The following is a 70,257-nucleotide window of genomic DNA, read 5'->3' as shown; positions in this document are numbered from 1 at the left end:
ATTCAATGACACATGTAAGCTTAATGAAGCTTAGTAAGTTCATTGGCTTTAAATAAAAGTCTTACCGATCATACCATAACAGTTCATTTAAATAAAGCATTTCACAACATTTCCTGCCAATCACAACTTCGATTGATGAATTCACTTATTTGAGCTCAATATCAATAATTACTTAAAACTCCTCCAGATTAATTTCATATAACACTTACCATTACTGTTCAAATTAGAGAACGTCCTAGTGATTTGAGTAAATCGTTTTCTTTATGCCATAGTCCAACTATGGTCTTACACATATATTGCCAAGGCCCTGCCATGGTCTTACGTTTGTAATGCCATAACCTAGTTATGGTCTTATCATTAGGATGTCATAGCCCAACTATGGTCTTACATTTAAACATTGCCATGGTCCAACCATGGTCTTATCCGTCAATTCGCCTTTTGTCACAGAACGATCATACTCAATATTGCGTTTTACTCATTTTCCATGTTCAATTCGATTTCATAATTTTACAATAACTTTATTTTCAACAATAAAAATATGAATAAATATATTATAACATTCATCATTTAATAAATAAACTACAAAGTGTAACCATATGAACTTACCTGAGGTAGTTTGTGGAAGTTGTAGAAACTCAGGAACTATTCTATTAATTTCCCTTTTTTCACGTTTGCCTTCGGGTTCTTGATATATAATATAAATTTTTTTATTCATCAGAATCTAATTCAATTCCAATTCATTTCACAATTTATGCCCTTCAATTTTTGAAATTACACATTTAACCTAACTTTTATAGTTTTTTACAATTTAGTCCCTTATCAATTTTCCCATCAATTGAGCTAATTTATCTAAATATTCTAAGCTATTTCACAACCTTTGACAAATAGAATTTAATACCGAACTCTAATATTTAATCTTTTTCACAGTTAGGTCCTAATTTTAATTTTTATTCAAATTGCATGGTAAAATCATCATTTAACAAAAAAAAAAAGCTTCAAATCCATGTTAATTCATCATAAATATTCAGCACTCATCAATGGTAACTTTCAAAATTACCCATAGAATAAAAAACTAATGAACTAGATAGTTGGACCTAATTGTAAAAGTCTTAAAAATACAAAAATTTCAAGAAAATAGAAAGAATTATACTCACATGGTGCAAAAATATGAAAAACCAGCTTAGAGAACCTGCAACGGCATTTTTGGCTGAAGAAATGTGAAGAAATATCTAGATTTTCAATTACATCCTATTTTTAACTATTCAATTTTATTTCATTTCCAATTTTACTCTTGTTCACACTAGTTTTGTGATTTCTTATACAAACATACCGTCAAAGATTTGTAATAAATGTATAATTGCTTTTTAAGTCCTCTCTCATTTAACACATGAACTATTTAATCATTTAAACAAGTTTTTCACTTTTTTCAATTCAGTCCTTTTTAATTAATTAACTATCAAAATGTTAAAATTTTCTAATGAAATTTTAATACTAACTCAATGACACTCCGTAAATATTTATAAAAATTTTTATAGCTCATTTTATAAAATCGAGGTCTTGATACCTCGTGTTCGAAATTAATTAACCAATAATTCTTCTAAAACACAAAATTCACTAATTCATAAATTTTCCTAAAAGCACATTTGGCTCATAAACACTAAATAATAAAATATACGAGATCATTTGTTGAATTTAGTGGTCTCAAACCACTATTTCCGACACCACTGAAAATTAGGTTGTTACAAAATTCTTGAAAAAATTCTGAATTTTGTGAAATACATGGGCTATTATTGTTATATATAAAAATTAGCTAGGCTTGGAATAATGATTAAATTGTATGAATTTCATTTTCTGAGCCTAATGACAAAATCATGATTAATTAAAAGTATAGGGAAAAATAGTAATTTTGCCAAAGATGTGTATTGGACTGAATTGAATATGAATTGTATTAAATTGAGTTAAATTCATTCGTATAGATCCGAATAGACCTAGTACGGAATTGGATCAAGGAAATGAAAAAGTATCGGATTAGTAGATTACAAACCTACAAACACTTATCGAGGTAAGTTCGTGTAACTAAAATGTATGTTTATATGTTTAAATTGAATATTATGTTTGTGAAATGTATATTTACTATGTATAAATATTGTTCAAATTTCCAAAGATATCCAACAAGTATCAAGTCCCGTTTGAACTTCGTAATGCCTCGTACCCTGTCCTGGCGTAGGGCACAGGTAAGGGGTGTTACACTGCAGCTTTTTTGTGAGCGTCTTGTTATATGATCGGTAGTGATCCTGCATGTGTTGCGGGCATATCGCAGCTCTTTGTGAGTGTTCTATTATATGGCTCTCCGGAGCTTCCCGATATAACTCGCTTGAACTTCTCGATATTTGACTATCCAGAGTTTTTGATTAATGGCTCTTCGGCGCTTCCCGTTAAAGGCTCTTTTGTAAGCTTCTTGATTTAGGCTCTTATAAACTTCCCGTTATACAGCCTGGATATGCTTCTTGTTACATGGCTCACATGAGCTTCTCGTTATATGGCTCGAGAGAGTGCTTTCTGATTATGTGTTCTAATGAGCACTCTTGAATATGAATTGACGGATTATAATTGTACACCTTGAGTGTACTACATGTGTATCCATCGATATTTCAAATAAATTCAACAGGCAAAATCCTGACATGAGAAAAATATGAGCACGAAATGAATTATTACACATATCTATCTGAAATACATGAAAATGATGATACACAATGTCGAAACCATCCTTTTATTTAAAAAATTTAAATTTAATAAAAAAAGGGGAAATCGACTTTTGAAAAATAGAAATATGGAGTCACCACCAATCTTTTTGTTTTGGTGTGATCGGATCACCTAAGAATTTGGCTACCTTAATAAAACATTTTTAGTTTACTAAAACAACGATTCTGGTCTACGAAAATATGAGAAAGTGGGCTCGGGAGTCGGTTACGTATGAGGAAGGATTAGCACCCTCACTACGCCCAAAATTGGTACCAAATCGATTAAATACTGTCCTTATGTCTAAAATTAAAACTGTTTTTGAAATGTGGTTTCTTTTTTTTATAAAATTTGAGTAACCCGAGTTGGTTGCAAAAAATCTTCTTGTTTTGACTTCCGAAAGTTTATAATTCGAAAATTACAAAAGGATGCCCAACTATTTGGTCCAACGAAAAACCGAAACCCGGCACGGTAGGGTACGATTCCTCGAATTTCCAAACATTGACCATTGCATCGTGTAACGCCCCTTACCCGAGACCGTCGCCGGAGTCGAGCACAAGGCACTACTAAACTTATTTGAGCACTTAACCAAATTCAGATAATTTATATCATACTTTTCAGACAAGCTGTCCAACTGCGTCATAGTTTCTAAAAAAATCATATCTCGAGTTATAAAACTCGAAATCAAAATCCGTAAATTTTCCCCGAATTTAGACTCATATATCTACTTACCAATTTTTTATATAATTTTTGGTTGGTCCAATTAGTACAGTTTATTAGTTAAATTCTCCCATGTTTCAGGGTTTGGCTACTTTGACCCCTGTGCACTACGAACCAAATTTCTCTCTGTACAGAATTCGAATGATCATGCCGTTTGTTTCTCTTAAAAATAGACCCAATGAGGAATCCATACATATACAGTATGACTCATAATTATTTTTGTAAAATTTTTAATGATTTTTACAAATTAGAACAAGGGAACTCGAAGTCATTCAGACTCTATCTCACAACAATTTAAATATCTCATAACATAAAATCCAATTGCATGCACTGTTTCCTCTATATGAAACTAGACTCATTAGGCTTTAATCTCATTTTTTCCCATCCCTTAACTCAATTTCCACAATTTATGATGAATTTTCAAAGTCAAACTACTGCTACTTACCAAAACTATTTTAGTACAAATATTGTTAACTAGTTCATAACATCTTTACTTCAATTCATTCAAACTCTATACATGCCATATAAATCTTTAAACATAAAACAAAAACTACCAAAATTGATCTGAATAGTGTGCCCTGTTGTGTTGATCCGATCTACCCACTTCACTTCAAGTCAATCTACATAAAAATATTAAACACACACAAGTAAGCTTATTGAAGCTTAGTAAGCTCATAGGCATATAAACACAAATCATATCAAATATCGTACACAATCTTATATCTATTAGTTTAACTATTTCATCCTCCAAATCACAATTTCATTAATAACTCATTGGAATAATTTCCATATGGCTACTCACAATTTAACTCCCTTATGCCCATTTCTCATTTACTTCATTGTCAAATTAGGGAACAATAAGGGAATTGAGTGCTTCATTATCACATTGCCATAGTAAACTATGGACTTTCACATTGTTACGCATCACACACCGAAGCCATAGCCTTGCCATGGTCTTACACGGTTCACATATCATACCGAAGCCATATCCCAGACATGGTCTTATACGGAATCACATTATCACATTATACCAATGCCATAGCCCACTATGGTCTTATCTGAGTCACATTATCACATTGCACCGATGCCATAGCCCAGCTATGGTCTTAAACAGCACACTTATCACATATTTTTCGTCAATTCATCGAGGTCACGAATAGAAGCACTCAAATCCATTGTTCCTACTAATTTGTACTTTTAGTTACACATTATTCATTAGTTAATGCAAATTGATAGTATTCATCAACAATAAAATACTTTAACAATCATAAGATTTTCATATCAAAACATTGAACTTTGCCATATGAACTTACGGACTAATTTGCAAAAGTCGTAGAAATTCGTGGACTATTCTTGAATTTTCTCCTTTTCACGATTGATTCGTTTTCTTGATCTATAATTATAAAATCATTCCTTCATTAGCATCCACTTCAATTCTATTTCACTTCACAATTTATGCTGTTCAAATTTCGAAATTGCACTTTTACCCTAAAATTTAGTTTTCACAATTTAGTCCTGCTCAATTCACCCATCAATTGAACTAATTTTTCTCAATTAACACTTTATTTTATCATTATAAGCTATTTCAAAACCTTTTATATTCTTAATTTCAACAGAAACCTTCAATTCACAACTTTTTCACAATTAGGTCCTAAATATCATTTCCTATCAAAACCACTTAATAAAACCACCTTAATATGAAATTAGAACTTAAATTTCATAATAATTCATCATAAAATTCCCTTATCTATCCAGGGTAACTTCCAATTTCACCCATAAAATCAAAAACTAATGAATTCTACAAGTGGACCTAATTGTAAAAGTCATAAAAACATAAAAATTATCAAGAAAAGTAAGAATTAAACTCACATGATGTAAAAATATGAAAAAACAGCTTTCTCCAGACCTTCTATGGCGTTTTGGCTGAGAAAATATGAAGAAATGTCTAGATTTTTCAATTACATCATTATTTAACTATTAACTTTTATGCTATTTCCAATTTTGCCCCTTGTTCACATTGTTTTCATGCTTATTTCATACCCAAACCGTCCAGCCATTAACCTTTGGGTCTAATTGCTCTTTAAATCCATCTTTTTAAATACTTAAGCTATTTACTCACAATTTAACAAATTTTGCGCTATTTTCAATTTAGTCCTTTTAATTAATTTGCCATCCAAGCGTTAAAATTTTCTAACGAAACTTTAATACTAACTCAATGGCACTCCATAAATATTTATAAAAATATTTATAGCTCGATTTTCAACTTTGAGGTCTCGATACCTCATTTTTGACCCGTTTGACCTAATAAATTCTTTTAATTCACTAATTTCACCATTTCACAAATTCTTCTAAATTCTTACTTGACTCATAAATGTTAAATTACTATCTTGTTCAATCTTATTTGTCGAATTTAGTGATCTCAAATCACCATTTCGACACCATTGAAAATTAAGTCGTTATAACTCTCCCTTTAAAAATTTCGTCCTCGAAATTTGTTACACAACAGATTTGGATCCTGTGATCTCATTGACTCCTCTGTTTCCCAGGTTGCCTCCTCCAATCCATGTCGATGCCATAACACTTTTACTAATGGTACTCGTTTATTTCGTAGTTCTTTAACTTCTCGAGCTAATATTTTCACTAGTTCCTCCGAATAAGTCATATCTAATTGTAGCTCTATCTCAGTATGAGGAATCACATGTGAAGGGTCTGATCTATATCGTCTAAACCTAGATACATGAAATACATTATGGATCTTCTCAAGTTCGGAGGCAAGGCCAATCTATAAGCTCTTGGACCGATCCTCTCAATGATTTCGTATGGTCCGATAAATCGTGGACTAAGCTTTCCTTTTCTACCAAACCGTAAAACTTTTTTCCACAGAAAAGCTTTCAAGAACACACGATCACCCACATTGAACTCTATATCTCTTCTTTTCAAATCTGCATACGACTTTTGACGATCGAAAGTAGCTTTCAAACTTTCCGAATAATTTGAACTTTCTCTTGATTTCGAATTAAATCCCTCACTAATTTCGATTCACTTAATTAGACCAATACAACGGGTTCTCGCACTTCCTTCCATCTGAGCTTCAAGCGGTGCCATTTTGATACTAGCTTGATAACTATTATTATAAGCAAATTCACTAAAGGTAAGTACCTTTCCCAGCTGCCACTGAACTCGAGTATACAACACCTTAACATATCTTCCAAAATCTGAATCACTCGCTCTGATTGTCCATCTGTCTGAGGGTGAAAAGCTGTACTAAATTTTAACTTAGTACCTAAAGCTTCCTGTAGTTTATTCCAAAATCTCGAAGTAAACCTCGGATCTCGATCGAAATAATTGATGTCGGCACCCATGTAATCTCACAATTTCGACACATATAATTCGATAACTTATCAAGTGAAAAATCATTACGTAGGAATAAAATCGCCGATTTAGTGAATCATCTACTATCACCCAAATCGAATCTTTTTCTTTGAGTCACCGGCAATCCAGATACAAAATCCATCGTCACATGTTCCCACTTCCATTCGGAATCATTACGGGTTGTAACAAACTGTAGGCACTTGATGTTTAGCTTTTACTGTTGATGATTAAACATTTTGCCACAAATTCACAAATTTCCGTTTCATACCGGGCCACCAATACATTTTTTCAAATCACAATACATCTTCATTACTACCGGATGAATCGAGTACATACTACTATGAGCCTCGATAAGATATCCTTCTTCAATTCTAGATTATTCGGGACACAAATTCTATTACGATGGTATAACATACCACTATTATCAATAAAGTAATCTAAGTTCAAATTATCCCGAACCATTTGTCGTTTCAACACCAACTTCGGATCTTCATCTTGCAATTCTCGAATTCGTTGAAAGAATACTGGTTTTGTCTTTAATTCAGCTAATATAGAACCATTTTCATTAATAGACAAATGAGCATTTAACGCCCGAAGAGCAAATAATGATGATTTCCGACTAAGTGCATCTGCCACTACATTTGCCTTACCCGGATGATAATCAATGATAAGATCGTAATCTTTCAACAGCTCTAACCATCACCTCTGTCTCAAATTCAGCTCTTTCTGCGACATTAAATATTTCAAACTTTTATGGTCTGTATACACATAACATTTCTCTCCATATAGGTAGTGTCTCCAAATTTTTAAAGCAAATACTATGGCAGCTAATTCAAAATCATGTGTAGGGTAGTTCCTCTCATGTGGTTTCAACTGTCGAGAAGCATATGCTACAACTTTTCCTGACTGCATCAATACACAACCTAAACCATTCAGAGACGCATCACTATATACTACATATGGCACACCTGATTCAAGCTAAGTTAACACCGGAGCCTCTGTCAACATTTTCTTTAATTGATCAAAACTTTGTTGGCACTCATCAGACCATACAAACTCAACATTCTTCTGTAATAATTTAGTTATCTGTGAAGCAATCAGTGAAAAATCTTTCACAAATCGACGATAGTAACCAGCTAATCCAAGGAAACTTTGCACTTCCGTAACATTCTTTGAAGTTTTCCAATTAATCACCATGACACCTTACTCGGATCTACCGTATACCATCAACTGACACAATGTGACCCAAGAATCCCACTTCATGAAGCCAAAATTCACATTTACTAAATTTTGCATATAACTGTTTTTCCCTTAATATCTGTAGTACAATTCTCAAGTGCTGAGCATGCTCGGATTCTGTCTTTGAATAGATCAGTATATCGTCAATAAACACAACCACAAATCTATCCGGTAAGATGGAAAATTTGATTCATTAAATCCATAAAAGCGGCAGGAGCATTTGTCAAACCGAATGGCATAACTAAGAACTCATAATGACCATACCGAGTTCTAAAAGTCGCATTTCGGTACATCACATTCCTTTACCTTTAATCGATAATACCCGGATCGAGATCTATTTTTGAAAACTCTTGTAGCATCCTTAAGCTGATCGAATAAATCATCAATACGAGGCAAAGGATATTTATTTTTAATTGTTACCTTATTCAGCTGCCTGTAATCTATGCACAGCCTCAATGAACCATCCTTCTTTTTCACAAATAAGACAGGTGCACCCCATGGTGACATACTCGGTCTGATAAGCCCTTTGTCTAACAGTTCTTGCAACTGCGCTTTTAACTCTCTTAATTCTGCTGGAGCCATTCTATACGGTGTCACTGATTTGGGAGCTGTTCCTGGAAGCACATCTATCACGAACTCAACTTCTCTATCGGTGGTAAACACGGTAATTCTTCAGAAATACATCCATGAATTCATTTACAACAGATTGTTGCTCTAACTTTGATTTAGAACTTCGAGTATCAAGAATATAGGCTAAATAAGCCTCATTTCCTTTACGCAACAATTTCGAGAGACATAAAGGAAATCATTCTAACCATGTCATCCAAATTCCAGACTCAACCAAAACAATATCTCTGTTTGACATTTCAAGCTAATTCGTTTTCTCGACAATTCACTCGCGTCATGTTTCATTAACCAGTCCATGCCCAAGATAATATCAAATTCATGAAAGGGTAGCAGCATCAAATCAGCAGGGAAATCACAGCCCTTAACTTTCAGTGGACAATTATGACATATTAAATTAACTACCACACTTTGACCTAACGGATTTGTAACTTGTACATCATAATCAGTAGGCTCAACAAATAAGTTCTTTTCAGATGCTAACATAGTGCAAATATATGAATGAGTAGACCCAAGGCTATTAAAGCATACACAGGAACATCATAAAGATAGAAAGTACCAACAATTACATCTGGAGCTGTTGCTTCTTCTCTCGCTCGAATGGCATAAGTACGAGCAGGAGCCCTAACTTCTGATCGGCTAGCGTATCTTTCATACCCGAACGAGTAGCCTCAGAAGACCGCTTTCTCGACGAGGCGTCTTCCTTTTGAGGAAGAATTTTGCATTTCTCCTCTGCTCCACTTCTTCTACTTGTAATTGGGGACAATCACGAATAAAGTGATCGGTGGCCCCACATTTATAACAAGCCCTAACTTACTTCTACATTCACTGGGGTGACTTCTTCCACAATGTTGACACTTAGGCCTTTGGGTATTTTGTACACTACCCACACTAACAATGCAGTCTGTCGGATGCTTTGTAATCAGATTGTCTTGGCCTATTTTTTCCTCGATCTTTCCGACATCTTGAAGTGGCTCATTGAATTCCTCTTTAGATTTCTTCACCGGTAAAGCGAAAATGACTTAGATGCACTTCTTTTGAAAGATTCTTTACTTCTTCTGTCTCGTTGCATCTTTTTATTATATACTTATTCAAGCTTCTGAGCACGATCTGATAGAACAACAAATTCTCGTATCTCAATGCCCCCTATCATCATTTTAATCTCATCATTAAGCCCTTCTTCAAATCGATACACATTTCTTCTTCGTGGGTATTATATCTCGAGCATATTTGCTCGGATAAACAAATTCTCTTTCATCTTCAAATTAACGACTTGTTTCCTCGTGTAAGTCGAGAAATTCTCTTTTCTTCTTATCCATATATCTTCTACCGACATATTTCTTCTTAAATTCATTTTGAAAAATTCCCAAGTGATCTTCTTAAATTTACAATGACTTCTATTGTTTCCCACCGGTTATAAGTTTCTTCTTTCAATAATGACACGACACATATTAAGTAATCATCTGGTGAGCACGCCATTTGCTTAAAACCCTCATTATACTTTGTAACCAATATTCACTTTAACGGGGTCATCATCTGTTCTTCCCAAATTCTTCACCCCATGTTTTTTCGAGCTTTTCAAATGGAGAACGTTTGCGATTCGGTTGTCGGAAGAGGTGGAGGAGCAACCGGGTACTACAGATGTTGAGATAGGGGGAGGAGGTTGTGTAGTCTGATTTCTTTCTCGCACATTCTCATTATACCACTGATTCATGAATCCATAAATCATATTTTTGAGTTCTTGTTCTCGCATCAATGAAATCGGAGCTTCACTACTTGTTCCTTGTTCAGAGGTTTGTACTCTGTTATTAACTTCTTCTTGCTCAGTTTGTTCTGGTCTATCTGACATCTTTTCAAATCGAAAATAATCTATAATAAAAACAAGGATTAGATCGGATCATACACAGCACACTATCACAGATTTATATGCCATGTAATTCTAGACACTTTTCACATCATACATATTCCGAGAATCGGCTAAACTGAAGCTCTGATACCAATAAATGTAACGCCCCTTACCCGAGACCGTCGCCGGAGTCGAGCACAAGGCACTACTAAACTTATTTGAGCACTTAACCAAATTCGGATAATTTATATCATACTTTTCGCATAAGCTGTCCAAGCTGCGTCATAGTTTCTAAAAATCATATCTCGAGTTATAAAACTCAAATCCAAATCCGTAAATTTTCCCGAATTTAGACTCATATATCTACTTACAATTTTTTATATAATTTTGGTTGGTCCAATTAGTACAGTTTATTAGTTAAATTCTCCCTGTTTTGTGGTTTGGCTACTTTGACCCTGTGCACTACTGAACCCAATTTCTCTCTGTACAGAATTCGAATGATCATGCCGTTTGTTTCCCTTAAAAATAGACCCAATGAGGAATCCATACATATATAGTACGACTCATAATTATTTTTGTGAAATTTTTAATGATTTTTACAAATTAGAACAAGGGAACTCAAAGTCATTCAGACTCTGTCTCACAACAATTTAAATATCTCATAACATAAATCCAATTGCATGCACCGTTTCCTCTATATGAAACTAGACTCATTAGGCTTTAATCTCATTTTTTCCCAGCCCTTAACTCAATTTCCACAATTTATGATGAATTTTCAAAGTCAAACTACTGCTACTTACCAAAACTGTTTTAGTACAAATATTGTTAACTAGTTCATAACATCTTTACTTCAATTCATTCAAACTCTATACATGCCATATAAATCTTTAAACATAAAACAAAAACTACCAGAATTGATCTGAATAGTGTGCCCTGTTGTGTTGATCCGATCTACCCACTTCACTTCAAGTCAATCTACATAAAAATATTAAACACACACAAGTAAGCTTATTGAAGCTTAGTAAGCTCATAGGCATATAAACACAAATCATATCAAATATCGTACACAATCATATATCTATTAGTTTAACTATTTCATCCTCCAAATCACAATTTCATTAATAACTCATTGGAATAATTTCCATATGGCTACTCACAATTTAACTCCCTTAGGCCCATTTCTCATTTACTTCATTGTCAAATTAGGGAACAATAAGGGAATTGAGTGCTTCATTAGTACATTGCCATAGTAAACTATGGACTTTCACATTGTTACGCATCACACACGAAGCCATAGCCTTGCCATGGTCTTACGGTTCACATATCATACCAAGCCATATCCGGACATGGTCTTATACGGAATCACATTATCACATTATACCGATGGCATAGCCCAGCTATGGTCTTATACGGAGTCACATTATCACATTGCACCGATGCCATAGCCCAGCTATGGTCTTAAACGGGCACACTTATCACATATTTTTCGTCAATTCATCAGGGTCACAGAATAGAAGCACTCAAATCCATTGTTCCTACTAATTTGTACTTTTAGTTACACATTATTCATTAGTTAATGCAAATTGATAGTATTCATCAACAATAAAATACTTTAACAATCATAAGATTTTCATATCAAAACATTGAACTTTGTCATATGAACTTACGGACTAATTTGCAAAAGTCGTAGAAATTGTGGACTATTCTTGAATTTTCTCCTTTCCACGATTGATTCGTTTTCTTGATCTATAATTATAAAATCATTCCTTCATTAGCATCCATTTCAATTCTATTTCACTTCACAATTTATGCTGTTCAAATTTCGAAATTGCACTTTTACCCCAAAATTTACTGTTTTCACAATTTAGTCCCGCTCAATTCACCCATCAATTGAACTAATTTTTCTCAATTAACACTTTATTTTATCATTATAAACTATTTCAAAACCTTTTATATTCTTAATTTCAACAGAAACCTTCAATTCACAACTTTTTCACAATTAGGTCCTAAATATCATTTCCTATCAAAACCACTTAATAAAACCACCTTAATATGAAATTAGAACTTAAATTTCATAATAATTCATCATAAAATTCCCTTATCTATCCAGGGTAACTTCCAATTTCACCCATAAAATCAAAAACTAATGAATTCTACAAGTGGACCTAATTGTAAAAGTCATAAAACATAAAATTATCAAGAAAAGTAAGAATTAAACTCACATGATGTAAAAATATGAAAAAGTAGCTTTCTCCAGACCTTCTATGGCGTTTTGGCTGAGAAAATATGAAGAAATGTCTAGATTTTTCAATTACATCATTATTTAACTATTAACTTTTATCCTATTTCCAATTTTGCCCCTTGTTCACATTGTTTTCTTGCTTATTTCATACCCAAACCGTCCAGCCATTAACCTTTGGGTCTAATTGCTCTTTAAATCCATCTTTTTAAATACTTAAGCTATTTACTCACAATTTAACAAATTTTGCGCTATTTTCAATTTAGTCCTTTTAATTAATTAGCCATCCAAACGTTAAAATTTTCTAACGAAACTTTAATACTAACTCAATGACACTCCATAAATATTTATAAAAATATTTATAGCTCAATTTTCAACTTTGAGGTCTCGATACCTCATTTTTGACCCGTTTGACCTAATAAATTCTTTTAATTCACTAATTTCACCATTTCACAAATTCTTCTAAATTCTTACTTGACTCATAAATATTAAATTACTATCTTGTTCAATCTTATTTGTCGAATTTAGTGATCTCAAATCACCATTTCCGACACCACTGAAAATTAGGCCGTTACACATCGCCTTAGAAAACACGAGTGAAATTCTGAAGAGATATTTGATTATCTTGAACAAATGGGAAATTGCAACCCAACACGATAGGGCACTATTCCCCGAATTGCCAAACGTCGAACATTTCTTTCGTTTTAAAGGGTTTTTAGAAAACGTGAGTGAAATTCCGAAGGGATCTTCGATTGTTTAGGACAAATGAAAAAGCGCAACCCAGCACGACAGGGCACGATTCTCAAATCGCCAAACATCGAACATTACCTTCGTTTTGAAAGGTTTTTAATAAACATGAGTGAAAACCTAAAGGAATATTTGATTGTTTCGAGCAAACGAGAAATCATAACCCAGCACGATAGGGCATGATTCCCGGATTGTCAAACACTGAGTATTGCCTTCGTTTTAAAGGATTTTTAGAAGACACGAGTGAAATTTTGAAGGGATATTTGATTATTTTAAGCGAACGAGAAATTGTAACCCAGCACGTTAGGGCACGATTCTGTGAATTGCCAAATATCACACATCGCCTTCGTTTAAGGGATTTTTAAAAGACATGGGTGAAATTCTAAAGGGACCTTCGATTACTTTGAGCAAACGAGAAATTGCAACCCAACACGTTAGGGCACGATTCCACGAATTACCACGTATTGAATATCGCCTTCGTTTTAAAGAATTCTTAATGGTTGTGAAACTAGCTTAAAATGCATTAATTCGATTTGAAATAAGATGAAATTAATCATAAAATTTGAATTTTATAAAAACACATTTCAAAAAATCAAGTGGAAAACGATGATATGGGGTAATATGTATACGCATAAAAATACGACAATGGAAAAATGAAGATAATACAATTTATTTAATCAACTAATGAGAACTTAAATGACTAAGTATAAGTAGCTTGGAAATGTAACTCAATTTCAATCATGCATGGAGAATAATTAACAAATCAATAAGATGAATACATGAATAAGGCAACGATAACATGCATGGCATAATGTGATATGACTACTACTTGATACACAAAACGAAATGCAAATAAAAGAAGTAATATGGTATAAAATTATTTTAAGATAATGATAAGCGCGCGATATGCACTATATGAATTGATGGATTGATAAATTAAAAAAAAAACAAACAAACTTGTAAAGACAAGCTTAATAAACACACGCAATCATTAAAGTATATATTATAGAATGAATATTTTTAAAATACGTAATATATAAGTTGATAAATTTATGAGAAACTAAGAATATATATATAATTATTGAAAGAAATATTATAGAATCAAAGTTCGAATCCAATTGTATGTAAATGTAAATGTTTTAAACACAAATTCATTTAAAGGTTTACAAAATAGATGATAATAAAAATATATGATACAAAAGAGTAATAAAATGCATGACAAAACATAATGCCCAAAATATATTTATAAAAATGTATATATAAATTTATAAAAGAATGAGATTAATAATAATATATATAAATTTTAAGTTGGTCTAAAACCATACATATCCTTATATCAAAACATTTAAATAATAGGCTATATAAAACACAAAAGCAATGTAATATAAAGAAACATTCAAAAATAATAATTTTAATTACAAAAATGAAAGTCCTAAAATTGTTTCATATACACATAAAGGAAAATACTTGGCAAATCATAAAGCAAAAAGTGTTTTAAAATAGAAAAATCTATTAGAATAATAAGCGTATTAATATATAAATATATGAGTCTAAAAGTAAATACATGTAAATTTATAGAAATGATAATATATATATGGGTTTAGTAACGTGTATGGATCAAATACATGTACTAATATAAATGGATATAAAATAACTTAAATCCTATGTAAAACATATATACAAAGCATATTTGAATAACAAAAATATATATTAAAATAAAAGGATAGAGTCAAAAGCCATTATATGTATAAAATATATTGATTTTATTATAATATATATGTATATGTATAATAATACAAAGGAAATAAACATTTAAAATGTACAAAATGTGATGTTAACATTGCTAAAAGAAAACAATTTACAATAATGAAACAACAATTACTCAAAGTTGTTTAAAAATTAAAAACAATTAATTAAGAACACAAAGGGCTATGAACTAAGAGGATTTAAGAAACAATCCAAAATAAAAGGGAAAATTCCCTAACCCGTATCCGCTGCCAAAACAGGGTTTCAGAGCATTACTACCATTTACAGATCACTAAAAAATTTAAAGACTTACCGATTCAATGCATCATATAAATAAATATATTACCATTCAATCAACAGTTTTGACACTTGTATAAGCATCAAACAATGACATTGTTAGTATACTTGCACATATCTCATATAAATTCAACATTGATATATCTATTTTCTCGACATATCGCACTTGAGTTTAATAATAGTCTCAACTTACATAATTTCCTTGTATCAACATATCAAAGATAATCATATATGTACATGTCATGAAACATATCATGCTCTTACCGTTTCTTCATAAGCATATATCATTCATTTCATTATATCAATATTTCATGCTCTATCATTTCCATATATTTTATATATATTTATTAGGTAATAGTTTATATCAAACTTAACATAAATTATATTCCATGTACTTATACTTATTTCGTTTATCTATCTTTATAATTATTTCATATAACCATTCGTCATCGATACATATTACACGAATATCAATTGTTCAACAGATGTCATAGCGTCTCCCATCCACGGTCTTATTTATCTTTGACATGATGCCATAGTGTCTTTCAACTATGGTCTTACTCATTTTCGTCATGTTGCCATGGTATCTTTCAACCATGGTCTTATTTATTTCCGTCATGTTGCCATGGTATCTTTCACCATGGTCTTATTTATTTCCGTCATGTTGCCATGGTATCTTTCAACCATGGTCTTACACGCTTCATATCGGTGCCATGGTATCTTTCAACCATGGTCTTACACGTTCATATCAGTCGCCATGGTATCTTTCAACCATGGTCTTACACGTTCATATCAGGTTGCCATCGTATCTTTCAACCATGGTCTTACACATTTCATATCGAGAGCACACTCCGTGAACCTCATCCTTACGGTGGGATTACCGGTCAAAGCTAAATCCTCGCAACGACAATTACTCTAATGAGCTTGGATCCGAATTACGGTCCAAGGCTAAATTGACCCTAATTCGGATTACCGTCCGGGCTAAATCCATTTACACGTATTCTTTGGAGGGCTATATCAGATAGGATCACCCGTCCGGCTAGATCCTTTTACCGTCAATTCCTTTTCGAGAGATCCATCGAATTTTCCTTTCATTCAAACGGGATTTCTTCCCATTTTATCAAATATATCAATGTTTCATTATTTTTCATACAATGAACAAATCATATTCACATCAATAACATACAATCTCAAGCATTTAAGAATATAATTCAAGTTACACAAACTTACCTCATTGCTTGTTTGCGTTTATAATTTCATTAATCCGATATCTTTTCTTTTCCATGATCAAGTCTCATATTTGAGTCGTTCGGATCTTTATAAATAAATTTGATCATCATTTTCATTCATTTCATATTCTAATGCATTTAATTAATGCTCTAGGTAAAATTATCATTTTGCCCCTAACTTTTAATTAATGACGATTTCGTCCTTAGGGTCAGGAAAATAAAATTCTTGCAATTTAATCCTTATTTCCAGCTATTATTCTCATATATATATTGATAACAGTCCATGAATTCTATAAAATATCAGAATTTTCCATAATTTCAACACTTTTCAATTTAATCCCTAAAATATGTTTTCCCCCGATCTTGAACTAAATTAATAATTTCATTCAATTTTGTAATTTAAATAATAAAATAATCCATTTCATGTAATTTGGTCATTTCTGACATTTTTACAAAATTTCCCATAAAGTTTTATTTTTATTCAATTTAGTCCCTGAGCCTAAAATATGCAAATTAGCCATGCTAGATGAATATTCATACATATTTTTCCTCCTCCTCCTCTCCATTCCACATCCTTGATGTAGATAACACACTTGTAAGTAACATTATCCATAATTTTTATTATTTACTTTTATGAATATTCAAGCTGTCCATCTATGTCATAGTCACTAAATTATTTATATCTGGAGCTCTAGAACTCTAAATTAAGATCCGATAATTTTCCTTGAAACTAGACTCATATATATTCTTACCATAAAATTTTCAGAATTTTTGGTTTAGTCAATAAGTACAGTTTATTCTTTAAAGTTACCCCTATTCTGCTGTCTGACAGTTGTGACCCTTCTTCACTAACAATTAATTATCTTCTCGTACAGAATTCGAATGATGTTCCCGTTTATTTATATTGAAACTAGACTCATTCAAGATTCTAAAAATATAAATTTAATCCCATAATTATCATTATCCAATTTTTTATGATTTTTCAAAGTCAGAACAGGGGAACCCGAAATCATTCTGATGTTGTCTTACAAAATTTATTATATCTCATGATTTACAAATCTATTGCTTACACCGTTTCTTCTATGAGAAACTAGACTCAATGAGATTTAATTTCATATTTTTTTCATCTTCTAATTATATTTATACAATTTATGGTGATTTTTCAAATTTAGTCTACTGCTGCTGTCCAATACTGTTTTAGTACAAGATATTAATTACCATGTTATAACATCCTTATTTTCTTTTTCTACACCATTTCTCATCACTTTCTCTTATTTTCTCTTCACTAACATATCAAGAACATAAGACCTTATGTAAGAAAACTCTACTATAACATTATTTCCATGTTTTATCAATAATAACAAACTTAAAAACATATTGAAATCTTGATATACTTACCTTGTTCTATTGATACTAATCTTTAACTTGATTTTCTCTCTCCTCTAGCTTCTATTTCTTGAATCCAACTTGATATTCTAACTCGCCATGGCCTCCTTAACATTTCTCTCTCTTAGTAGCAATGGAAATTCTTTTGATTTCTAGGTGGAAATGGTAAATTTTTTGGTGGAAGGACCAAATTGTAAAGAAAAGAAAATTTCTTTCTTTTCCTTCTCTTCTAACGTTGGCTGCATGCATGGAAAGATGATGAAAATTCTTCATCTTTCCTTCCTTTTATACTAAATAATTAATAATAAAATAATAATAAAATATCTCATTAAAATAATATATATCTAATTAAATAATCATAAAATATCATCAACATCATCATTACTTTCTAGATTTTCTCTCTTCCAATTGACCATTTTGCCCTTTATTATCTTTTAAAATTCCATCCTTGAGTCATCATTTAATTTTGGTAAAATTGCAATTTAGTCCCTCATAGTTCTTCACCTATTCAATTTGGTCCTAATTCATCCATTTTCCTTAGTTTCTAGATCATTCCACTCTTAAAATATTTACACTATTGGTCCTTCAACTTTTCATATTTACACTTTAACCCTTAAATTTTGAGTATTTACTCTTGTGCAACAAAACTTTTCTCACTTTTACAATTTAGTCCTTTCTTGAATTAATATATCATAATATACTTCTTAATATTGACATAACTCAAAATTTCCCTTTATGTCACTTTATTTCCTTATTTTACTATATCAAGGATAATATCTTACTGTAAAAATTTTCAGGGTATTACAAGGGACCACTGCGCGATGCGCGCAAATGCACAGGGGCTCAATATGGAAATATTCCAGGCTCCCAAAACGCAGCGTTGAAGCGCGGGCCAAATTGTAAACGCACACGAATTGTAGGGATAATTTAAAAAAAACGATGAAATACATATATGGGCTGATTAAAGTGCGGCATAAAGGGAATGACTGATATTGCAAATTCCCCATTTGACGCACAAAGGCGCAGATCCGGGTCCTGGGACTGGTCGACCGTTTTTGGAGCCACTGAACCAGGCCCAAAATAACGTCGTATTCAGACCTTTAAAAGACCCTAAATTTGGCTATTCAGCCATTTCAAAACCCTAGCCCCCATTTTGTTTTTCCAGCTGACCTTTAGCCAAATCATTTGGCTCTCACCTCCATCGTCCCCAACCGCAGGCGTATTCGCCTTTTGAAGACGATTTTCAGCCTCAAGACCCCTCCTCCACCTTCGATTTCGATGAAGCAAGGAGGCGTCAACGGCAAACTCGCGAGGTAAGCCTCTTATTCCCTTCTCCTTTTCGAATATCAAAATCACAAACCCAAGAAAGAAGAAAAAAAAAAGACTGAGGGAGTAAAGTTATTAGGGACTTATGATTCGAAAAATCACCTTTCTCTTTTTCGATTACTTTGTATTGCTTCTGTGCGCGTAAAAAATTACAATGAGCAGAGACTTTGGCTTTATAACCGAAACAGAAATAAGAAATATTCAAAAATAAAAATAAAAATCGAATACAAATTCTCCTTTTGCTGTTTTTTTTTTGTATGTATTTGCTGCTGTGGTTTGTCCATTTCTTCGCAGGTACAGGTGCGTTGGCGCTAGGGTACGGGTGGGTCATTTGGCGTCTGGAGGCGCGTGTGCGTGGCTGCTAGAGGGTACTGAAGGCGGGGTGAGGCTTGGCTGGCATGAGAGTGGGAACTGCTAGGGTTTCTGACGTTTTAATGTTCTGGGCCTATTGGGCCTTGTAAGTTTTGGTCAGGTTTTAAATTTGGGTCTAGGTTTAGTTATTGGGCTTGGGTTATGTAGCTGGGTTTGGGTCTGTTATAAAACTAGATTGTTGTATTGGTTTGGTTTAATTTTTTGTATTTATTTATTTTGTATACATTTTGGTTTCTAGTGGGCCCGGGCAAATTGGCCCATTTACACACAATACATGGAAGTATGGGATGATGATATATGAACATGGAATTTGTTTGATGAATATGTTCATCTATGATTATAGATTTGTACACCTCGAGTGTACTTCCCGTGTTTCCATCGATATTTCAATTGATTTAATAGGCAAAATCCTGATATGAAATAATTTGAACTTTAGACGAATTATTATGAAAATGTACTTGAAATACATGGATATGATTTGCATATGTTATATGAATTCATAATGTGGAAAGTATATGTATATGAAAATTTGGTTATTGTTGAGCCCATACATGTTTCTTGATATTTGAATGAAATATATGACTAACAAGCGTGATGATGATATATGTTAGGGCTTGTGACCAGATTGGTTGATTATGTCTTGCATGTTTATCTTGAACATGAATAAATGGTAAGTTAATTACCATGTTATACGAACTTACTAAGCATTTCATACTTGCTCTATTTTATTTTCCCTTGTCCTATAGTAATTTAGAAGCTTGGCAGAGATCAATCACGCTATCCATCGGCTCATTTCAGTATATATGATAAATCAATTATGATTATAATGGCATGTATAGGTTAATTGGTCAATATTGGCATGTATATATTTTGGTTATAATTAGCCATTGGTATGACTTGTGATGAACATGTTTTGATTTATATAAGAAATTATGTCATGTTTGGTATGTGTCTGAAATGATTCATTTAATCTAGTATATTTGATAAAATATACATAAAGGTGAACTTGATATCTAGGTAAGTATGAGTATAAGATTGACATGATAATAAATTATCGATTGAGGTGTCTAAAGGCACATTGTTGAATGTTTGTATTGCATTATGAATATGTAAAAATGTTGGTGTAGGTGGAAGACAATTTGGGTGAGAAATGTGGCTTGGAAAATAGCCTATTTTCGTCCACAGGGGTAGAGATACGGGCGTGTGTCTTAGCCGTGTGTGACATACAACCTAACACATGGGCGTGTGATCTAGCCGTGTGTCCCCTGCATCTTAAAAATTGAGAAACAAAATGCTCAGAATTGATCAGACGGCCTGGCACACGGGCGTGTGGCTTGGCCATGTGACCCAAGTCAGAGAGTTACACGACTTAAGACATGGGCGTGTCTCTTGGCGGTGTGAGCCACACGGGCGTTCCCTACCTGACCACACGGGCATGTCATTTGGCCGTATGAGCCACACAGCCTGACCACATGGGCGTGTGTACCCCTAAGCAAAATTTTGATATTTTTCGAAAAATTTTCTGAGTACCCTGTTTAGTCTTGACCTGATTCTAATGTATATCTTGGGCCTCGAGGGTTCATATAAGAGACATTATGATTGATTTCTGATATGAATGCTTTAAGACATGAATTTATCTGTTTGTCTAATCTGTAAATTTTGGTAATACTCCGTGTAACACCCCCTAACCCCAAACCATTGCCGGAACAGAGTTACGGAGCAGATCGGAGTTACCAATTTATTTATCAGATATTTTATTTCATCTAACGTTCATATTTGGAACCAATTAAAATCAAACAAATTGTCCCTTAAATGTACTTATTTTTCTCGACATGTTTTACTTGAATTTATTACTCGTCTCAATATACTTAATTTCCTAACGTATCAAAGATAATAACATATTTACATGTCATGATAAATATTATTTTCTTGTCATTTCTTCATAAACATAAATCAGGTAATTCATTATATCGATATTTCATGCATTTAAAAATACAATTCAAGTTACACTAACTTACCTCGTTGCTTGTTCATGTTTATAACTTCATTAATCCGATATCTTTTCTTTTCCACATTCAAGTCTCGTATTTGAGTCATCCGGATCTTTATAAATAAATTTGATTGTTGTTTTCATTTATTTCATGTTCTAATACATTAAATTAATGCTCTAAACAAAATTACCATTTTACCTCTAAACTTTTAATTAATGACGATTTCATCCTTAGGCTCAAAAAATAAAATTCTTGCAATTTAATCCTTATTTCCAGCCGTTATTCTCATACAAATTGATAACAACCCATGAATTCTATAAAATATCAGAATTTTCCATAATTTTAACATTTTTTAATTTAATCCTTAAAACATGTTTTTCCACGATCTTGAACTAAATTAATAATTTCATTTAATTTTTCAATTTCAGATAATAAAATAATCTATTTCATGCAAATTGGTCATTTCTAACATTTTTACAAAATTGCCCATAAAGTTTTACTTTTATTTAATTTAATCCCTGAGCCTAAAACATGCAATTTAGCCATACTAGCTGAATATTCATACATATTTTACTCCTCCTCCTCTCCATTCCACATCCTTTATTTATATAACATGCTATAAGTAACATTATCAATAATTTCACTATTTACTTATATGGATATTCAAAATTATCCATTTGCATCATAGTCACTAAATTATTTATATCTTGAGCTGAAGAACTCAAAACTAAGATCTGCTAATTTTATATGAAACTAGACTTATGTATCTTCTTACCATAAAATTTTTAGATTTTTTGGTTTATCCAATAAGTAAAGTTTATTCTTGAAATTCTCTCTTGTTCTGCTGTCTGACAGTTCCGACCCTTATTTACTAAAAATTAATTATCTCATTGTATAAGATTCAGATGATGTTCTCGTTTGTTTCTATTGAAAATACGCTCATTCAGGATTTTAAAAATATAACTTTAAGAACCTAATTATTTTTATCCAATTTTTTATGATTTTCCAAAGTCAGAACAGGGGAACCCGAAATCATTCTGACCTTGTCTCACTGAATTTATTATATCTCACAATTCACGATTCCATTGCTTACATCGTTTCTTCTATAAGAAACTAGACTCAATAAGATTTAATTCCATATTTTTTTCATCCTCTAATTAAATTTCCAAAATTTATAGTGATTTTTCAAAGTTAGCCTACTGCTACTATCGAAAATTGTTTTAGTGCAAGATGTTTATTTACCATGTTTATAACACCCTTATTTTCTTTCTCTACACTATTTCTCATTACTTTCTCTTATTTTTTCTTCAATAACATATCAAGAACATAAGACCATATATAAGAAAACTCTACATTAACATCAATTGCATGCTTTTTCAATAATATTAATCTTAAAATTGTATTGAAATCTTGATGTTCTTACCTTGTTCCATTGATTTCAATCTTTAACCTGATTTTCTCTCTCCTCCAACTTCTATTTCTTGAACCCATAGTCTCCTTGTGATCTTTCTCTCTTGATGACTATGGAAATTCTTTTGATTTTTAGGTGAAAATGGTGGATTTTTGGTGAAAGAACCAAATTGTAAAGAAAGTAAAACTTTCTTTCTTTCTCTCTTCTTCTCACGTTAGTTTGCATGGGAAAGATGATGGATGGTGTGTGTGTGTGTTTTTTTTCCACACACGCACACATATATATATAGACTAACTAATATAATAAAATATCTTATTAAAATATTAAATAAATAATAATTATCTAATTAAATAATTATAAAATATCACCAATATCATCATTACTTTCTAGATTTCTCTTTCTTCCAATTGACCTTTTTGCCCTTTGTGATCTTTTAAAATTCCATTCTTGAGTCATCACTTAATTTGGTAAAATTACAATTTAGTCCCTCATAATTCTTCACCTATTCAATTTGGTCCTAATTCATCAATTTTCCTTGGTTTTTAGATCATTCCACCCTTAAAATATTTGCACTATTAGTCCTTCGACTTTTCATATTTACACTTTAATCCCTCAAATTTTGAGTATTTACTCTTGGGCCACAAAACTTTTCTCACTTTCACAATTTAGTCCTTTCTTGAATCAATATGTCATAATATACTTCCGAGTGACATCACTCAATTTTCCTCTTCTTGTCACTTTATTTCCTTATTTTACTATATTAAGGATAATATCTTACTGTAGAAATTTTCAGGGTGTTACACTCCGTAACCCTATTCCGACGACAGATACGGGTTAGGGGTGTTACATTAAATAGTTCAACGGGGAATGTTATGTTATAAGAAAATGTGAATCCGATACGAACTGTTATCTGTATATACATGAAATCACATGGAAATGATAGTACATGATATATGGAAATATATACAAGTATGGTATTTATTTGGTGACTTTATTCATCCATGATTAAGGGTTATTATATGATATTACTTGGCTACCATGTTGGGGATATGTGCTTAGGCTTTTGGCAGTTGTATGGAAATTGTTTTGTATGCTTACCTCATATGTGAAATAATGGTAAGTTAAATTCCATGTTATACAAACTTACTAAGTATTAAATGCTTACTCTGTTTTATTTTTCCTATCTTATAGTAACTTAGAAGCTTGTTAAGGTTGGAAGCTGGTCGGAGCCACATCATACTATCTGTAACAGCCAAATTTTTCAGTGGTATTGGAAAACAGTGAATCGAGATTAAAAAATCCAATGAGTAAGTTTAGAAATTTTAATAAATAATAATTATGGGCCAAGCGCGAATTTAAAATAATTTTTGAATTAGTGAATTTTGCGATTTTAAAAGAATTAATCACGTACATTGGTCGAAAACGAGGTATCGAGACCTCAAATTCATAAACCGAGCCATAAATATTTTTAGAAGTATTTATGGAGTGTTAGTAAGTCAGTATTAAAGTTTTGTCAAGAAATTTTAAGGTTTTGGTAGTCAATTGGGTAAAAAGGACTAAATTGAATTAAGTGCAAAATTATGAAATTTGATTAAATAGCTCTAGTAATAATTAAAGGAGGACTAAATAGGAAATTAAACACCCATTATTGGGCTGGACGGCATGTGTGTGCAGGAAAAATAAAAATCAAGTGTGAACAAGGGGCAAAATTGGAAATTTTGCAAATTAAGCATATAAAACAAGACAAAATTGAAAAATCTAGAGATATCATCATTCTTCTTCAGCAAAAACGCCATGGGAGGTCTGAAAGTTGCTGTTTTTCATATTTTGACATATGTGAGTTCAATTCTTGCCTTTTTCTTTGAGATTTTTATGTTTTTGTGACTTTTACAATTAGGTCCAAGTGTTTAATTCATTAGTTTTTGATTTTATGGACAAAATTGGAAGCTACCATTGATAAGTGTTGGATGTTTATGATTAACTAAAATAGATTTGAAGCTTTTACTTTGTTGTTTAATGATTTTATCAAGTAATTTCAATAGAAATTGATTTTAGAATCTAATTGTGAAAAAGTTGTGAATTAAGGTTTAGTGTTGAAATTCTGATTTTTAAAGGTTGTGTAATAGTTTAGAATGATGGAATAAAATGTTAATTGAGAAAAATTAGCTTAAGTGATGGGCTAATTGAGCAAGGACTGAATTGTATGACCAGTGAAATTTAGAGGAAAAATGGTAATAAACATCTTGAACTAAAACAGTTTTGGACAGCAGCAGTAGGTTAACTTTGAAAAATCACCATAAATTTTATAAATTGAATCAAAGGATGAAAAAAATATTGAATTAAAGCTTATTGAGTTTAGTTTCTTATAGAAGAAACGGTGTAAGCAATTGAATTGTAAGTTATGCGATATAATAAATTTTGTGAGACAAGGTCAGAATAAATTCGGGTTCCCCTGTTCTGACTTTGGAAATCACAAAAATTTGGAGAAAAATAATTAGAGGCTCAAAATTATATTTTTAGAATCCTTAATGAGTCTGTTTTTAAGATAAACCAACGAGAACATTATCCGAGTTTCATCTTTGTGAGATAATTAATTTTAAGTGAAGAGAGGTCGAATCAGGATAGTGAAATAGGGAAACTTTAATGAATAAACTGGACTAATTGGCTAAACCAAAAATTATGAAAATTTTATGGTGGAAAGATATGTGAGTCAAGTTTTAGGGAAAATTTACGGATCTTAATTTGGATCTTTGTAGCTCAAATTAAAAATAATTTAGTGACTGTAACACGAATGGACAGCTTTAAATAAATTTATAAGTAAATAGTGAGATCATAGATAATGTTACTTATAAGAATGCTATATACATTTAGGATGTGGAATGGAGAGGAGGAGGAGGAAAATAAACATATGAATTTTCAGCTAGCAAGGGTTTTGTTGGGTTTTTCACACAGAAAAAAAAAACATAACTAAGTTATCCAGATAAAATATAAAGCTCTTGTTAAAGTTAGAGCAACAAAGTAATTATTCCGGATGAAATATGAAGCTCTTGTTGAAGTTAGAGCAACAAGGTAATAATTCCGGATGAAGTATGAAGTAAGTTTGAGATTCAAAGACTTAGGAGTTGTAACCAAACGAACAGAAGCAAATGGGATGAAAAATTTAGAGAAGTATTTCATATTTCATCCGGGTAACATACATACTGTTGTTTGTTGCCACCCTTAATAGGTTTACATTTAAAATGGATAATTTGTATGTTTTAGACTCAGGGACTAAATTGAATAAAAGAAAAAAATTGTAGGGGCAATTTTGTAAAAATGTCAAAAATGACCAAAATGAAGGAAATGAATTGTTTTATTATTTAAATTATAAAATTGAATGAAACTATTAATTTAGATCAAGATCGGGTGAAAACATGTTTTGGGGATTAAATTAAAAGTGTTGAAATTGTGGAAAATTTTGTTATTTTATAGAATTTATGGGTTTTATCAATATATATATAAGAATAATTAGGTTCAAACAAGGATTTAATTACAAGAACTTTATTTTTCTTTGTCTAAGGATGAAATCTTCATTAATCAAAAGTTTAGGGTAAAATGGTAATTTTGCCTAGAGATTAATTGAATGTATTAGAATATGAAATAAATAAAATGATGATCAAATTTATTTATAAAGATCCGGTGGCTCAAATATGAGACTTGAACGTGAAAAAGAAAAAGTTTTCGGATTAATAAAACTATAAATACGAATAAGCAATGAAGTAAGTTCGTGCAACTTAAATTGAGTTGTTGAATGTTTAAATTATACATTTATGTGACATGAATGTGAACTGAATGTTTAAATGTATGTTTTGGGCTTTAAGGGCCCAATAGAGAGACATTATAATTATTTTCAGAATATGAATAATAAATTATTCAGAATTATCTGAAAATGCTCAGTAAACTCTGGTAATGCCTCGTACCCTATTCCGGCAACGGATACAGGTAGAAGGTGTTACACTATCCATCGGCCTTTTCGGTATATTTAGTAAATCAACTTTGGTTATAATGACATGTATAGGTTAATTTGGCCATTGATGACATATAAATGTTTTGTTGTGATTAGCCATTTGAATGGCTTATGTTTGATACATTTTAACATATAAGTATATGGCCTTATTATGGTTGATGTGTGTTTTGGTATGATTGAATGATGGTAAACTAATAGGCATTTTGAGGCATGGTTTGATTTGGTATGTTTGATACAAATATGTTTATATATGTAATTGATCGCTTTGATAAGCATGGATACTTGGTCATATATGATGATATGTCATGTTAAGACTTGGTTTGGCTTGATTTGAATGCTTTGTTTTGGTTTGTTGATGTGTTGAAGTGTTAATGTAGGAGGAAGATAAATTGGGAGAGAAATGTGGCTAGCAACATGGTTGTGTGTCCCCTGTATTTAACAATTTGCACAAGTCAGTATACTTAAAATTGATCACACGGCCTAGCACACGGGCGTGTGGTTTGGCCATGTGTCCCCTGCATCCTTTAAAATTTAAAACAGACTACTCAAGTTATTCACATGGACTAGCACATGGGTGTGTGGCTTGGCCGTGTGACCCCTGCACCTTATTAATGCAAGTCAGTATGCTCATACGGCCTAGCACACAGGTGTGTGGCTTGACCGCGTAACCCAAGTCAGAGAGCTCCCAAGTTTAGACGCGGGCTGAGACACGGCCGTGTGTCCTTAATTCGAATGCCCACACGGCCTGAGACACGGACATGTTGTAACGTCCCCCTACCCGAGACCGTTGCCGGAGTCAAGCAGGAGACATTACAAAACTTATCTTAGCACTTAAACAGTTTTCGTAGTAAACTATCCATCTGCGTCACAGTCGCTAAAAAAATCATATCTCGAGTTAAAAAACTCAAAATCTAATTCCGTAAATTTTTCCTGAAACTAGACTCATATATCTACTTAATAATTTTTTTCTAGAATTTTTGGTCAGGCCAATTAGTACAGTTTATTAGAAAAAGTCTGCCCTGTTTCAGGGTTTGGCTACTCTGACCCTTGTGCACTACGAATCAAATTTCTTCCTGTACAGAAATTCAATGACTAATCCATTTATTTAAATTAAAAATAGACTCAATAAGGAATCCATAAATATAAAGTGTGAGTCCTAATTCTTAATACACAATTTATGGTGAATTTCTAAAATCAAAACAGGGAATCCAGAAATTACTCTAACCCTGTTTCACCAAAACGTAAATATCTCATAAAATACAACTCTTTTACCTATTTTGTTTCTTCCATATAAAAATAGATTCATTAAGATTAAATTACATATTTTATTCATCATCTAATTCACTTTATACTATTTTTGGTATATTTTCAAATTTGGAATCTTTATCTTGTCCAAATGTTTTAGTATAAAATGTTGATAACTAAGTTTATAACATCTTCATTTCTTCTCTCTACAATATTTACCAACACTTCCTCTTATTACTCTTCACTAACATATCAAAACATACCATATTTAAGGTTTTGGTAACATTTACAAAACATACCAAAATATCACTTAACAACTTAGATACTTTCAAATGACCAAAAGACATCCTAGGTACAATGCCATTTTCCAAAAAGATAGAAACTGCACCAATTTGAGTTCGGGGATCGGCTTGTATGCTGAGTCCTTATACTTTCGTACTTAGCCTGCGCACAGAAACAAACCGTACGCTGAGAATACTCTCAGTGGTATTTCTATAAACAATAGCTTAATCAACTTTAAAACATGGTAATTCAAACACATTATTGTTATTATTCAATATCAATCAGTACTTTAATAATCTTTACTTTATTTACCCTTATTAACATAACTCGGAAACTAACGGATACACGGATCCAACCCACACTCCGGGATAAGCACATAGTGCTTCATCGGAACAAATCCAGAACTTTAACATTATAGTACACAAAGTACTTCATCGGAACAAATCCGTAACTTTAATAGTGTCTCATCGACTCAATGTCGGAATATCCCAATACTTCCAATTCCTATGACATGTCAACTATATTCGACTAGCCCGACACTGTTAATAGGGTATTCAAAATCACATTCATTTCAATATGGTAAAAATACTTACCTCATTCACATTTTCATACAATATAAATATCAAATATAGCAATAACGATTAAGCTCGGTTTATAGAAATACAAACTACTATTTATCGAATTTAATCGATATCTTCATTCACTTTCTCTTTTCCTTCTTTGATGACGATCCGGTACTACGTTTGCTACTAACAATCATACAATTAAAAATCATCAATATACTAATTCATAAAACACATTTTCACTTTCTATCAAACTTTTACAAAAATTCCAATTTCGTCCTTTTTTCCATTACTAATCTTTTTTCTTTAACTTAAGCTTCATATTCTCTTTTAATCAACTCATTAACAATTTCTAACTCATAAAATTCATTATAAAACATAAATTTTGAGCTCTATTCAACTTAATCCCTATTTAAACCTAACTTAGAATTCTTTTAATAAATCACTCAATTTTCACTTCTAACTTCAATTTCTATCAACTTAACCCATAAAACCTCAATTTATTCAACTAAATCAATATCTAAAATTTTTCTATTTTTCTTCATTTTAACCTCATACATGTAGAACTTTGAATTAGGCATCCATAAACATAAAAATTATAAGAAAATAAGCTAAAACATCTTACCAATCAAGCTTTAGGGCCTTAATCCTCAAATTTCCCTTTTCTATTTCTTTATTTCTTTCTCACGTTTGCTCTCTGTAACTCTTTCTATCTTTCCATTTAATATCTTTACCAACTATTACACATGTTATATCATACATTCACACACATGGCACTTAAGGTCTAATTGCTAGATTAGTCCCTTTACTAATCTTTAATCTATAATTAAACTTTTATACCGTATGCAATTTAGTCTTTTAAACTAAATTCAAGCTACTTCACTTAATTAAACACTAAATAACCATTCAACTATAATTCATAAATATTTCTAATAAATATTCATGAATTAATTTCACGGAAACAGTACTCAATACTCAATTTCCGATACCGTAACTTTCGGTTCATTACAATTCTCTCCCCCTTAATAAATTTCGTCCTCGAAATTTATCTGAAAAGAGATGGGGGTACTGAGATCTCATCGTTTCTTCTGATTCCCATGTAGCTTCTTCAACACTGTGACTTCGCCAAAGCACTTTTACTAAAGGAATACGTTTATTACGTAATTCTTTTACCTCTCGTGCTAGAATCTCAACTGGTTCTTCTTCATACGATAAGCCAGGTTGAATCTCTACATTCTCGGTCGTAATAACATGTGAAGGATCCGATCAATATCTTCTTAGCATAGAAACATGGAAGACATCGTGCATTTTCTGTAGTTCAGGAGGTAAGGCCAATCGATACGCTACTGGTCCAATTCTCTCAATAACTTCGTAAGGCCCAATAAAACGAGGACTTAATTTTCCTTTTGACCAAATCTTAGAATTTTCTTCCAAGGTGAAACCTTTAAAATACTTTATCCCCGATCGAGTATTCAATATCCCGTCGTTTCAAATCGCATACGATTACATCTATCAAAAGCGCTTTTCAATCTTTCCCCAATTTTTTAATCAGACTTTCCGTTTCTTGAACCAATTCAGTCCGATCATCTTCTTCTCATTCAGCTCATCCAACATACGGTGATCGGCATCTTCGCCCATACAAAGCCTCATACGGTGCCATCTCAGATACTTGATCGAAACTATTATTATATACAAATTCGGCTAATGACAAATAATATTCCAGTTAGACTCAAAATTAATCATACAGGCTCGAAGCATATCTTCTAAAATTTGTATTACCCGTTCAGATTGACCATCAGTCTGTGGATGAAAAGCTGTACTAAAGTGAAGTTGAGTACCGAAAGATTCATGTAATTGCTTCCAAAACCTTGACGTAAACCTTGGATCTCTGTAAAAAATTATTGATTATGGAATACCATGTAATCTAATGATTTTAGAATACCCTTATTTAAATCAATAATTTGTCAAAAGTCAAATTAAATAATAATTAAAATACTTTTATATTTTTAAACCACAAAATGAATATTGGTTTTAGTTAAAATAGACATAAATAATGTCTATTATGAATAATAAAATATTTTGATTTAATATAATTTTAATAAAAATACACAATAACATATTTATTTTTACCCTAAAAGAATAAAAAGTAAGCTACTATTATTTGTTAAGTTTTTCGTAAAAAATATTACAATTTGGTTATTAAATTATTTAAAATTTTTATTTAAGTCATAAATTGTTAAAATTGATATTATATGACTTACTTTATTTGTAATCGCTTGCACTAATCGAAATTTTTCTTTTCCTTTTTCTTATAATAAATTTTTTTATGAAATAACTTTAGACGTTATGAATATACAAATAAAAATTTAAATAGTTTTTTAGCTCGATAATCGATTATTAAATTGATTTGAATTTAAAGTATGTTTTTCTACTCATTAATCATGCTGATTGTAGAACCTTTCTTAGATACCACTCATAGAACATTTAAAAAAACTTAAGAGTAGCAATTTAAATAAAATTTTTGAATAATTCTCTTAATTAAACGAAATTTATGAATTTTTAATAAAGGATGAAAACGAAAATTTATACACTATTTAATGTAGTTAAAAAAAAAAAAAAAAGGCTTTCGTCGCTAGGGTTTATGAGTTTTAGGTTTAAGCGAAAATAGACACCTGGTGGCGCCAGTTTTTGGTTTCCATCTCCTTTCGAAAAGTTGCTTCCAGGGAAAAACACAAACTCCCTTGCTCCGAATCCAAACTCCATGGCTCCAAGCTTCATGTTCGAAGCCCCCAGCGACGAAGAACCCGAACTCTCTGAATCGAAGGATGAAGATAATGAAGAAGCTGAGGAGGAAGAAGAAGGAGATGAAGCAGAAGACAGACCTTCCAAACCAAAACCCAAATCCCAATCTCCATGGGACTTTACTTCTTACTCTGAATCCGTCGCAGAGGAACACGCTCGCCGTGGTACCACCTCTGTTGACTTCAAAATCTCTAAAATCCTCCAACAAAGCTCAGCTCCAGCTCAGCAGGAGGAGACCTCCGATTTTGAATCCGACAAACAAGTATTTCTTTATCAGTTTGCTCTTTTATTATAAAGTCCGAATCTGTTTTCTTCTGAATCAATAATTCTTACATATATATATCAGGTTGATTATAGGTCAGAAGATGAAGATGAGGAAAATAGTAATGCAAGAGACAATAAATCGTTCTTTGCACCAGCTGAAGGAGCGTCGTTTCATGCCAATTCTTTCATGGAGCTCAATCTTTCGCGTCCTTTGCTTCGCGCTTGTGAAACATTGGGTTACACCAAGCCGACGCCCATTCAGGTCTCCATTCTTCCTGATTTTTATATTTTAGTTTTATTAATCGAGTTTTGTTCAATGAATTTTTTGGTTATTTCTCTTATAGGCTGCTTGTATACCATTAGCCTTGACTGGGCGCGATATATGTGGTAGCGCAATTACTGGTTCTGGGAAGGTATATTTCTTTTAATTTGTATATCTTTCTATGTCGTTTATTTTGTGATTGAATATTTGAATTTGTGCTTAACTGCTTTAAATTTGCGCTTCATGCAGACGGCTGCATTTGCCTTACCTACATTAGAAAGGCTGTTATTTCGCCCTAAAAGGGTTTCAGCTATACGAGTACTTATCCTTACTCCAGCTAGAGAGTTGGCCGTTCAGTAAGTGCTCATAATACTTTTGACCATTTTCTGGGTTCTATCACAAATTTATTCAGGGTTTTGCTTTTTCGTCATCCTTGCTTAGTGTTGGAGAATTAATATTCTTTTACAATTGGATTATGTTATCATAAGCTATTGAGCTGGTTTATGCATTTTCTCGCTTGGATGGTTTGTTGAACGTATTTGTTAGGCTTGGCAATTTGATCTTTAAATCCTTCAAGTTGTGTTGACTATAAATATCTTTAATTTGTACTTTTGGGTAGTCATTACGGTTATCTTACTTTACCTTCATTTTTTGCAGGGTTCACAGTATGATAGAGAAACTTGCCCAGTATACCGATATTAGATGCTGTCTGATTGTTGGTGGGCTTTCATTAAAGGTTTGACCCATGGATTTCCATCCTTAGCGGGTTTAATTTGCACTCACTTTTTATACTGGCAAAAAGTTATATCTCCAATTCTTTCAGCACTCCTTTTTAAGTGTTTCTTTATCTTTAACTCGGTCGAAACTTATTCCACTCATTTCGTTGCAATAAGACTGTAATGACCCTTTTCCATTTTCTTAAACAATTGACTGGTTTCTGAAACTTCTATCATTGATGCTTTTGGAATGACACATAAAAGTATTCTTTTTTCAAATGAATCTACTTTGCTTCTTTGTGTGTCTGTTTATTTGGAAGTTGATGTTACAACTTTTGTTTCAATATGTGCATTCCTATGCTTATGTTGTCTTCCTTTATTTTATGTCAACTTTATAGGCACAAGAGACAGCTTTGAGATTAATGCCTGACATTGTTGTGGCTACTCCTGGACGCATGATAGATCATTTACGAAACACCATGTCTGTGGATTTGGATGATCTTGCAGTTTTGATCCTTGATGAGGCAGATCGTCTTCTGGAGCTCGGATTCAGTGCTGAAATTCATGAATTGGTAACTCCTCCCTGTCAGAAATATTTTTATATGAGTTATATTCATAATTGATTCTCTGAATTTCTTCGATGATGGGAAAGCGTAATTTATTCTTGACTAGCCAATTTGATGGATTTTGTATAATTTTTATGACATAATAGTACGAAGAGATAAAATAGAACTGGTTTCCATCTTTGAAACAGTTACAGTTTATAATGAAATTATATCTTTATCAATAGATGAAATGTTTGCCACAGGCAGTCAAAGATAAATCTTAACTAGTAGATAAAAAAGAGTTCATTTTCCTTTGAATAGCAATCATTTCACTTCCTAATCTTCCTTGTTCTGTTTGTCTGCATTGAATTGAAATTTATTTTGGTGGATTTGTATTCATCTAATGCAACCATATATAGGTTCGCCTTTGTCCTAAAAGGAGACAGACTATGCTGTTTTCAGCTACAATGACAGAGGAAGTTGATGAGCTTGTCAAGCTTTCTTTGACCAGACCCTTACGTCTTTCAGCTGACCCATCAGCTAAACGGCCATCAACATTGATCGAGGAGTAAGCTCTGTTATAAGTTCACAGTCTATTTTGCTTGCTGGTTTCCCCTTTTCTTTATGTTGACTATGTTATCATTATTATTTCTCATTAGGGTTGTAAGGATACGCCGAATGCGTGAAGTAAATCAAGAAGCAGTTCTTCTGTCATTGTGTACAAAGACCTTCACATCCAGAGTGATTATCTTCAGGTTATTATTACACATGTAGAAGGTCATGCTGATTTAACTATATACCGATGGGGAATTTAGGAAACTCAGATATTTGGGTAGTGTTGTATTTCATGAATCATTACACTTGTTCTGGGAAAAAAAATTAGGTTCAATAAAGAAAATATGATTTCTTTCTCTTTTGTTTCAGTTTAATTTATAACCAGGTTTTTGAACCAACCAGTTTTAGCTCACCCCTACATACCAGAGCAAACCCCTATGACTTTATAAATGATATTCCATCTCATTTGGCAGTGGAACTAAGCAGGCTGCTCATAGGTTGAAGATTTTATTTCAGTTGGCCGGCCTTCAAGCAGCTGAGCTTCATGGAGATCTTACTCAAGTTCAGCGCCTTGATGTGAGTAATTTCTATTGTTGTTCTTTAGTCCCTGCCCTCAGTTCTCTTTTCTTCTTCTTCTTCTTCTTCTTCTTCTTCTTCTTCTTCTTCTTCTTTTGTGGGGTATGATAACTAGATTTTATCTTGAAGGTTATTCAAGTTGTGAAATCACTGAAAATGCCGCCTCATTTTATTTTTTATTTTATCTTGTTGGGCCTGTTTTTCCAAATCATTTGGTTCACTGCTTGCTCATTGTCACTGATGGTTGTTTGTGTAGGCCTTGGAACGTTTTAGGAAGCAGGAAGTTGATTTTTTAATTGCAACTGATGTGGCTGCTCGTGTAAGTGCCTACAGTGAAACTCATCCCTTCCCCTTATGCCCTCATAAGTTTGTAAACTTCCATGTGCTCATGTTTGATAGATCTTGGCCATTGTAAAGAGTCAGTTTTACATATGTTGGATGATTGATGTGTCTGCCCTTACATGTACATCCATACATCTCTATTTTATGCAGCAGCTGTTTTGTTTTCTGACGCTTCTGCATGGTTGCAACTTGTAGGGACTTGATATAATTGGTGTTCAGACTGTTATTAATTATGCTTGTCCTCGAGATATTACAAGGTATTTCCACACTCTTTGAATTATGTTTGACCAGCATGCGTCATCTTTTTGTTGTCTACAAAAATTTGTGGAACTTTCTGTCTTGATGTGCACTATGCTCAATTGCAATCAGTTGGCTCCTTTGTTTTTTCTTTATGCAGTTACGTTCACCGAGTCGGTCGGACAGCAAGAGCTGGTAGAGAAGGATATGCTGTTACATTTGTTACTGACAATGACCGATCTCTATTAAAAGCTATTGTAAGTGATGATCAACCTGGTTTGCCATTTTTTACTTTTATTGGTTGCCTTCATTTGAGATCCTAGAATAGGCATTCAGTATCACTTTCTGCTTTATGAAAATTTTATGGAAGTTATTATGCATGTCACTAGTGGTTCCTATCATGTCATGTTACAGAATCATGATGGCCTTAATAAAAGATTAACTATGAAACTTCGAATTGGACACTTTAAGGTCATATATCTTCTTCGCACTCCAATACCATATTAAACTTCAATTTCATGAACAATCTGGAACAGTTTCTCCTATTGGAGCAAGTAGCTGGACATTTTCTATCAGAAATTTGAAATTTCCCTTGCTTATAATTCTATATTGGTGGTTTGAATCTGACAGGCAAAGAGAGTAGGTTCAAAGTTGAAGAGCCGGATTGTTGCCGAGCAGTCTATCACGAAGTGGTCTCAAAAAATTGAGGAGATGGAGGAGAAAGTCACTGAAGTTATTGAAGAGGAGAGGTTTGGTTTTGTTTCATTTTCAAAGGTTTTTTCTGTTCTCTTGGTACCACTATTTAGCTTCTGATTTTGGCAGGGCGGAGAGAGCCCTAAGAAAGGCTGAAATGGAAGCAACGAAGGTATGGGATCTTCTCATTTTCATGCTATTTATACCTAGATGTCCAGAAAATATAGTACCGTTTCCAGAACCTAGTAAATAATTTCTTAATCTCACGTGCTTCTGTGATGCAAGGCTGAAAATATGATTGCACATAAGGATGAAATTTATGCACGACCTAAAAGAACCTGGTTTATGACAGAAAAGGAGAAAAAACTTGTAGCTAAGGAAGCAAAGGTAAATAATCCTTGCAAGTAAAAGTTTTATTTTCATGTATTGCTATCGCTAGGCTGTATGCTGCATAATCTTTATTATAACCAAAATTTCTGTTTAGCTACTGTGATGGGAAAGAATTTTAGTGATGAGATTATCTCATCTCATTTGACAGGCATCTGTAGAGAAAGAAAAAGGTTCTGCAAATGCTATCATCAGTGCCCAACAAGCTGAGGACCTTAAGATGAAGGAAAAGAGGAAGCGAGAGCGTGAGGTCATACATCTTTCTCATTTCAGAACCTGCTTTTATTTCTTTTGCATTGTGCACAATGCTAACTTCTTCTGAACAGAAAAATTTACCTCGGAAGAAACGTCGAAAACTGGAAGCTGCCAGAGAAATGTTGGAGGATCAAAGCGAAATTAATGAACCAGATGTAAGCATCTCTTGCTTTTTTGGAAATATAATCCTTTTTAGGCTGTATAATGCTTATGCATCGACCTTACATGTCACTAACTTTGCCATTGCGAGCCTTTCTAGACTCCCTTAACTGTCAAAATTGAGCGCAGTCAAAATGTTTATTTCTCACCACTAGAAGATGTTTTACTGTTCAAGTTTTTCTTCGTGTGTGTTAAGAGCTAGCAAGTTTTGTTTCTTTATTTTATGATATAGCTTGTGATACTCATATATGAGAATTGCAGGGTAGTGGGAAACATAAGAAAGAGAAGGAAGGTATATCTTTGGTTGACTTGGCTTACCGGCGAGCAAAAGCAGTAAAAGCTGTGAAGAAGGCCGTAGATTCTGGCAAAATTGTGAAGAAATCCAATAAAAGCTCAAAGCAGTATAAACAAAGAACTCAATCAAGGACAGAAGAAATGCGGGAACTATTCGAAAATGACATGAGTGAGAGAAGACAGAAAAGTTCTAGTAATGCTGGAAGGAAAAAGCCCAAAAGTTCATTTAAGAGCAAATCACGGTATGAAACATGATACATTCCTCTAATAATTTTCTGTCTTGTTTCTTCGCCTATCTATATTAACTGTGTTCTGGGTTCAAAATCATGTAGAACTTAATTTCACTTGGTAAACCATAAAGTTGTTCATTTTTTGAATCGCTTTGGTGTTGTTTGCACAAATGTGTTTTAAAAAAAATAACACATTCTTCAGCACAATTTCTTAGAAACTGTTTCATGTCAAACTTGGTTTTATGGACAGCATTAGCATCTTTAGTTTCTGTCCCTCTTTTGCCCTAGGCAAGTATTTCTTCCAAATAGATTCTAGACCTACAATATCTGGAACACCTGTAAGGAAGACGTATGCTTGGTTCAATAATCTTCCTATTCTCAATATATTCGTAAATATTTGTCTTGAATTTTTAATTCGCTGGAGCTTTGCACCGGGGATAGTGTTTTTTACTAAATCTTCTTTTTTGTTTTCCAGTTACAAGCGCAGGTAGCCCAATTACAATATATTGGGCAAACCAAAATTCGTGGCCATTTATGTTGGCGGGAGCAGAGCCCCATGGGTGAACGTTATGGTCCTTACACTTCCCCTTGAGAGGGAGAGCTAGCTTACTGCCAGAGACAGAGATGCCTGTATTTTCTACGGCCATTAATAGTGTTCAAATGTTACTAGTTTCTGCAGATGCTTTAGGAAATGCATTTGTTGACCAAATTCTCGATTAATTATTCAATCAAAGTCAATTTTGTTCTATTTGTTTTTGAAGTAGTTTCGTCAAACCTTTACATGCTTCTCGTGAAAAGAGCAACAATGCAAAGTTGAACAGAAAAAAGTAAAGCTAATCATCTGAAAATGTTGCAAATGAATGAGCAACGAAGAAAAGGGAAAATAAATAAATAAATGAAGCATCTGAAGATGTGTAACTTGGTTTCCTTTAGCGTTTTATCTAGCAGTATTCATTGATTCGGAATAATAAAAATGCAACCATCCGGAAAGGGGCAAAAATGAGAAAGTGAAGAACAATATATTAATTTTCTAGCTGTAAATTAGTGATGTTCAATAACCAAAATTGTTCTTGCCAAAAAGAAAATAAATGGTAAGAAAAGCTCAGTTTCTTTTTTATCTTTCTGTGACATAAAAGGAAAATAAGTTACACCTACATGTACCAAGCCTTCTATGGAATGCAGAAAAGGAAAACAATAAACTAAAACGAATTAAAATCTAATTCCCTCCCTTTGGCAATCAAATCTCATGAATCATATTACATTTCTAATTTCCCGGCTTTTATTCCGTTCAACTCCACTCCCACGAAATCCAATGGGCTCATTTGATTTTCCTGCTATCTTTGGCAATGCAAGCATCAATTAATTTGGACTTATGAAATGACTCCAAGAGAGGAAGGAGCAACATAAAATATTAACTTACTGTTTCCATGGAAAATGCTGCTGTCTGTAGTTAAATGCGTATGGTTCCCATCCACCATCTGGTTCCTTCCTTTTTACCCCAACCCCGGAACTAGAGGAGGCTTGTGTGTTTGCCCTCAAATGTTCTTCTATTGACCTACCATGACCAGGCATGAATGGCTGCCTTAAACCCATGGGATCTGTATTTCCTCCCTCAATTGCTAATCTGGAATTCAGATCAAAATTAGGCCGTGAGGGGCCTGAACCATTTAAACCAGCAGCTGCATTGCTCATGTTCATAATGAATTGTGCCTGAGAGTAAGCTATTGGAACCGCTGATGTAGAGCCCATAATTTGAGGCACAACAGGTGCACCTGAATCAACAATAAAGGGGATTGAGCCACTAGCCCCATAAATGGCAGAAGGGAATGGCATATTTGGCGCCATTGGCAGTAAATTAGAGCTTAAGGCAGGAGAATGTGTATACGAGGCAGTGGGAACCAACCCCATAAACCCTGCACTTCTTGTGATGCTCCCATCAGTTGCAGGCCCAAGAACCTTGCCATTTGGAAAGGACACAACCTGAGAAACAACGTCCTTCCTATTGACTTCCACTTTAGTACCCATGATAGAAATAACAGGATCATTTAGTTTAGGCCCTCCATGAGCAATTGAAGATCTACCAGGAAATGGCCCTTGTTCTAAAGCATTATTGTGACTGCATGGCCTGTCATTCAAATCAAAGTTCCTCAGAGAAGGCTGCATTGATGATGATGACGAAGCAGGTGATTGGCTGCGATGCCCATTCCTGTCATAAAAGAGTGGTTCCTTGACTCTTGAATCTAGTACTGGACCGTCACCATCATCACTGACACAATTTAAATCCAGCTCAAGTCTCTCGGATTTTCTCTGACTAGCTTTCAGTGAAGATTCTGCAGAATAGAGGCCTGATGAGGCTGTAACCTGTTTCCCGGACATTAGTTCAGCACCTTTTTCATCACCAGCCTCAGCAACATTGAGATCAAAATCAAGGCAATCCAACCTCCGTTTTGAGCTACTGCCTGTCCCTCCAAGGGATAGTCTCTTATCACCATCAGAGTTACGGCGAGGTGATGCTCGGCGAAAAGCACTTGTGGCAGCAGATCCTTTCCATCCAAGAGTCCCCTCGAACTGCAAAGGAGCTGCAGGTATGCCACGCACTGCTGCTGCCCTAAAAGCAGAAACCACTGAAATGGGAGTGGAGATGGAAGTCACTGCATGTTCCGTATCATCAGAACAGACTTCTTGGTTCAGATCAAAATCACATAGACTTTTCTCTGTGTTTGGCTCAGGATCTTGAGCCATGGTCACCTGAGAGGATTCCATGTCACGCGAGTGATTTTCTGGTTCATTATCTGCATCATCTGAATTAATAAGGAGCCCCTCCTCCTCAGGATGCGCTCCAGCAGACCGAATGGGTCCGGTTGACACCTCCTTTGGCAAGACCTCGGTGGGTAGGTCTTGTTTTCTATTTATGGATTCTGGGGTACTGGGTTGCCTGATACCACCTTCTGAAATCTTCTCTGAAGAGCTGCTGGAAGGTTCTCTGTCATCTATGACTTCTCGCTCCACTTCTTGAGCAACTTTTCGGGCAACTTCTAGAGCATCAACTATGCCATACTCTAGATCAATATCAGATGTTGTATCGGTCACACCATGACTACTGGTAAACCTGGAACCACCTCTCAAATCCTCAAGTTCACAATTCTCCTTATCTTCATCTGCTGTTCCAATGGCTGCCATTCTCGAAAATGTAGTTTCCAGATCCCCAGGCTTTTCATACAAGAGCTCATTGTCAGAGGAGCTCCGTGACGTGCTCAAATGTGACTCGCTGTCTTTACCAGCAATCTTGAATAGCTCTGAGCCATTGCTGGAATGATTCATAACAGCCACATCAGACATTGCCTTCTTTGGCTCAGATGCATGCATCCTCTCATTAGTAAGATCAACAGAATTCAGGACATGAAACCTATCGGATTCAGTATCAGTATGGAAACTGGGTCCTGTTGTAACCTCCAGAGAAGTTCCAACACCAGCATTAGACGAAACTAGAGCATGTTCCACAGTACTAGAGTTTGAAACTGTCATAGCATCTGAAGCTTCAATATTTTCTTGCTTTGAATCTGCTAAACTGCAGGCCTCATGGGAAGCAGTTTCTTCCACAGTTTTTGTTTGTAGTTCTTTCACAGGCAAATTTTCATGAACAGGATTTAACACAGAAGAGGAGGCCATATGACTCTCAGATCTGTTTTCCGTGTCTGAATAGTCTGAGTTTATGTGGGACTTGAGCTCATCATTAGTAGTTTCAACGTGTAAATCTTTAGTACTTTCTGGTTGAACACCATCTAGGCTTGAAGGAAGGTTTTCACTTTTAGCAGCATCTGCTCCATCTTTTTCTCCATGGGCACTTCCTCTTGAAACAGGACTGTCTTTGGCAGAATCTGGCCCATTATTTTCTCCGGTAACAGTAGCAGCGTCTGAAATCTCATACTCATGTCCACCACTATCGACATGATCAGTAACTGTACCTCGTTTCCACTTATCAAAGAGCAACCTAGCACTGTCCTGAACTCGAGAGCTATTGTGGTTCAGAAGATTCTTGACTGTAATCCAAATCTCTGAAGAAATTGACCTTTCCTTATCTCTATGCAACTTTTCAAGTGCTCGTAAGAGTGCAGTAATTGATTCTTCCACAAAACTATCACTGGAGTCATTACCAAATTCTTGAGCATCCTTTAGCCATCTGCCTATAAACCAGAGTCCATCTAGCTGAAGAAAAAGATCAAGACAATCTTTATTCTCAGTGGCCGCAATTGTGCTTGCAACGGCAGTCCACTGTCTGGTTGCATCACCAACATTTTTCACAACAGATTCTTTCTCTTTTTTCATTACAGATACTAGCTCCTCAACTCGTGAAGGGACCGTGAGTCCATCTTTCATCTCAGCCAGGGTAAAAAAATCCTCAAGCGTCATGGCGTTTTACATGCAAAACCACCAAACAAAGAGAACTCTATAACGGACTGACAATTTTTGTTCCATCTAGAACAGGAGTGAAACTTCAAGAGAGCATCTAAAAGGAAACCTGTACAATGACATGACATAAATGGTTAATTCTGTAGCTCCTGATGTTATCAATTAATTGACGTTGATTCTGTAGCATCTAAAAGTAAAGTTCTTTTTCAATTAATTGGTATCAAAATAAAAAGGAAAGGAACATTGATGTTATCAATTCATCATCAAAATAAAATGGTAAAAAATGGGCTAAAACAACCATATCATACCTTCCAAGCAAGCTGGTCATGTAAAATCATATTAATTGTCAACAAAAGATTCGAAAATGATAACTTATGGCACTCCTCAACACCTGAAATGAAAGAAATTGCTAAAATCTCAAGCTTTTAAAATTATCAACAAAAACCCATTTGATTTTTAAATAAATTGAATTTCAGTTCTAAAACAGAAATAACTCAAAAACAAAATAACATACAAAAACCTACTCGTAAGTTGTAGGCTAATAAACTGAAAACCTGAAGAAACAATAAAATAGTTCACCAAATTTCCTCTACAACAGTTAACACGTCACGGAATATCAATTACAATAGAAAGTGAAGATCTAACCCTAAAAATCAAAGCTCAGAAGAAACAGCATTACAAAACCCTAGCTTTTCTGCTGTACATCATGACGAGCGATGTGAATTGAGTTAAGATAATCTCAATTAATGCAGAGATATAACTGATTTTAATAACGCTAAACCTCAATGAGAAAATAAAATCGATAACAGCCCATTTGTTTTACTTTTAAAAGAAAAAGCAAGATACCTAAACAATAGCAAGCGTTAAGCGTAGTTACCTTCATAAAAAAACCTTCAAAAAAAGGCAAAGAAAAACGAAACCCTAGCTCTGAAGCTGAGCTCCAATAGAGAGACGACACCACACCTTTTTCTCCCTAAAAAAGAAAAAAGAAAATCTATCTGAAAGTTTTCGACCCTTTGCTTTGAGCTTTCCCTCCCCGTGGAAATCTTTTTTTTTTTTTTCCTTTTTTGGGATTTTATTTACTTAATTTTAATTTTAATTTTTTTTTATCTCGCTCTCTTAAAAACCCTCGTTTCGTCGTCTGTTTAATTCCTTTTTCCCTTTCCCGAACCAGGTTGAGAGAGAGAGAGAGAGAGAGAGAAAGAGCGACGTTTATTCCTCGTAATATTTTTCTTTAATTTTTTTAAAAATTTGATTTTAGGTTTAGGCTAATTTTATTTTTACACTGTCAAATCTGTGGTGGGTTTTAGTCTTAGTTTCGCAGTTAAGAGAATGGCACGTGCATTGCAGTGCAGTGTGTGCGAAATTATCTGCCGGTCGGATAAAGAAAATTCAATTAAGACGTAATTTTGAATTTCATTCTTCTTGACTTTATGAAAATAAAAAGTCCTCTTACTTTAGTTTATTTAATGGCTGAATTTTACTAATTTATCAAGTATAAATTATCAAATTATCAATTCTTACTTATTTTTAGGGTAAATTGTCTAATTAATCACCTAATTTTTAGGACATTTTCATTTTGATCATTCAAAATAAAATCTTTACAATTTGGTCATTTAACTTTTAAGTTACTTTTTATTTTAGTTACAAGTATTAGATTTTTAATGGCGATTAACTATACATGCACATTATGTTTGTGCTTTTATTTTGATCACCTAAAAATAAATTTTAAGTATTAGTTGGGATAAAAAATCAAAGGTTAAAATGAAAAGAGGTAGAAACAAAATTATCAAATTATAATTGTTTATTCCATTGCTTTGAAAATTCTAAATTTGGATTTGAAATATAATTTTTAAATATTAAGATTTAAAATTATTGCGATAAATCGATTGATAATATATAAAAAATTTAACAATTTATTTAATTTATTTGATTGTTTTGAAATTATTTTAGAAAATATCAATGAAAATTGTTTTTTAATAGTTGTTTACGACACCCAAATTTATTTTGATTATATAATATTGAATTTTTCATGCTAAGTTAAAAGTAATCTAAAAATTATTATAGTTGAGTTGAGCTCGAATTTAATATTTTTAATATGGATCAAACACTTAGGTTTAGGCACATTTTTCAAGTCCGGCCGAGCATGAGCCTAGAAAACAGGCCTAAAATTCTGCATTGACCTGGCCTAAGCCCATGATCAAGTCTATGCTTGGGTGAATAAAATAAAAGCACCCTAAAAATTGAGTGATCAAATTGTAAGGATTACATTTATATAAACACCCTAAAAGTTAGGTGACTAACTAGATAATTTACCCATTTTTTTATATAAATTATTGAGTAACTGATTTCCAAGTCAGTGTTCAATTATAAATTTTATTTAACATGATTACTCAATTTCACTAATTTTCGTAAAATAAAATGGTTGAATTTTAACAAATTATAATAAAAAATAATTATTTAATTTTTATAAAAAGGAGGGATAAAATTCAAAATTATTCCTCAAGAGTTTTTCTTTTCCAGAACCTGGCTCCTGAGAAACAGTCAATTCGAGTGCTGCTTTTTTCTTTTTAGAAATATTATTACCTTTCATGAAGAGTTTGGGTTTCGAGTGGTGGACTTGACACGGTCTAAAGCGTAAAAGCCCCCCTCACCCCACCCACCTCTTGAAAACGAGAGGGAGATGATTGAAGGCCTTTGTTGTCACCTCTCACTTGTCACCTTCAAATGAAAACTATTTTTAGCTCATCCATCCACGGGGAGGGAATTCCATACTGCCGTGTCCAATATACATTCGATGTGGACTACTAACTAAAAAACTTGATTGCACCCAATGTCCCCATATCAAGCCCACTGATTCTTTCAGTAAATTATATTATTATTAACCAGTGCTCAAAATTTCAATTACATCAAGTGTCAACTGTGTTGTTGCTTATGATACCGCTGCATGGTGGGCCAATATTCAACAAAGCTTCCTGAATCGAGAAAGTGGGTTTAGGGTGACGACTGACCAAGGATAGAAAAAAAAAGATGAGGCCAAAAAGATTTGAGGTAATCAGTGAGATTCAGACATCCCACTCAATTAATTAATTTTATAAGTCCGACATTTGTAGTTCTAATCAAAATGTTTACAAATTCTGACAGCTTGACAAACTTTTCTTTTATGACACTTTAAATAAATATAGTGAGTACTCTTTGTTTCTTGTGAAAAAAGCAAGGTGGAGAGCAATGCTGGGGCCTTACCTTTTGGTTGCTTCATCTTCCTCGATTCTCCAGACGAGTTGGTAAAATTTCTTTTCTTGAAACTTGGCACTATTTTTGAGATCCAAACAAAATGGTGTCCCTTGGGAATAAACTAATTAACTTATGCTGCTACATTCCAAAGTAGTCATCTATTTCCTGGTTATGTGCATCGCTTCAGTTTTTCTCGGTTGGGAAATTGGAGAAATTTGTTTGCAGTCTGCAATGGAGGGGTTGAATACTTTTGTTAACAGTTACTATTTTTTCTCACCTGTTGTCTTTAATTGTAATAACAGGTACTTCTTCCCCGCTTTTGGACGAATAAATGGCATTTACTTGTCCAAGAAAAAATATAATAACAAAAAGGGAACTGACCCTTTGTGGCTTGTGGACATATCAGACATGGACCAGCTTGGTTTGAGCGCTGAACCAAAGATGAAAAGCATTAACTTTCATTAATCATCAATTTCGATATCCAGTCCCAGGAGAAAGCGACAAGGCCATCGGATGTTTTCTTATATAAAAACTGTGAGTCGAGATCATTTTAGATTTGGGCTCAACTAAACTTAGGTTCTATTTGGTATTAATATTGGTACAGTTTTACAGATAAAACCCAAATTTTATAGCAAAAGTGATGCTAAACAAATATATTTATAATATATGTAAAAGTATGAATTTGAATGGACAACAATTTTTTAATTATATTAATAAATTATAATTAGTTAATTTTTAAATTGACAATTTTTTTTGCTAATTCATATTTTTATTAATAATAATTACGGCATATTTTTTTATTAATAAGTAGAACTTGAGTTTATTTCAAATTAATTAAAAAAGGATTTTTTTTATGATTATAATTAGAAACATATATTTGAAAGAACGTGGTTTTGTTTTTTCAGTAAAAAATTATCTCCACCTTTTTCCTAGTTGTATTCTACTCTAATTCGGTATATTTTTCTGGGAACTTTTCATCAATATCCAGTCCACAACTTTTAATAATAATTTAAACAATAGTTAATTATAATTACGTCATAATTTTTAATAAAGTGGTTCTTTCTCAGGAAAGAGTTTTTATAAATAAAAATCACATCATATTTTTTAATAATAATAATTTAAACAATAGTTAATGTAATTTAAAAGTTTGAATTTTAATTGAATGGAATTGTAAAAATATTAGTTATATATAATTAAAATTTAAATTTAATCTCCATAAATAACATTTAGTAATGAAAAGTTGTATGCCGCATTCAAGAAGGATGAATAGTTCAATCTATTGATTCTTTCACAATTGGTTGGACTATAGGTGCAAAGAGCAACTAGACAAGCTAAAATGCAACTTGGGTTGGTGATCAAACCATTGATGATTCAAGCACCTCAACAATAGAGGAGTAGGTGTATTGATTACAACATGCCTTTGTATGAGAGATATCACTCGAGTATTGCCAGACTCGCTATTGAGACGAATAATTTTAAGATCGATGTTGGGACTATGCAGCTGTTTCCGAACAAGTTTTTCGTAATATCGAGTGAAGTCTCCAATTCTCATCTATGAACTTTCTTAGAGGTAAGTGATGTAGTGGAATATAATGGGGTATCTGACGAGACGGTCGGACTTTAATTGTTTAACTTTCTTTAGATGGGAGAGTTAATAATTGGCTCAACTCCCTCTATCACCTTATGGGACCAAATGGTGGAGAAAATTTTGGTTAGATATTTTCCTCTCTCTAAGATAACTAGACTTTTGATGGATATTCACACTTTCACTCAATACGATAGAAAGATCCTATATGATGCTTGGGAAAGGTACAATGAACTTCTCATAAAGTGCCTATACTATGTTTTGAAAACTGCTCAACAAATTCTTATCTTTTACAATGGGCTAGACGTTGCAACAAAAATTCAAGTTGATGGTGCATTTGGAGGTTCATTGGTGTGAAAGCTTTCAAAAGATGCTTGTGTAATTCAGGAAGAATTAACATTCCAAAATTAACAAGCTTATGAGCGGACTGCACTGAAGAAATCAATGGGAGTTAACGAACTGGGTCAAGCTTTCAATCTTTCGGCACAGTTGATGACACAATTAAATGTGATCAATAAAAGGTTAGATGTTGTCTCTACAACATAGTAGACAGAGTAAATCAATGAACAGTGCAGTGTTAGGTTGTGATTATTGTGCATGTGCCCATTCTACCAAGCAGCGTTATGAATATGTTGAATAGGTAAATTACACGGGTATTCAAAACTTTCAGCAGAACAATGCCTTTACCAACACTTATAATCCTGAATGGAGAAATCACCCAAATTACTTATAAAGGAATAATCAAGAAAAAAGTACTGGAGCAAAAACAACCACAAAGTTAGCAAATTCCACCTAAAAAAAGGATAAAGGGACTATTGTTGGAATCTATGCAGAAAATTGATGCAAGAGCCTAAGTCAAGAAGTGACCATTAGATCGTTGGAAGTACTACTCTGAGTAGTCGACCATAAGAAACTCTATTAGTTTATATACAATCAAATCCTAAGATGAATAACCGGAATGAATATATAAGTTGATCCGTCTTAGAATATTTAAAAATTAAGTTTTTAAAAAGTGATGCAAAAGTAATCATTTGGCTTGAGATTTAGACAATATAACAACTTTTTTATCTATCTAAATTTATTATTTTAATATATACTTTTTGACATTCTAATCTCTTTCAACATTTTTCTTTCTATTTTTCCATAAATTTTTTGTGATCCAAACTTTTTTTTTTTTTTAATTAAAAATTTTACAACACAAATGCTAAGCAGACCCTTAAAAAGCTCAGCAAACTGAAATAAACTTCAGCCTAGTGTAAAGGAATTAGATACTGTGATTATTGTGGATTTTAATCACAACCAAGATTTAAGAAACCAAATCTAAACTATATATAGTGTGTGTATGGACAGATGGAACCACTAACGTTCAACTTCATAAATATCTTAAAATGGAAAATTTTATATTTAAATATTTTAAAATTTTTAAAATTTTAAATTAATAAAAAGTAAAATTATATTTTAATTCTTTTAAATTAAATGGTGAAATTATATTTTATTATTGTAAAAATTATAATTTAATTTTGGCCCCTAAAAGAATTTTCTAGTTTTGCCCTTGTAGATTTAATAGTCTATATTTTTATCAATTTTAAAGAATTAAATCAAATTTTTATTATTTATAAGAGAGACCAAAGTACAATTTTACTTTACAGATTTAAAATTTTAAAAATTTAAAAATTTAAATAAAAAAATTTATTTTAGAGGCACCTGTTCAGACACCATTAAGCAAACAAAACCATTGCCTAAACTGTAGAGCCTAACAAAAAACTCAAAATGGCCCACATTTTTACAGGAAAAAGCAAGCTATACATAATAAAAAAAAAAAAAAAAAAGGTTGTCACACTAGAGATGAAGATTACTCTTCAGTGAGCGTAGTACAAAAATGCTGCCCTGAGTCCTTTGCCTCTCAGAAGCAATCAAGTTCACCCCACTTCCATTTCCCTGCAGAAATATTTAAGGAGATTAGTTTCTACGTTGGAATGAACAAATATAAATTTATTATTATTATTATCTTCGTTTTATGGTCCGTGAAAATTAATTCCACCGAACAGTTATAATCGTCGGTAATTCTCCCACTGAAAGTACAAAATGCTTTACCTATGCACCCATGGTTCAGTTTATCATCTTTACTAGCTCTTCCTTATCAAAGTTCTAAAACAGTTTGCCTTGATTTTGATTAATGAAGAAACAATATTTTCATATTTACCGCGAAAACCTCGAATGACTTAAAACTCGTTGAATATAGTTAATAGGAAATGGTCTAGAATGTTAAAAGGAAAAAAAGTATCATGCACCAGGATAAGATTTACAGCTTTTAGAAATGTACAAATTGACATTCTCAAAATTAAAGTTAGGAAAGTAATATTATATTACACGTATACTGGATCATAGATCAATTGGACCTTAAAGAAGTTGCTAACACATCGTGATTATCAGTTAGATGACATGTCAGAATATGCAAGTTAAATAATTTTTATTATTTTTAAAGTTAATTCGGATTTACTTTTTTTTTCTCTATATTGTAGGTTTCGGATGAAGAATAGAATGCTTGAAGTATAAAGTAAAAAGTAGTGAAAATTTTTTTTTTGCTCCGCTAGATTTCAATGAGGTGGAGTACAATATTTGTTCTAAAATTTCAAACAATAAGCAGTCCGCTTCACTGTAATTTTGTGTCCAGTGAAATAGAACGGTTAAAATCATAAAATAAGAGCGCGATTTAAGGGGAAAAGAGTAAGAAATCTACTTGGAGGCTAAGAAACAATCCTCTCCGGAGGACTTTAAGCTTGCAAAGTCGAAAAGAAAAAAAAAGGCCTAGAGTGTTTGACATTAATTTAATAATTATTTTTATCTCTAGATTATTTCTTTTTACTTTTTTTTTTCAATGCAAGTTTTTTTTAGATTTTTTCTTGTGATGTTTTTTCAAATCAACATGAGCTAAATTCTATTTTTTTAGAAAGAAAATGAATCCTATTTTATAGTTAAGTCAATATTTTCTCATCAATTGTTTTGATCTTTGTTAATTATTTATTCGGTTTCATGCTTATTTAGATCTAGACTGAATAGATTAAGATTAAGTTTAATAGCACCCGTAAACGAGTTAATTTGCAACAAAGATAGAAATATACTTGCCTAGCATAATATAAGTAGTGAGGAAGGAAATTTAACTTAACTAGTTATTGGAATGGTCTAATTTTCTATATATAAAAATCTAGTTAATACTATTGAATCTTAGGTTAATTTTTACATAAACTGAACAAGAGAATTGATTAACTAAAATAGATGAAGTAGAATTCTAAGGTCTTAAAATTGATTGAAAAATTTAGTAATTTTCATTATTTTAATTTAATAGAATTTTGTAATTAATTTAATTTTACTTCATTAATCCAGATTAGGTAAAAATTAAATAATTGGTATTCAACAACTTCAAATTTGAATTTGGTGAGAACAATATTTTCTTATTGCTATATTACTTAATTTGACAAATCACATGCATAGCATGTAATTAACTTTAAAATAATGCAAAAGTATTCTTTTGGCTTGATTTTTAAATAAAACAGAATATTTTCATCTATCTAAAATTTTCGCATCATAATTTTCTTATTATTTTTGTAACAATGTCACATTTTTTTTAATATAATTTTAAAATACATCTTTTTGTGATCCAAACTTTTGTTCCAACACAAATACTAAGCAAACTGAACTAAACTTCAGGCTAGCGTAAAGGATCTAGATACTGTGATTACTGGATTTTAATTACGACCATATTTAAGAATGCAAATCAAAACTATATATACTGTGTATACGGCCCAAATGGAGCCACTGACGTTCAACTTCAGGAGGCATCATCAGCAGTAAGCATTGATATTTTTCCGAAAAGAGTACAGACACCATTAACCTAAACTGTAGAGTCCAAACAAAAACCTTAAAAGTGCCCCACATTTTTACAGGAAAAAGCAACCCATACGTAAAACATAAAAAGGTGTTACACTAGAGATGAAGATTACTCTTTAGTAAGCGTAGTAGAGAAATGCTGCCCTGAGTCCTTTGCCTCCCGGAAGCAGCCAAATTCTTCCCACCTCCACTTCCCTGCAGAAAGATTTAAAGAGATGTTTCTCCATTGGAATAAACAAATATAAGTTGTTATTATTTTATTTATTAATTAACATATTTCATCTCCATTTTATGGTCCATGAAATTAATCCCACCCAACCGCTGTAATATCCGAAATTCAAATTTGAATTCTCTACCTGAAAGTGCAATATGCTTTGCACCTATGGTTCAGTTTATCATCTTTACTAGCTCTCCCTTATCAAAGTGCATTTAGATCACGATGAAAATCAAAACAATAGATCACGAGCATTATCAACTGACCTTCGGTTTGTCAAACTCATCAGCATCACAGGTGCTGATTTCTCTGACTAGAACTGATGATTTAGGCAAAAGTCTCCTGTTTGTGGAATATATAGCAAGGGCCCGAGGGTGATTAAAAAAAATTCATGAGCAACTGTGATATGAAATCCACCAAACGTACCTTTTTGGCTTCTCCTTCTTTGAAGAGTTGCAGGAGATATTAGGTCTTATTCCACTATCGGGGACATCAACATGGTCTTGCTTTTGAGTTGGTTCAACACCCTTAAGTGATACAAGCAGCTCCAGTGAGTCCTAAAGAGAGCAAGAAATGTTGTCAAAGAAAAAGAAAAAACTAATGGTCAATTTTGACATAAATGCAGGACGTGGAACAGACACTAATCTCATCGTTTTCACCAAGCTGACAACCTGGCTGCACAGATGTACTGCTTTCATTGCTTGAATTTCTGACTGCAACACCTAAAAGGCTTAAATTATCAGTCATATTAGACTCATGGTGAAACAACAGACTGAAGGAGAAGGAAATAAAAAAATCAACCAACAAATCAACAGAACATGTATGATAGGACCCTTATCTAGTTTGCAACCACGAGAGAGACGGTAACAAGGGCCCTTTAAGATGTAAAATGTTTCATTATTGTGGTCCATAATATAAAAGTTGAGTTTCTAAATCAGACCTGTTATGCATGACTTATGATCAAGACGCTCAGTAACCACATTATTTAGCTCACTTAAATCCTCGTGAATATTTCCAGTCCCAGGAGAGCTTTCGTGAATCTAATTTGGACACCATACAATATTTCTGTTAATGCCACTCCGAATTATGAATGGCATATATATAATCTGGCAATCCTGATCCAGAAATTGGTGATACCCCTACCTGAGAGCTCTGATAGTTATCATTTGGAACACAAGTGCTTGGAGAACTAGCATCCGTTTCCAAACTTCTTACCTGACCACCCAAGAAAACAAATCCATCTTACAGAAGCTTTAAGAAAAAAAAGGGGAAATTTTCTTTCCACCAAAGGTAATTTCTCAAAAAAAAAAAAAAAGTGCCAGCCTACCATGGCTTCATGCTCTTGCTCTTCATCAATGCATTCAGGCCCACTCAAGTTTGAAGGGATATTCTGATTTAATACCTTTATACACAACAAAATATAGGTTAGATAATATAAAGCAAAAAACATAATTAGACCTTTTCACCCTAGACATGCAATGACAAGAAACCTGTAAGGAGCTCTAATTATACAACTGAATCCCCACATGACAAGGTATTATCAATTTTAAGAAGCAAGAACCGGAGTACCAGACTATGGGAAACATGTTATTTGAGAAGAAAATTTGACCTTAAATAAGACACCTTTTGGATGGGAGGATCGTGTACATAATAACATAAAAGTTGGATTAATATTTAATCAATGGCTATTATCCATGTACCTCAGAACACATGTCCTGCTTTTGACTTGGAGAAGGGTTGCTTTTTTCTCCTGAGCACTTTTTATTTCTCTGAATATTGCAAAAATCTTGTTCAAGTAAATAAACTCCGTGAAACATAATTTGGTAGATATTGTAAGAAGAAAATCTATTCAAATTCTTTCGTAGATGAAAAATAGATATAAGAAACTAGAAAGATATTAAATGAACAAAAAGCACATAAGCATCAGAGAAAGTACTTGGTCGTCTCCTGGAGTACATTCAAATTTTCTGGGACTGCTACTGCATTCAGATTTGACGTGGTCGGAAGAATCCAAATCCAATTTTTCCTAATACAATAGATAAAAGTTCAAATCAAATTCTTCCCTATTAGTATTATTATGCAGGAACCAAATACCAAGTTAATGCAAGTAAGAAAACAGTTACTAGAAATTTTGTAAAACATTTTAAATAATACCTAATTACATATACCTCATCAATACCACAAGATGTCTGTAGTTCAGAATGCACCATAGACTCAAAATTCTCGCCTACTTTTACTATAGTTGTTGCCATTAAATTGTCCTTAGAGCAAGTACAACAGGATCTCAAATTCTTCAGCTCTTTCTCCATCTCAATAGATCTTTTCTTCTCATTCCTATGATTTTCTCTTAGAATCTGGTTTTCACTCTCTGCAACCTGATTATGACAGATGGCCTATAATTAAGTTATCATTGAGTTCATACTTAAAATCCATACTAAGCTTCATAAGATTCAGTGGAAGATTATCAAATCAAACCACCCACAACTCACCTTCAGTTTTTCATTATATTGCTTCAAAACATTCCATAAAGCTTTGGCAAAACTTTGCATAATCTGATGAGTTCTCTCCTTCTTCAAGTCATCAGAATTCAATTTTATAGGTGTACTACATTTAAAGTCTGCACTGCAGCTTGTCAGGTCCCCTATAACGCAATTAGAAAACATGTTAAAAATTCATAAAGGAAATATGAAAAAGTAGATAAACGGAAAAAGAACAAAAATAAAAGAAGAAACAACCTTCATCAGGAAGCCGGTTTTCATGTCCAACAATCTTTCTTTCCATCTGAAAACAAATTTATGTGAATAAATGATAAAGCATGCTTATAATGGTTTAGTCTCTAAAACCACACTTTCATGATATGGTGCAATGAACATGGAAAACATCAAATGACTTACAGCCATAAACTTGTTGAATATAGTTAATAGGAAATGCTCTAGAATGTTAAAGGAAAAAGAGCATCGTGCTCCAAGATAGGAATTAAAGTTAGAAATGTATAACCTGACATTCTCAAACTAAAGTTAGGAAAGTAAAATTATATCCTGACATTCTCAAACTAAAGTTAGGAAAGTAAAATTATATCCTGACATTCTCAAACTAAAGTTAGGAAAGTAAAATTATACTATGCGTATACCATATCATAGATCACATTGGACCTTAAGAAGTTGCTAACACACCTTGATTATCAGCTAGATGACATGTCAGAAGAAAAGGAGGAGAAAGCAAGACTAATGCTATCAGGAAAGAACAAACAACACACTTAAGGGGATAGAAAATACCATTGACGCATCAAATTTGACAAGTTTCATTCTCTTGGACTGCTCCGCTTTAGAGGTTGCTTGTAATTGTCTCTTGTTACAGAGCAGATTGGGCTGTGGCTCAGTGTTAGTGAACCTAAAAGAAAGACATAAATACAGTAAAAGCCTATAGCTTAAATTTAGAATGAAAACTGAGGGAAAAGAGAGAGAATTACTTGATTTTCATATAAGGTGAAGCTTGTCTTAGTAAGTATGATGCATCTATATAGTCATCTTCCCCAGATTTTACTGTTAAAATCTGGCAACACAATAAAAATTCCAACAATTGAATAGCTGGTGAAATCAAGATGAGCTAAAAATGAAATTGAAACATGAAGACCACATACCAGTGTCATCCTCTTCTTGCCTTCCAAATAATCTCGCAGGTACCTCGTCAGCTGCATGAAAATAAAGCCATACAAATTACCAACTATCACTGCTAAACATGTAAAGTTAAAAGAAGATCATGCATCTATAGGAAAATATGAGTTAAATGGGAAAATAAAACTATATCAAATAATTTAAACATATGAATTAATCAAATAAAGCATTACCAAAGAATTTTGGAAGTGCTTCTGCAGTGCCTTCTTGGGATTCTTCTGGTGCTCAAACAAAGACTGAATATAGAGATAAAGAAAAGTCAAACAAATGCTGAAAGAGTAAGATAGAGAAAGATGATTTTAAAGTAAGCTATGGAGAAGTGAATCAACAACATAAACTACAACAAACGTCAAGCAGAAATGTCATTGAGAAATACTGATCAACAAGAGACTTGAGAATGCCTAGAAGGTCAAGGAAACACGTTGAAGGCACTTACTCTTAGGCACAAACCAAAAACCATCGATGTATTATTGATAAAATTGCTTTCAGCCAATCTTGCCCCCTGCAATAAGATATTTGTTTCAGAAAGCTTATAAGCAATTTTCATTAATAGCCAAGCTAACATTAATCTGGATACATGAGTCATTGACCTTTTCTAATACTAATCGACTCCCTCAAAATTGTTGAACTATCAGATATCAATCCAACTCATCACAATCTAATTTTGCATTGTGTACAAAAATTTAAAACACAAATTCTTACATCAGCACCTCAAAATACAGTCCAAAACCAAATCTAAAATAGTTGCAAAACTTTCCTGACGTCCCATCCCAGAATTATGCATTTATCTAAGTTAAAACTTCCATTGAAATGATACAAAAATTTAGAAGCTTACGCTAAGTTTAAATAGCAGTATTACATATATTTACGAGCATTTATAGATACAACGGTTATTTATAGATACTACACATGACTGTTTTTTCATAGAATTTTCAACCTGATTTCCAGTTCGCTTTTCTCTTTCAGCTCCTGCAAGATCAACAATAGATAAAACAGCAGAATTTGATTGCTCATCAGTTTCTACATCAGCTATTTCAGATCCTCCCCGTATGTTGATGATGCACTGGGAACGGCTGCAATGACGGCAACCAGGAATCAATTAATAAAAGTTGCATTTTGATCAATTTAAACGTGTAGTAATCAGATAATAAAATGACAGTGTAATTTGTCATTCACCTTGACTGGCTGTTGGCATTTGTTGTAGCTGTAGAACGCTTCAGAAGAGCACGAGCTATCAACAGCTCTGCCTCCGCAACATCATGAATTGGAACCTGTTTGCATCAATAAAGGAAACATCATATCAACTATTTTCCCACCATAAATATATAGGAAAAGAAAGGGAAAAAAACCTCTAGAAGCCCTTTAATGGCTGACTGCTGCATAGAAAGATCTGGTTTATCTGAGGATAAATCACATATCCTCTCGGCTTTGCCTCGCTCCGCACATATTTCAAAAATCGATAAGTAAAATCGCCTGCAAAGGTTTTATACCTATAAAAATAAATGCATAATTCAATGTCAAATGTTTCATTTATAGGTTTGGGAGATCTTAGATCACCTTGAGGACTGGGAGTCACACCCTTGAGCGGACTTGAAAATCCTTTTGAGTGTCAGAGGAACCATACCAGGCTCCCTGGGACTACCGAAAACTGTATGAGTCTTGCCGGAGCCCGTTGGTCCCAATGCAGCCAACATTCCACTTTTACCGCCGAGGAAGTCCTCAACCAACGGGTTCACCATCTTCTCGAACACTTCGGACTACACCAAGTTGCCAAAATCAACTCCATCAGAATAAATTGTATACTATTAAAAAAGATGCATATCGAAATAACATAATTACGGAAGGAAAAGCATATACCTGAGTCGATTCAGCTGAAAACACGTAAGAAAACCCTTCGAAGACCTCCGATTTAATCCTTTTAGTTTCTTGTAGCGGCGGAGGAGGTAATAAAGTAACCGAGCGAAAATCCTCGCTCACCGTAATACAACTCTCATTACTTTTCTTCTTTGAAATTTTCTTCTCTTTGACACTATTCTTCTTGGATAGATTTTGAGGCCATACATTTTTCTGCCTCCACTTTTCATTTTGTTCTCCAGCATTTTTTGTTGAGCCTTTCAGAGGCACGAGAGGACGGATTCTCAAATACACCTTGAGGTTTTCTAGGACTGAATGTTGTGGCGGTGAAGGCGAGGTAGCTGTGATGATGGTGGGAGAATTTTGCTGGATTTTTTCTGAAAGAATGTCTTGAAATGGAAAAGAAGAAATTTGAGGTAAATCAGAGGAGGAAGTGGACTGGGAGGGAAGTCGAGATGTACAAAATAAGGGCGTATCCCTGGCCTTACGGCGTGGGTTTCGACGGACGGTGACGGAGGAAGAACATGGTGTTGTAGTGTTCGTCTCCATTGCACTTCTCTCACCGCTCTCACTGTTCAAGCAAAGATGGCGGCAAATAAATATGATTTGAATTTTCGGGGAAAATCAAAAGGGAGATATCATTATGGACTACAATTTGAAACTTCGGTTTTACGAATTTAGGCCCAATAGTTAAAACTAGACTTGAGGGGAGGCTTAATTAGCCAATTTGCTTTTTCTTATTATTATTAAGCCTAATAGTTGAAGGAAATTGGGAGGTAGAATCTGAATCAAACTTGCATGGGAAGGTTAGTAGTCAGTTGCATTGAAGCTGCTAAAGAGAGCTTAAATAAAGAGCATTTTAAACAGGTTAGGTCAAACCTCAGACAAATATATGGTACAAAAAGTATGCAACAGCGGTACAATTACAAATATAAGAAAATGAACACACAACACAATTATCCCCCGTTATGGAAGGTCAACGTGGCATTTTTCTAATACCCAAAACCTTGCATGGTTAGAAATTATTACAGTTTCCTATGTTCTTTTTTTATTTATTTTTACTACAACGGCCAGTGAGCTGAAGACTGACCAAATGCAATGAGCATCAAGTGGAAAGTAGGCATGGCCTTGAGGTAGACTGTGGAGTATTGTTGAGCAAGTGCACCACTTCTCTCATGGTGGGCCTAGCAGAGCTCTGCTCTTCGACGCATTTCATGGCTACCTTGAACAGATGGATGACACCCGTCAATGGGTACTCACTCAACCTGGGGTCTACAATTGCCAACACTGAAGCAGGATCAGCGTGTTGTGGTATGGTCTTCCTGACCCACCACACAATGTCCACCCCGTCTCCAAATTCCCCCACGGGTTTCCTTCCTGCTATCAGCTCCAGCAGCACCACACCAAAACTGTACACATCGCTTTTCTCATCCACTTTCAGTGTGTAAGCGTACTCTGTTGTGTGTATATATATCATTAGTAGTACTTTTATCTAAGTCCATAGCAGGCAAAATTATACTGGTTTATAATCTATGCTAGGCTGCTCGTTAGCTTGGCCCAAAAGTACTTTATTACATGCATATGGCAGGTAACGTAATGCAATGTAAGGCGAAATAAAACTGGGTGAATTCAAACCTGGTGCGATGTAGCCGTAGGAACCAGCAATAGAGGACATGCACTCGGAGGCATCAGCATCCTGCAAAAACTTAGCCAGGCCGAAATCAGCAACATGAGCTTCGTAATATTCATCGAGCAGTATATTGTTGGACTTCACATCCCTATGTATAATCAGGGGCGAGCAATCATGGTGGAGATAACACAGTCCCTTGGCAGCCTCCACGGCAATTGAATACCTCCTCTCCCATTGCAAATGATCACCCTTTGACCCATGCAACATTTCTCCCAAGCTCCCATTGGGCATATACTCGTACAACAACAGATTTGTGTCCTTGTTCGATACGTAACCCAACAGTCTCACAATGTTCCGGTGCTTGATTCGGCCCAGAGTTTGAATCTCCGCCGAGAACCCGTAGTCGCGTCTTCCAGTTCCACGACCCACCAACCTTTTAATTGCAACAAGGAGACCATCTGGCATGGAACCGCGATACACGATCCCAGCTCCACCTTTCCCTATAATGTTCTCTTCCTGCAAGCAATCCAGCACGTCCTCGGCTTTGAAATTTAGCTTTTGGAAAGCAGTGAGCTTCCATGCTCGTGATTTCTCGAGCTTCTTCTTTCTCATTCTGTACACTGTGACGATCGTCAGCAACAAAGCTGTGATTAGCGTGATGATTGTGATAATGAGCTTTGAAGCAGTGAAAGATGCTGCTTGCCCATGACCTGAACCTTTAGCTTGGTTCATCAAAGATGGACAAGTACTGCGGCGCAGTAGACAGAGATTGGGGTTCCCAATAAACGAGCTGCCGTTGAAGGCTAAAAATTGGCCGCCAGTGGGGATTCGACCAATGAAATTATTAAAAGAAAGATCGAGAGTTGTGAGACTTATCATGTCTCGGATTTCACCAGGGATTTCACCGGTGAGCTGGTTTCTCGAGAAATTGAGAATGCTCAAATCCATCAAATTTTTAATCCCTTTTGGAATTTCACCAATGAGATTGTTCTGACTGAAATCAATTGCAGTAAGTGAAGCACACTGAGAGATCGAAGGAGGGATTTCACCAGTAAGATTGTTGTCACTGAGGTCGATCTTTGAAAGTGGCTTGATTTTAAAGATTTCCTCAGGAATTTCACCTGAAAACTTGTTCATTCCAAGAGATAGAATTTGCAAAGAGCCCAAATTACCGATTGCTGGAGGGATTTTACCAGTGATCTTATTATTTGAAACTTTTAACTGATTTAACGAAGCACCCAACATCTGGGATGGGAATTCACCGGAGAAGAAATTGTTGTCAACCTCGAACATAGTCAGCAAGGGCAAGTTGAAAATCCCAGCCGGAATTGATCCATTGAGAAGGTTATTCATGATACGAATCTTGGTAAGAGACTTGCAGTCACCGAGTCCTTCAGGGAGTGAACCAAAGAAGAAATTATCCATCAGAACTAACCAATCCAACCTCCCTCCCTTACACAAGTCCCGTGGTATGTTCCCAGTGAGGTGATTGGAAGCAACGTCAAGCCTATAAAGCTTCCCGTTGCGGCCAAGGTTCTCCGGTAATTCAAGCGTGAAGTTGTTCCCCCACAGTTGAAGCACTTCGAGGTGGGGAAAATCACCAACGAATGATGGGATTGGACCGTAGAGATTATTTTTAAACAAGTTGATGAGTGTAATGTTTTGCAAGGCAGAGAAACTCAAGGGTATCTCCCCTGTCAGCTCGTTTATGGAAAGATCAAGCGATTTCAAGCTGATCAAACCGGAGAGTTGAGGAGGAATACGGCCCGTCAGATTGTTCTGCTGAAGGAACAACGTGTGCAAGTGTTTCAAATTGCTCAAGCTCACAGGAATCTCGCCGGTGAGGTTGCAGGCTGCCATGTCGAGGAGTTGGAGTTGACTCAATGATCCAAACTCGTGAGGAATTCCTCCGTCGTAGGAGTTGTAATATCCAAGATACAAGAGTTTCAGATTCTTTAGACGAGCTAAAAATGCAGGACTTTGACCCTTCAAACCAATGGCGTTTAGACCCAAGTATTCCAAGCTCTGGATGTCAGAGTACTTCTCCGGTATCTCTCCCGCGAAATAGTTGCCTCCAAAACATAGATGCTTTAGATTTTTCAGGTTCACCACCTCAAGGGGAAGACGACCCGTGAAGTTATTGTTATAAGCATCGAGAATCTCAAGCTGAGTCATACCTGTAAGTATTTCTCCAGGGAAATCCCCTACGAAAGCATTGTTGGAGATGTTGAATATCTTGAGAGAAGTCAAGTTCCTCATCGTCACTGGAATACTCCCTGTAAGATTAACCGTTGAAATAGTGAGGTCCACCAGCTTGTTCAAAAGCCCAATCTCCGGAGGAATGGAGCCAAATAGAGGATGAAACGACACATTGAGAGCAACAACACTGGAGTCCTCATCGCATTTAACGCCGGAGAAATTGCAATGAGCCGACGGAGAAGAAGAGGATCCCCAGTCCTGGAGGCCAGAACCTTTGGGTCCAATCATGGAAGACTTGAGCTTCAACAGAACTTCAAGATCACTGTAACCATTGATGGTGGTAGAGATTAGTAGGAGAATGAGGGAAATACAGAGAAGAAAATAACTGTAAAGGCTTCTCATTTCTCGGTATTCCACAGTTCCTCTCTTTGCTGAGAGAGAGAGAGAGAGAGAGAGAAGAGAATGTAGCGTTAACTCTATGCAGTGCAACTCAATCCTGAGAAGCTACGTTAAGTAGAGTTGTGCAGTGCTTTGTAAAGCGAATCGTAGTCCCCAAAGTATCGAAGTTTTAGATATGAAATTAAACAAATACAAAATTTCAAAAGTCAGAGAGTGAGAGTACTGATAACATGGAACCCGTAACACCCTGCAACCTAGTATGGCTCCCGGTTCCCACCGGACATTACAATATTTCACGATGGTAGCACACGATGCGTTGACATTGATTTCGATTTTGCCTTATTCAAAACAAATCCATTGATTTTGAATGAAAGAAAAAAAAAGGTTAATTTTATCCTGAATCCTTTTACATTTTGAATATTTTAAAATTTAGTTGCTCAACTTTTATTTAAAATTTTAGTTTTATTTGTTTGATTTTAAAATTATATTTTAATTTATAATACTTTTAATAAACTTTTTTTAATTTAAACATTTGAATATTTAATATCTAAAAGTATATTTCATGATGGTATGATATTATTTTTGTCAAAATCAAAGTGTTTATTGTCAATTGCAATGACTAATTTTCTCATTACAAAATGCTCTCCAAAAAAATAAAAAACTAGTCATGAAATGTATTTCATTTCCATAGATAAAAATCAAACTTCATCTTCATGGTTAAAAGATGAAATAAATAATCACCACAGTATATGTTATAATTGATGGCATGAGATTCATTTCATATCCCAAGGCATTCAATTATTATTTGGATGGCAATATTAGACAAGCTGACAACGAAATAAAAGTTAATTTTATTTGAGAAGTGTGGGGATAGAAACTACACATTTAGCAATAAGGAGCATGAATTCGAAATTACATTTTCTTTGAATGCGCTTCAAAAAAAAAAATATGGGGAGGAATTTTGCAAAGATCTATTATGGTATGTATAAAACGAAAATTATTGCTCACTTTGATTCTGAAGTTTACTTTGAGCTCTTTTATTTATATAATACGGAGAGAAAGAAGGAAATCAATTGACATCATTAGGAAAAAAATGTTAATAATAGCAACCATGTAAGCAACAGATTATGCATAGTATCGGGTTTGAGGATGGCTACATATTGGCTAATGTAGAGGGAAAACTAAGTAAATGTAGCAGTTTACTATTTTGTCCAAATACAAAGTACAAATTATCAAAAAAAGGAGAAGAAGATACTATTTAAATTTGATGAAATCAATTAACAGTTATTGTAAATTAAACTCTACTTTTTTAAAATTAGATTGATAGAAAAAATTAAGTTTCTATAATTAAAAGTCAAAAAAGACTATCTCAAAAATTAAAAAAAGACAAGCAACGAGGACATTTTTTTACCCAAAAAAAAAAAACATTGAGTCTGTTTTATGACTGGAAATAATGATTTTGCTTTAATGGGAAAAAAACATTGATTTGATTCAGAGTTTTACTTTTTAATGCTCTGTCAGCTCTTCAGGACTGCGAGTCAAAACTGACGTCCTCATTGGATGACTTAATCGTTAATGTTTTCGGAGTTAAAACGATTAATCGTACTATTTAAGAGGGTCTGATAGATAAACTGTGAAATAGTAAAGGTATTTATTTATCCAAAAAGGGAATTATGAAGGTACTGTAAACTGATCCAATAGCAATAGGCGATAAGAGTGCTTTGACGGTGTGATCCGGCAGTTTGAAGGACAGGCCCAGCCCCGTCGCAGTTTTTAATATCCCTGGTAAAAAAATTCACAAGTTTGTGGCTCAAGGACGACCTTGAATCTGTGTCGTTTCCTTGGATAAAATCATGAAGTCGTATGGTATATATTGGAATCCAGCTATTTTTCTTGTAGGATTGAAATTTGAGTTTAAACCTCAAAAGCAAAACGCCACTACATCCAAGTTTTATTTTTACGTGGGTAAGAAAGTTAAGTCTTGGAGCTTTTGGGATCATCAAATATCAATGTGGATCCTATCCTTTTAGAAGAACTGATGAAGACTGAGGATTGGCTTTTTCTGGACCTATGCCCTTTCCCGAAGAATTACCTTTTTTTTCCCCTCTGACTCGCGTGTGGTTGAGAGCTAAAAGTCCACTTCTTTTGTTGTTTTTATCTAATCTGGATTGTCCACTGGTGGGACCATAGTACTCTATTGCCTGCAGCCTTACACAACCCCTCTTCATCACGACCAATGGCAATGGTGGAAACTCTTCATCATCTTTGGTCAAACAGTTTTTTGGTATCTTCCAGTTTCAGCATATTTAACTTTCTGGAGGAACTAATTTGAAAATGAGATGCTAAATCAAAATTTAAATATGTTAAACTGTTATTCGAAATCAAGTCGTGGACTTTGTAGTAGTATTATATATCAAAACCTTTGCCTAAAGTAACTTTTTTTTTTTTAAATTTTTTTGGTGGGGTATCTTTATTCTGGGGATAAAAGAGTTGAGAAAACTTGTTTCCTTGTAGATTACTACTTAAGAAAATGAGCGCCGCACGAACTGTGTTAAGGAAGACAAGCATTTATTCTCTTTATTTAAGATCCACTACAATAGAAGCAGCATAAATTCTTATTCGGTTTGTAAAAATATGGGGTATATGTATGTGGTTAGTGGAGAATTCTATGCTAAGAATATTAAGCGAGTGTTTTAGGGAATAAAGAGACCAACTTTTAGAGCGACAAAACCTATTTGGGTATTTAGGTTTGGCCTTTCCATTTTTAATTTTAGGAGCTCTCCTTCTTCATTCGTGCATGGTTAAATGATTGACAGAAATGGAGAATCCATCCAAATTTAATATACCCTTAAATATATCGATGTTGGAAGGTACATGATAAACGATTACCGCTTGTAGTGCTTTGAAGGAGACAATGAGCTCCCACATTCCACTTCCCTTGAATAATTTTTAGTATTTTACAAAAGCTGTACCGCCGATGGCTTCCACGTTCTTTTTCTTGTTCTAGATCTCAAAGTTTGTAATTCTGTAACTTTGTCTACCAGATGCAAATGAAATCTTTGTTAGCATATAATCTCAGATTTGACCCAAAAAAAGGTAGGAAAAGAGTTGAGGTTCCCTAAGGCTTTGTTGGCATTGGTCCACTAGGCATAACAAAGCTTTTTTATCTTTTTTTATTTTCTTATGAATGCCCCCAAAGTGATCTAGTTAGTAACTTACGTGCCCAACCCCTCTGGCTCGATATGTAGCCAATATGGAAAGAAAATCTTGCATACTATTCGACAGCTTTGAAGCATCTTTGCCTACTTTTACTTGTTTTAGCAGTTTGGGGGTTGAGCACCATCGACCAATTAATAGATGATATATATAAACACGGCAGTCATTTCTCAGCAGCGTTCAAGGATAAGAGTGCAGCAGTATTGAACAAAGGTCACATCTGCAGCCAGTCTTGTTTTTGTTCATCTTTTGAACTATAGTAGGCCTAGATCGCTAAGCCTGCTGATAGCGCCCTAGTGAGTTGCTTAAATGGGCAGAAAGGCCCAAAGGAAATAAGTTGATATATTAGGTTGTATTTTCAAAAAGTTAGAAAAGAGTATTCATGGAGATATTTTGCAAGGAAAATGAGTTATTGACATTAACATGTTTAAAAGCAGAGCCAAGAAACATTGATTAACAGTAACAACATAACTAAAAACATAGTGAGCAATGCTATAGTTGCTAGCAACATAAAACATCTGGACTAATCTCCTTTACAAACTTCATGAAAAAAACAAATTATGGCATACTTAAGTTCTCCACTGCAACTCAATTTGAACCCGACCGTTCCTCGAGTCGATGAGTTGATACTTCTCATTGACTCTTCTGTTATGAACAACATCAACTAGGTTTATAGAAACATGACCCAACGATTCCTGGTAAAACATGCGAACTAAAGTTATTTCATTACAAAAAAGGAAAAAAAGAGAGGAAGAAACAGAAGCTTGTTATGCACCATGATCTGGTGAATTATCAATATGATAAAAAAATGAAAGTCCAAACGTCGTCACAATAATTGGTGTTATTAATGAGATAAGAAAAAAAACATTGACAAAAGAAGAAAACAATCCCCATCATACAAAGATAACAGAACCATTTGAACACTATGGTTGGAATAAATGCAATCGGAAGCAAACCTTGGAATGCAGTAGCCCTATCCTGGAAGAGGTACTGTAAACTTCTACGTGAAGTCTATCATTTGCGGGTCGTTCTTCTAACCTAAACTGAAATTCCTCATCCCATCTTGGATCTCTGTTTTTCTTTATACGCTGCATGACAAATAACAAGGAACACGAAGCTCATGCAGGCAAAAATATAAAAGAGGCAACATTGCTGATTCACAACCAATAATGCATCCTGGATTTGGAAACTGCCTAATCTTTTATTGTTAAACATCAGTGTTAAAAGACTAAGATGCACTGGAAGTTTGGCACCAGAATTCCGCACTATTTGTTTTCCTCAGTCAAAATGCTTGAACAAAATATTTACAGCAGAGATTTTATGGCACATACCTTCGTTTTTCTCTCCTCCCCTTTGAATAACAAACGCACATGTGGGTTTGTGTGGTACTTCCCTTCGAGATCTTGAGCTTCATGCACAATAATTACAAGCAAACCTCCACCTGCAGGTGTTCCTTCTGGAGCTTTTTCCATCATACCTGAATCGTCAATGTCATCTAACATCTCATCCTCCTTGAAAGGTTTGTACACGAGTTCAATGACAAGCTGCCCACGTGGCTTGTCATTTTGTGGATCATTTGGGTTCAGAGTTTTCAGCAGAACAAGAGTCAAAACTTTTGGCTCATCAGGTGTAAGATCTTTCAATGGAACTACATTTAGGCCCATCTCCTCATGAGTGCCAACCTGAATCAGTTAATACATACAGCTTGAGAAATACTGAAATTACATTATGGAACATACATAGGCATGCATACATGAGTATCAGGTTAGCTTGGAATGCTTTAGATGCTATCAAATTAAGTAAAGTCTTCCAACAAGGACAGAAAGAACAGTGATGTGTACTATCATTGCACATCACGACACCAAATAGAAAGGTTATGCTGGTCGCATTAGGAGCAACCTTGGAACCTACAATTAATCTAGAAAACATATAAAAAGGATCATACCTGGTCCCAGTCATAGACCCTTAACTCCAAAACTTGAGTTGCTGGATCTTTAATAACGAAACTAAATTCCTCATTCCATTCAGGGTTCAAGTTGCTGCGTTTCACTGTAGTTTTCTTGAACGCTACTTTTTCCTCCCTTATATTTAGTTTCACGTAAGGATCTGATTTGCCAAGGAGATCTTTCCTCTGAAGCTTCACTGCCCTGACAACTGTCACATCAAGAATTCCTAAAGGTCTCTTCAAAGCTCTGCCAATTAACGAAATGTTAGCAAGAGATAGAATCTCATCTGTAACTTGAAAGCCTGGAATAAACACACTTACTGTTCAGGATCCATTATTTGCACTTCCAAGGCTTGAGGCCAGAGGTACATATTTGCAACCTGATCCTTTATGAGCTCCTGGATATTTATAAAAGAATATTTGGGTTGTATTGAGATTGCAAACAGGATTCCTGGAAAATAAAGCGGGCCGATGGCATTCTATGGCTGGCATATAGATTCGATATATGAATGCAGTTTCCACTTCCCTTCCCATTGGAAAAGTGAATGGGGGACAGAGAAATGGGCATAATATTTGGCGTATATAACCAAGGTGGAGGCCGGAGCAGTTAACCATCATCCATAAGGTAAATAACAGTGTTCTCTAACGCAACACTTGATCTATTGCAAGATAAAAGAAATGAAGTATTACCTGGACAAACCTGTATAACCCTGGAATGGCCATAAGATCCACCCCAAGTAACTTCAGCCCAAAGTCAACATGTGGCTACAAAATAAAAATAGAAGATTAAGAGAAAAAGGAAGGGAAGGGAAGGGAAAGAAAGAGGTAAGGAGATCTTTGTTCGGCCACTAAAAGTCTATAATTGTCTGGGTGATGCTTCTCCTAAACCTTTTATGCCGAACTGAATCATGATAAAGCTTTGGACAGACAGAAAATAAAGACATGCAATAAAGTTAATAACATCAATTCGTAGTAAATGGAGATGATGATAAATTAAAAAAACCTCTCCGAACAAGAACAATGCTTAGAGATGTCATCAGCATCAAATACATAACATCTTCCAAATGAAGCAATAATGCAGGACAAACTTAATTACTGAATAAATAACCATGTATGGCTTTGTTAAATACAGCATACCTTGTTCATTAGAGAGACAAATATATTGGCAAAACAAGGAAAGATACCAACCAAAGGCTTCAGAGTGATCCGAGGAATACCGAATACTTGCAAATCAAGAACCTGAAACATTTAGAAAATCAGTACTCCCCACTGGAACCATAAATAGATTCTCTCTTTCTCGTGCTTAACCATTTTGTTTCATATGCTTGCACTAATATCTGTTCTTGAGAAGGGAACAGACAGATATACATAGTGTATACACGACTAGACATTTCTTTCACGTCTCATCATGTATATTTCTTTCTCTTAATCCACCATTACACTAGCAAATACCTGAATAGTGGCTTTTAATCCATAAGCTGTAACTGCGATAATGATGTTAGGATTCCCTGCCCACTTAATTGATGGTTCCATGATCAGTTCCTTGTCATCAGTGGTATAGACTTTCATTCCTGGGATATGATTAAATCAACAATGAGTATCACACTATAATATTGTGCAATAAGTACAAGGGAAAAGAAGAGAATGGAATGCATTTTGTGCATTGAACCCAACAACATCATAACCACCATATGCATACTTTCGTATTCTAAATGACAATAAGCAATCATGTTCCAAGTGAGTGTTTTCAATACTTTTCTTGAATTATTATACTACAAATGGCCATTGTTCTGACTCATTTCCCTTACAAATCCTCAGTATTGAAAACTTCTCTTCCAATCTGAAAACTAGTTGTTCATCACAAATGAAATGCAAGGGTTATTCATATAACATATATATATATATATAACTCAGAACCTCACTGTCAACTTTTGTCAGTCTAAAGTTTGATCAAGACACATAGCATGCTTCAATCTTTTCAACATAAGTGCCACACTCTAAAAACAAGCTAATGTTCCCATCATGACTATCATAATACTCTGATGTCTGGGATAAATATCTCTCCTTTGAATGCAGAAAAGAAGTCAAATCAAGTGATCATATAAGGAAACATATTTGATGTGCCATATGAGTTGAGCTTTATGAGTGTGAATATACAGGAATATCTGTTAGGGGAAGAGGAGTCAACCTTGAAAAGTAGGTGGTATGGTACCGAGAGTGAAAGTTTCGAACTCAACTGATTGAATTTTGTATTGTGGAGTTTGCTCATTAATAATTGGCTTTGCTATATTCTTGGTAGTTGCACAAATTGCCTAGAAAACTTGAAGTGTCAAAACTCAGCAAGGATTTCAGAAAGGTAAAGCCAAACAAATGAAACAGATCAAAGATCATTAGAGTTACACATACCCTGTCCAGGTAAGGCCACATATTCTCAATAAATTTGTTAAGCCAGTCAACCTTCAGAGAAACACAATTATAACCTTGTTGCATAAGTTAATTCAGTTAAGACATAACATTGCAGAAATCCCAAAGGAAATAAGAACCTATAGCAAGAATAACATACACGATCGAAATCTGGATTTTTGACCCACAAGGGGATCTCTGGAATCAATCGCTGCAAAGTTTCCAAGTCATCCTCGACCAAAGGACAAACTTTTACATCCTAAACAGACATGTTTAACAACCAAAAGAAACAATGCAACCATCTTATCAATGCTCAAATGGTTGAATCATCATATTGGAGACAATTTACGATGTTGTTTTGCATCCACACCAAAATGCTCAGTGGGATATAATATCACTATTTAGAAAAGCCTAAAAAATCTGAAAATTTTCCTAGAAAAACCTAAAGCCTACGCTCCTGTGATCATTACACAATAGTGTTTTTCAACTTAAAATGGTGAATGTGCAACTTTCAAGGTCATAATGACACTAAAAAGTTGTGATATTTGCACATTGAAACTGGAGAGAGAATCCAGAAGCTAAAATAGGCTGAAGAAACAAATAGGATCACATATATTTATCAGACCATAATGAAAAACTGTTGATCACCTAGAATGAAGTTTTTATCTTATATTCATTTTTCAACTAAAAAATGGGTAAATTTTACAGCCGCTTACGGAAGTACAAGAACAGCCACCCATGAAATAGCGCTTCACTCAAACAAAAAATTGATGAAAAGCAAAATGCATAAGAACCAAAAAAAAGTTATCAAAATCCACACGAAAATAATAGAAGCAAAACAAAATGGGAATTCAAACGAAACAGAACCAGACCTCAACATCAGCGGGCAGTGCGTTTATGAACGCGTAATAGCCAATGACGAGCCCAATTGAAGTTCCAATTCCGAAGGCAAAAAGACTAAATATAGAGTTCAGAAAACCACACAAAATACCGAATATAGTGCTCAGCAAACCCATTTTTCTTCCTTTTTCTAAAAGATCGCTAAAATAGTTAAAACATATAGGCTTGAAGTTTTTGCTCTGTTCAAATATAATAACCAGAAAAAAAAAACCCAGAAATGGAATCTAAGCAACAAACATTCTTGATCGAGGAATGAATCAGATAAAAACGAAAAGGAAAGAAGTGCTGCAAAGAGATATTATGGTTTAAATCTCATGAAGAATGCATTAAAGGTTCTTGTGGCCAATCTTTTTACGTTCAAAGAAGCCGCTTAGTGTTTTTGGACCTATACAACGGCTTTCGCTATGAAATATTCTTCAACCGCGTGATATTTGGCCTTTCGCCGTCTTGTCGGTTGGTTGGTTATGATTTATGAATTTCCCTTCCGTTTTTTTCCCTAAGCTTTACAACATTCCAAAAATTTCTCAAATGTCATCTTCTTAAAAAAAGTCTGGAGTTCAATCTCACAGTATACAACTGTCATAGCTTTTTTATAAAAGTAACCCTAAAAAATAAATTAATTATCAAAATAATTTATCTTTTTAATTATGTACAAAATAATCTATTTTTTACAGTAAAAAGTGGTGGAACCATATGATATGGTACCACCACTTTATCACGTCAGCCAGAGGTATTAAAAAATTATTTTTTGGTGGAGCCATTTAAATGCCATGGCCAAGATAAAATCTTAGAAAAATACTAAAAAATTTGAAAAAATGGAGAACTTAAAAAAATTTCCATTTTAGGTGGAGCCATTCTAAATAAGCGCCACCACTTTTCTAATTTGTCGATTTTTATTTTTTTACTTTTTATTTATTTTACTTTTTAACTTTTTAATTTTTTCTTATATTTTGTCTCTTTCTTAGATTTCTTTCTTTTTTAAGTTTTATATTATTTTCTTAATTTATTT

At 33.9% G+C, this 70,257-nt stretch overlaps 5 protein-coding genes and 1 long non-coding RNA gene across 15 annotated transcripts; 2 read left to right on the top strand and 4 right to left on the bottom strand.

The window, feature by feature from the left end:
• Positions 1-31,952: 31,952 nt before the first annotated feature.
• On the top strand, positions 31,953-38,445 carry LOC108483959 (DEAD-box ATP-dependent RNA helicase 28). The gene is made up of 19 exons (XM_017787526.2): positions 31,953-32,444; positions 32,529-32,708; positions 32,791-32,859; positions 32,958-33,064; positions 33,366-33,444; positions 33,823-33,996; positions 34,389-34,537; positions 34,629-34,724; positions 34,998-35,100; positions 35,357-35,419; positions 35,638-35,699; positions 35,840-35,936; positions 36,310-36,428; positions 36,502-36,544; positions 36,658-36,759; positions 36,911-37,009; positions 37,086-37,169; positions 37,435-37,709; positions 38,173-38,445. The coding sequence occupies exons 1-19, from the start codon at positions 32,142-32,144 to the stop codon at positions 38,186-38,188; spliced, it is 2,220 nt and encodes a 739-aa protein (XP_017643015.1). The 5' UTR covers positions 31,953-32,141; the 3' UTR covers positions 38,189-38,445.
• Positions 38,446-38,723: 278 nt separating this feature from the next.
• LOC108486441 (uncharacterized) lies at positions 38,724-43,399 on the bottom strand. Of its 6 annotated transcripts, none has more exons than XM_053027758.1 (4): positions 42,753-43,399; positions 42,416-42,498; positions 39,118-42,216; positions 38,724-39,031 (listed from the first exon to the last, which is right to left on the bottom strand). In XM_053027758.1, the coding sequence occupies exons 3-4, from the start codon at positions 42,105-42,107 to the stop codon at positions 39,016-39,018; spliced, it is 3,006 nt and encodes a 1,001-aa protein (XP_052883718.1). In that variant the 5' UTR covers positions 42,108-42,216; positions 42,416-42,498; positions 42,753-43,399; the 3' UTR covers positions 38,724-39,015. The 6 variants fall into 6 exon arrangements, with proteins under 6 accessions (XP_052883718.1, XP_052883719.1, XP_017645986.1 ...); XM_053027759.1 differs by having other exon boundaries at positions 42,954-43,399; XM_017790497.2 differs by having other exon boundaries at positions 38,724-39,035; positions 42,985-43,399.
• A 1,911-nt stretch (positions 43,400-45,310) lies between these two features.
• LOC128292663 (uncharacterized) lies at positions 45,311-46,038 on the top strand. Its single transcript, XR_008282623.1, has 2 exons — positions 45,311-45,391; positions 45,644-46,038. It is a non-coding gene; the product is annotated as an uncharacterized LOC128292663 (long non-coding RNA).
• A 4,649-nt stretch (positions 46,039-50,687) lies between these two features.
• LOC108485386 (kinesin-like protein KIN-6) lies at positions 50,688-57,349 on the bottom strand. Of its 5 annotated transcripts, XM_053028018.1 has the most exons (23): positions 56,560-57,349; positions 56,260-56,459; positions 56,052-56,175; positions 55,879-55,973; positions 55,640-55,775; positions 55,139-55,204; positions 54,876-54,938; positions 54,669-54,719; positions 54,498-54,580; positions 54,304-54,418; positions 53,764-53,809; positions 53,518-53,669; positions 53,197-53,421; positions 52,965-53,054; positions 52,729-52,797; positions 52,356-52,430; positions 52,172-52,243; positions 51,969-52,068; positions 51,668-51,750; positions 51,455-51,585; positions 51,295-51,370; positions 50,928-51,009; positions 50,688-50,823 (listed from the first exon to the last, which is right to left on the bottom strand). In XM_053028018.1, exons 1-23 carry the CDS (start codon positions 57,103-57,105, stop codon positions 50,819-50,821), a joined length of 2,685 nt encoding a protein of 894 aa, XP_052883978.1. In that variant the 5' UTR covers positions 57,106-57,349; the 3' UTR covers positions 50,688-50,818. The 5 variants fall into 5 exon arrangements, with proteins under 5 accessions (XP_052883978.1, XP_017644706.1, XP_017644707.1 ...); XM_017789217.2 differs by having other exon boundaries at positions 50,688-51,009; XM_017789218.2 differs by having other exon boundaries at positions 50,688-51,009; positions 51,668-51,741.
• A 64-nt stretch (positions 57,350-57,413) lies between these two features.
• Positions 57,414-61,187, bottom strand: LOC108484491 (receptor protein kinase CLAVATA1-like). Its single transcript, XM_017788296.2, has 2 exons — positions 58,192-61,187; positions 57,414-58,011 (listed from the first exon to the last, which is right to left on the bottom strand). The coding sequence occupies exons 1-2, from the start codon at positions 60,785-60,787 to the stop codon at positions 57,662-57,664; spliced, it is 2,946 nt and encodes a 981-aa protein (XP_017643785.1). The 5' UTR covers positions 60,788-61,187; the 3' UTR covers positions 57,414-57,661.
• Positions 61,188-64,391: 3,204 nt separating this feature from the next.
• Positions 64,392-69,840, bottom strand: LOC108484702 (synaptotagmin-2). Its single transcript, XM_017788589.2, has 12 exons — positions 69,221-69,840; positions 68,509-68,607; positions 68,352-68,402; positions 68,134-68,257; positions 67,398-67,516; positions 67,083-67,184; positions 66,636-66,710; positions 66,267-66,343; positions 65,946-66,192; positions 65,332-65,682; positions 64,957-65,088; positions 64,392-64,695 (listed from the first exon to the last, which is right to left on the bottom strand). The coding sequence occupies exons 1-12, from the start codon at positions 69,362-69,364 to the stop codon at positions 64,570-64,572; spliced, it is 1,647 nt and encodes a 548-aa protein (XP_017644078.1). The 5' UTR covers positions 69,365-69,840; the 3' UTR covers positions 64,392-64,569.
• Positions 69,841-70,257: the final 417 nt, after the last annotated feature.

Source organism: Gossypium arboreum, chromosome 5 (genome assembly GCF_025698485.1).
Source record: "Gossypium arboreum isolate Shixiya-1 chromosome 5, ASM2569848v2, whole genome shotgun sequence".
Classification (NCBI taxonomy): domain Eukaryota; kingdom Viridiplantae; phylum Streptophyta; class Magnoliopsida; order Malvales; family Malvaceae; genus Gossypium; species Gossypium arboreum.
The sequence above is the reverse complement of the archived record's forward strand: the minus strand, read 5'-3'. Positions and strand labels throughout refer to the sequence as shown.

Excerpts from the sequence above, each read along its gene's own strand:
- LOC108485386 (XM_017789217.2), bottom strand. The coding sequence starts at position 57,105 with ATGGAGACGAACACTACAACACCATGTTCTTCCTCCGTCACCGTCCGT. Across the intron at positions 55,205-55,639 it reads AAAAGCGAACTGGAAATCAG|GGGGCAAGATTGGCTGAAAG; the intron begins GTTGAAAATTCT and ends ATCTTATTGCAG. Across the intron at positions 54,581-54,668 it reads GCAAGAAGAGGATGACACTG|ATTTTAACAGTAAAATCTGG; the intron begins GTATGTGGTCTT and ends TTGTGTTGCCAG.
- LOC108484702 (XM_017788589.2), bottom strand. The coding sequence starts at position 69,364 with ATGGGTTTGCTGAGCACTATATTCGGTATTTTGTGTGGTTTTCTGAAC. Across the intron at positions 68,403-68,508 it reads AAAATCCAGATTTCGATCGT|GTTGACTGGCTTAACAAATT; the intron begins GTATGTTATTCT and ends GTTTCTCTGAAG. Across the intron at positions 66,344-66,635 it reads GGTTATACAGGTTTGTCCAG|GAGCTCATAAAGGATCAGGT; the intron begins GTAATACTTCAT and ends ATAAATATCCAG.
- LOC108484491 (XM_017788296.2), bottom strand. The coding sequence starts at position 60,787 with ATGAGAAGCCTTTACAGTTATTTTCTTCTCTGTATTTCCCTCATTCTC. Across the intron at positions 58,012-58,191 it reads CTACGGCTACATCGCACCAG|AGTACGCTTACACACTGAAA; the intron begins GTTTGAATTCAC and ends TACACACAACAG.
- LOC108486441 (XM_053027758.1), bottom strand. The coding sequence starts at position 42,107 with ATGACGCTTGAGGATTTTTTTACCCTGGCTGAGATGAAAGATGGACTC.
- LOC108483959 (XM_017787526.2), top strand. The coding sequence starts at position 32,142 with ATGGCTCCAAGCTTCATGTTCGAAGCCCCCAGCGACGAAGAACCCGAA. Across the intron at positions 36,545-36,657 it reads CTGAAATGGAAGCAACGAAG|GCTGAAAATATGATTGCACA; the intron begins GTATGGGATCTT and ends CTGTGATGCAAG. Across the intron at positions 37,010-37,085 it reads AGAGGAAGCGAGAGCGTGAG|AAAAATTTACCTCGGAAGAA; the intron begins GTCATACATCTT and ends TCTTCTGAACAG.